At 49.6% G+C, this 70,319-nt stretch overlaps 3 protein-coding genes across 4 annotated transcripts in view; 2 read left to right on the top strand and 1 right to left on the bottom strand.

Annotated features, from left to right (window-relative positions):
- The window catches only part of CDK18 (cyclin dependent kinase 18), a 24,465-nt gene extending 20,341 nt beyond the window's left edge, over window positions 1-4,124 (top strand). For both annotated transcript variants that reach the window (XM_087828125.1, XM_016215120.2), the window contains 6 exons: window positions 1-67; window positions 293-398; window positions 516-558; window positions 1,227-1,317; window positions 1,671-1,748; window positions 2,389-4,124. The exon at window positions 1-67 is cut by the window's left edge and continues 31 nt beyond it. In XM_087828125.1, the coding sequence (XP_087684251.1) occupies window positions 1-67; window positions 293-398; window positions 516-558; window positions 1,227-1,317; window positions 1,671-1,748; window positions 2,389-2,423 (420 nt within the window). In that variant the 3' untranslated portion in view covers window positions 2,424-4,124. The remainder of the gene's footprint in view (window positions 68-292; window positions 399-515; window positions 559-1,226; window positions 1,318-1,670; window positions 1,749-2,388) is intronic.
- Window positions 4,125-31,921: 27,797 nt separating this feature from the next.
- SLC60A1 (solute carrier family 60 member 1) lies at window positions 31,922-59,645 on the top strand. The gene is made up of 10 exons (XM_016215823.2): window positions 31,922-32,179; window positions 41,711-41,909; window positions 42,537-42,794; window positions 45,816-45,984; window positions 46,410-46,525; window positions 47,512-47,685; window positions 50,916-51,063; window positions 54,712-54,782; window positions 55,951-56,071; window positions 57,407-59,645. The coding sequence occupies exons 1-10, from the start codon at window positions 31,950-31,952 to the stop codon at window positions 57,460-57,462; spliced, it is 1,542 nt and encodes a 513-aa protein (XP_016071309.2). The 5' UTR covers window positions 31,922-31,949; the 3' UTR covers window positions 57,463-59,645.
- Window positions 59,646-68,820: 9,175 nt separating this feature from the next.
- ELK4 (ETS transcription factor ELK4) overlaps window positions 68,821-70,319 on the bottom strand; it is a 13,271-nt gene continuing 11,772 nt past the window's right edge. Inside the window, exon 5 of the mRNA XM_087828248.1 lies at window positions 68,821-70,319. This exon is cut by the window's right edge and continues 772 nt beyond it. The gene's annotated coding sequence lies outside the window, so the exon portion shown is untranslated.

Below are 70,319 nucleotides of genomic sequence, written 5' to 3'. Positions count from 1 at the left end.
ACGGGGAGGCCCCTCTTCCCCGGCTCCACGGTCAAGGAGGAGCTGCACCTCATCTTTCGACTCCTCGGTCAGTCTCCTGCGCTCCCCCAACATGACCACCAGGGGGCGTCAGAACTCTGTCCAGCCCAGATGCATAAAGGGACCGGGAGCAGCAGCCGCACCTGCTCACAGCAGGGCGAGGACCCCTGCGGCCTTGGCCATTTTCTGCCTCCATCCCTACGTTGCACCCCTCCAAGTCGCCCTTGGCCCTGGCCCCTCACCATGTCCTCTCCACCCCCTTTTGTCTCCTCAGGGACCCCTACAGAAGAGACGTGGCCCGGAGTGATGGCCCTGCCTGAGTTCCGCGTCTACAACTTCCCCCGGTACCTCCCGCAGCCGCTCATCAGCCACGCTCCCAGGTAGCCCTGCCTCCCCACACCTCCTCTCCTGCTTGTGGCCCTGGCTGTCCCTCCTGGAGGTGGCCACTCCACCCTCCCCACCCAGGCCAGGCCTGTGCCAGCTCCTTCCTCCCGCAGGTTGGACTCTGATGGCATCAACCTCCTGACCAGCCTTCTCCTGGTGAGTGTGCCCTCAGCAGGGCCAGGAACAGGCAGCCAAAGACAGCTGAAGCCCCAAGACCCCCCCCCCCCCTCTGCTCACGGGCTCATAAGTCTGAACTGCCCCTTCCCCTGCCACTCTCCACCCCACCCCCACCCGGGCCCAAGAGAAGCCACTGACTTGGAGTGGGCACTCAGAGCTCAAACTGCAATTCAAACCCACTTAGTAGCTGTGTAGCTTGGGTGAGCTACAGAACTTTCCCGTGCTTGTTTCCTCAAAGGCAAAGTGGAATGAATCATTCATATTTTATAAGATGGCCATGGAGCTAAATTGAGAGTATGGAACACACTTAATATGGTGCATGTCTTGAAGTAAGCGCACAATAGAGGGACTTGCTGGTATTACATATTGAGATTACTGTTATTAACGTTACGATTGGGGTTGCTTTAGCATTTGCATTTCTATCCCAAGAGGAGGCCACTCTCCCCAAGTCTCATTTCTGGTTTTTTCCTGGTGGGAGCCTGAGTTCCCTTGGGTTGGGAGCTGGGAGCTGGCAGTAGACCCCAGGGCTTCTCAGTTCAGACTCAGCCCCTCACACTTTGGCCATCTAACTTAGGATAGGAGTAGCACTTCCCATAGGGTCCCTGCAGTCCCCCAGGCAGGACCCAATAGACCCCTGTGCTTTTCAGTACGAATCCAAGAGTCGCATATCCGCAGAGGCAGCCCTGAATCACCCCTACTTCCGGTCTCTGGGAGAGCAGGTGCACCAGCTTGAAGACAGTGAGTGTGTGGGGGAGGCTGGGGGAGGGGACAGGGCCACCCCGGAACCAGGGAAGGGGGCAGTAGGTGTGGGCAGAAGAGCTGTAACTGAAGGCCAGAGGCCCTTGGTCCAGCTGAGCAGCCTTGGGTACACAGCTTCCCCCTCCTTGGGTTCTCATTTGTGAGTAAAAAGCCAAACTGGATCTGAGACTCTGCCTGAAAGGCCCAGTTAGGTGTTTCTGGGCCAGTCCTAACTGAAGGGGTTCCCCAGCCAGGGGGTGCTCCAGCTCCATGCATTCAGTGGGCGTGGGGGCTGCGGGCTTGCCAAGCAGGGCTGGCTCCACTGAGTTCTCGCCCTGTGCCCCCCTCTCCAGCTGCCTCCATCTTCTCCCTGAAGGACATCCAGCTCCAGAAGGACCCAGGCCACCGGGGCCTGGCCTTCCAGCAGCCAGGTAGGGGCTCATGCCTCCCCCTCCCTTTTTTAGGGGAGACCAGGACAGGCTTCTCTTCCCTCTCGAGGAACAAAGATGAGGCCCAGCAGCCCCTCTTGTGATGGGAAATCAGCAGGCCTCCTTGACATTGGCCTCCCTTCCGGGGGCCCATGGGGAACAGGGAAGGGGCTGGTTTCCCTATCTCCGGCCCAGGCTTCCTCCTTTAGTGTCGCCCTCCTCCACCCCCACCCCCACCCCAGAGAGAAGTGGGCTGCATCTGACAGCCCTGACGCTGACGAAGGTACATGCTCTCTGGTGTGTTCTCTCTGCAAGCCCTGAGCTCTCCAACGAGCCTGCCCCTGGAGAACTGAACTTTGTCTCCAAACAGCTGATGGCCTTGGAAGTGACAGGCGCTTTCCATGCATGATCTCATTTAATCCTTAAAACACCTAGAAGTTGGTTCTATTAGTGCTCCCCAGTCAGTGAAACTGAGGCTGTGAAGAGGTTAAGACAATTTCGTGCAGCTCCTGACAGGATTTGAACCCAGGACTGACCAGCTCCCAAGTGCGTGCTCTTGCTCGCTATCTGCAGTCCTGGAGCATGCCCTTCCCTCTGGCCCAGCCTCCTCCCTGCAGTCCTCCTCTTCCCCTCTTTTCTCCAGGACGAGGGAAGAGCCGGCGACAGAGCATCTTCTGAGCTGCGCCCACCCTACTGCGGCTGGAGGGATAGGAGGTCACACTGAGCACAGCTGCAGGCAGGGTGGGCTTATGCGACCCTTGGAAGACTGAGGGGCGGGGGCAGGATGGCCCAGAAGACCTCTTGCAGCCCTGCTGGCCACAGCTGGGTCCTGTCCCTGCTTCCCACATGTTCCCCCACGGACACCAACCCCTGTATCACCTGCCCTGGGAGGAGGTGACGGGGGAAGGAGGGACCACAGACACTTTCCCATCCCAAAGTCCTGCAGCAGCGTGGGACCCACAGGGACTGGAGAACCCAGCTGCCGGGTTGAGCACTATGCCCTGGGCATGCCCCGCCCCCAGAGGCCTGCTTGTCTCACGAGTTTGGTGGAACCCCTTATGGACCCCTCCTTCACCTTCTCCCCCTCTGAGAGCAGGAAGTGACATGGCACCTTTTCCAGGACCCTGGAATCCTGGGTGCCAGTGTGTGTGCCAAAGCCCACGCCTACCCCCCCCCAGCTGAGGGGCGGATGTCCCCAGCGTGAGGGGAAATAGTAGCCCCACCCCCACTTCCAATCATCATCCTACCCCGTTCCCACTCCCCCCCCTCGCCAGAGGCCCCATATGCTGCTGGATGCTCCGCTGAGTCCGGAGGTGGCCTGGCACGGCCAGCTGCACTCCACCTCCGCCACCCCACCCGTCTCCCTAGTCCCTAGTGTGAATGGGATTGCCTTAAGCTGGTGGTTGGTAGAGCACTCACTGCCCTTGGAGCTCTGACCCAAGCTCCTGCCTGTCCACGCTTCCCAAGAGCAGCTCCTGCTTATCACACCTGAGTGCTGATAAGCCAGCCCTGGGCCAGGGTCCTGAGGGCAGCACCCAGATATGCAGAGTCACCCCAACAGTGGTGCCAGGCTGGCCTTGGCTCCTTGGGGCTGGCACAGCCTCCCTGTCCCCTCCTTCCCAGCCCCTGTGGCCCTGTCCTTGCTCCACCTGATCCTGGCACCAGCCTTCCCAAAAGGTCAGCCTGAGGTAGAGGACACTGGGCTGAGACAGGCTTTGATCCTGAGAGCCCTGCCCCAGGGGGCTAGAAGTAGGAGGGGCCTCGGCCCCTGCAGAAGGTGTTCCTCAGCACCCCTCCGGAGCATGCCTGCTGTGTCCCCAAGGACAGCTCAACACTTGGCTGAATCTTGAACAGCAAGGCCAAGGGGAGGCCAGGCCCACCTCCCTACACCAGCCCCTGCCCAGCCCAACCCCCTCCCCCTGAGGAGCAGCCCTGGAGGGTCCCTGCCTCCCTCAGAGTCCCTCCACTCATCGCCCATAGTACTGTGAATGGCCTGGGACTCACCACAAAGATAGATGACGTATTTAATTCATGTACAGAACGGAGCCGCATGCTCATGCAGAAAAGCTGAATTTGACAGAATGATGCCAAAGATGGAGGCCTTCTCTGGGTCAGAAGTGCGGGTGGACATGTGTGTGTGTGTGTGTGTGAGCGCGCATGTGTGTGTGTAACGTGGAGAGAGAGTTTGGTTTGTGTAGGAGGGGTGCCCTGTACCTTCCTACACACCTGGGCTGTAGGAGGGGTGCCCTGTACCTTCCCTGCTATATTCTGGATGCTGCTGCGTTTAGGGCCAGAAGTCAACTCTGGGTGTTGCGGGTGGGCGGGAGGAGGTCCGCCTCCAGCCTTGGCCCAGGTGGGTGCCTGAGGAGTCCCGGCCAGGAGAGCAGAGGGCATCCCAGGGAGGGCTCTGCAGTTTGGGCTGCTGTGGCCAACCCTTGTGCTCCCCCAACCAAATGGCTCCCTGACTTCTTGGGAGGAAGGAAAATTCAAGAGGCTTGGCACGGGTGATGACCAAGGCCAGGGAAGCAAAACTAGGGTACAAACCTCACAGTAATTCTGGCCCAGCAGTGATTCCTACAAACCGTGGCCGCATCTGCCTCGCAGACTGCCTCTTACCTTGCGTCTGTCTACAACCTCTTTTCATACGCGTCTTCCAAGGTTCTCAGCATCCTGCTCTGTTTTCTAAGTCTGTGTCTAGGTTTGTTCTCCCCAAAACCCCTGGGGGAATGTGAGGTCCCCAAGCCACCCTCCTGATCTCCCCTGTCCAGTGGACTCATATCTGGCCATAAGCACTTTCCAATTTGTTGCCATGTGGGGGGTGGCTGCTTTCCAGGGGAGGAAGCTAATACCGAGAGCTTGGGTGATGTCTCCCAAGGCCCTGGAAGGAAGGAGTGGACCAGGGCTTGACTCCCGGCCACCACTTCCCCAGCCTAGACCCCCTCAGCCCTTTGCCAGTCACCAAACTGTAGGATCGGTAGGCTTCGTGACAGGGCAGCTGCCAGGAAACGCAACGGTCGGGCCTTTTAAGCTGAGTTTGGAAGGAGACTAGATGGGAACTAATGTTTATTAAGCTCCCTACTATGTACCAGTCACTGTGTGGAATCGTCTCTTGATCCTCACAACAGTCCCACTTACCCCCAGTTGCAGGGTTAAAAGACTTGTCCAGGGTCACATAGCAAATTAGAACCCCAGGTCTGTTTGCCACCCCAGGTCTTTAAGGAGGGGTAAGAGTGGAGAAGTAGACTGTGTGGAGCCCCAGGAACCGGGGAGACAAACGGAAAGGGCCCCAGAGCAGACGCAGCTTTGCCGGAGCACCTTGCAAGACCACCACTGAGTCAGGCAGTGGCCACCCACCAGTTCGCAGGGGCTCCTGCCCCTCTAAGAGTCGTCCTGGGGGGCACCTGATCTTGGTGCCATAGTTTTGGGCCTTTTGTGAAGGCTCGTGTGGGTTGAGGGACTTCAGGAGTGGGTTGGGGGACTTTAGAAGCCCTTTAAGCCCCTCTCTAGAAAGCCTGGGGGCCCAGCTAGGCAGGCTCACACTATATAGTTGTTAGTGTTAAAGGCTTTCAATGGAGAAGTGACAGTTTCAGAGAAGGAAGCTGGAGCAGCCGAGTGGCTGGTTATGACCTGCCAGGGCAGAACAATTGCCAGGGCTGTGACCTGGCTCTCCAGTGACTAGACTGCCAGAACACAGGGCCTGTGGCCAGGAGCCCTCTGTTCCCGGGCACCCCCCGTCATTCCCTGCCTCCTGACACTCTTACAGTCAGGAGCCTGCCCCATCCCCCTTTAGCCAGTCATTTCCCCTCCAGCCTCGCTTCTACCGTCTGCTCCTGGGACGGGTCAGGAATGCCCAGGGCCCCAACTAGTTTTTGCTTCCATGTGCCCACTGGCAGGAGCCCTGCAGTGCCTGATGGAAGGTTCTATTTGCAAGGGTGGTGGTGACACCAGATCACATGCCAGGCCCTGCCCCACATCAGCTCCCATGAAGATGGGACTTGGGGCTGGCTCTTCCTTGCCCCACCCTGCCCTTCCTGTGGGCTCCCAGTCACCCTGCTCCTACGGTCTGGTCTGGGCCCTGTGATCAGGGCTGATGCCAACAGGCCGCCACTCCCTTTGTCCTGCTAGGCTACCTGGGCCAGCCACGCCTGCTGCCAGACCTGTTCCTTTCTTTCCTTCTTGAAGTAGCTCAGCCCCTTTGGCCAGTCTTTGCCCAGAACCCTGCTTCCAGTCTTGGCACTCCACAGCACCCCATGAGCCCCTCTTGAGTGGCAGGCAGCTGGCTCCCACTTCCCACTGTTCGTGGCTCTGCGGGTCCACCTGGCAGATTCGGGAAGCACCAATGCCTGACTCCAGCTCAGATTCATTCACTCAGATTTTCTGGCAGCAGGATCCAGCATCAGGAGTTGTTAAAAGCTCCCCAGATGACCCTAATGGCAGCCAGGGTTAGAACCGCCAGGTGGGGCATGGGAGGGACTCCAGATTCCTTTCTGAGGTGGGAAGCTACTGACCTCTGCTTTTAATGGCTCAGAGAGACTGACAGGAGATGTCAGTCCCTATGAGGATGGTGCTGGGGGAGTAGAGGGAAAGGCATCCCCCCAGCCTACAGGCATGGGGAGGAGGCTTTGGCCAGGAGCAAAGGAAGCGGGGAGGCACCTATGCTCATGGGTTGTGCTGTGAGATCCCATTTCCCGGGTGAGGGGCTGAGGCTCTGGCTGAGGTACCTTGCATCGCCACACAGAATAAGGGGGATTGTTAGAATTCAAACCCAGGTCTGCCTGCCTGAGCAGTGCCCTGCTCCCTACTATACCACCTGACTGGCAGCTGGCACAGGAGGGAGGCTCCACCTCACTTGTTGGCTGGATTCCTGGGGCCTGGGAGCCCACCCTCACCCCCTGTGAGCATGGCTGGTCACTGTGCCCCCACCCCACAATGTGCCCCCTGGCCTCACCCAGCCCCTTCCTCTGGATCCACTGGGCCATCCCACCATCCACCAACTCAAAGGGCAGCATTGGGCACTGGAGACCTCATTCTGCCCCATGCGGTGACCAGCATCCTTTTTGAATCGGTGCCCAGTGTCAGTGAAGGTTCCACCTCTCCTCGGACAGAACAGAACGGATGGGGTGGAGGGCAGCTCTGATGGATCAGCCAATGCCACTTGGCCACCGCCTTCTATGTGCATCAGCTTTCTGTCCTCTCCCTCCCATCCTCCATGTCTCTCTCTCTACCTCTCTCCCCCTTTCCCACTGTTACCCCTTTTTCCAGCCCCTCCCTTCCTCTTCCTGGGGGGGGTCCTGAGTAACCCCAAAACCCAGAGATCCAGCATCTCGCCTGGCCCCACCCCTGAGGAAGAAGCCTGCAGCCTCTCCTCACTGCCCACCCCCAGCCTCAGGTCCCAGAGGAGTTCTCTTGACTTCAAGCATCATTCCTTTCTCCTGCACCCTTGTCCATTTCCTGGGATGTCAACACAGGCACGAGGTGCTGTGGCAGTGGCTGTGTGGCATGGGGGCGGTTCAGCTGGAGTGTGGCAGACACGTGGCTCTGCCCTCCTGGCTGCAGTCGGCACTCCTCCCCGCTCGCAGCTTCCAGCCCAGTTCATCCCCCCATCTCCTCCGAGCTCCCCCTTTCCTCAATCACTCATTACTCGCCTGAGATTCCTGCCTGCGTGCCAGGCTCTGTTTCTAGCACCTGAAGCACAGACATGACTCGGATTTAGACCCCCCTTGCAGGAGTTCAGAGGCTCAGTCAGTTAGGATGTGGTCTTTGCTTCCTCTCCTGAGGTCTCAGTTACTGGGGGAAAGGAAATTGTCCATTAGTCATTCTTTTAAAATTTACCAATTTTTTGAAAAAGATTTTAGACACAACCCAAACTCTTTATGCCATCCATGTCTGCCCAGGAGGGATGGGACTGGCTGGTTCTGGGCTCCTGGGGAGGCGTCTTGCACACCCAGGGCTCCAAAATGCACGGGCCCGGATTCAAATCCCAGCTCTGCTGCTTGCAAACTTTGTCACCTTGGGCATGTTACTAACCTCTCTGTGCCTCAGTTCCCCCCCTTTTAAAATGAAGGTTTTAACAGCTTTTTCACAGGGTTGGGAGGATTCACGCCGCAGCGTGCTCAGGAAGTGCCAGCATCAGTACCTCCCTGCGCACCCCTCCCCCCTCTCCCCCCCCCCCCCCCCCCCGCAGACATCCCAGCTTCGCCAGGGGTCCCAGTCCTGGCATGAAAATGGGGTCATACTTTCTTCTTGCTTTCTTCACCCTCGATAAGATCTCGATTAGCAAGAACGTATTGGGCATATTCTAACTAAAAGATTTTGTAAGACTTTGAGAAGACGACCTCAACCCAGAGTCTCGTCTCCAGAGAGCTTTAAGTGTAGCCGGGGAAGTAAACATGGAAGAGAGTTTACAATAAAAAGCATCGGGTCACACGTGTCACTCTAAGTGGATAAGCTGCCTTCTGAGATGGTGAGCACTCTGTCCCTAGGACAGTCAAGCAGAGGCCAGAGACCACTTGGAGGGAACTCCAGGGGTATTCTTGGGTCTCTCCTTTGCCAAGAGGGCAGCAGGCGAGAAGTACTCCTCAGAGAAGCTGAGAGGAATGTGGCTTCTGGGCTTGCAAACACCTTCCCCCTGGATTCCAGGATGTCCGGTCACCTTCCCACTCTGGCTGCTCACTTGGAGACCAGACTACCTTGGCCTTTCAAGACCTGGACTGACCCTAGGGTGTAGGAATAAATTATCTTGGGATTCCTAAAGCTGGAGCTAATGGGGGAGGGAGGGCTACTTTGGGAAAGGGGATGGGCCCAGGGGTTCAGGCCCACTTCTGTTTCCTGCCTTGGGCAGATGCAAGGTTGCCCTTGGCCACCTGTTACCTACACCTCCAGGAAAGTGCTGCACTTGGCAATGGAATTGGCTGCCCCGCTTCCTGGTACAGGGCCAGGGGAGGGTGGGTGGCCGGGTGGGATTCACCAGCAACGGAGGCAGTGCAGTGCAGGGTCAAGAGCAAAGCTCTAGTGCCAGGCTGCCTAGGCTTGAATCCTGGCTCCACCATCTCCCAGTTATGAGACCACATGCCTCAGTTTCCCCTTCTGTAAATTGAGGTGATCATAGAATTAGCATGGAAAGCTCCCAAAATCTATACTGGCCACATAGAAAGCACCACATAGGTGTTGGCTGTTAGGTCATCTGCCCCCGGGTGGAAGCAGGTATCACTCGCTAGAGGGGAAGGATTGTATGGGGCACAGGAGTCAAACCCCTTCTATCTGTGGGGAGCCACCCATCCTCCCACCCTGCCACCAGAGTTTCAGAATTCTGAAGTCCCTTATCCTGACAGATATATGGTTTAGACAAAGTACTATGACCTTAGCAAACATTATCTAAATTTAGAAAAAAAATTTAATTTAACAGACATTTAAAAAAAATCTTGGTCCAAACCACTCTATGAAACACTAAAGATTCAGAAATAAGTAAATAGTGCTCACTCTGCAAGGAACTCACAGTCAGCTCAGGGACAGATAAGTCAACTGCAGAAATAATAGTGGCTTCGAAATGGGTTCTGTTACCTGCATTTCCCAGATGCTCAGCAGTAATCCCAGGGGGTGTGAGCAGCCGGCCCAGGGCTCTGCTCCTCTATACCCCACCACCACCACCCCCAGCCTCTGCAGTGCCATCAGTCCAGAAAGCTTCAGAAAGTGACTTGGACCTTCACCTTCTAGGCTCAGTTCATAGTTGCCAGCGAAATGAATTAGCATAAAAATGAAACATCTGATACATTAGGAACCTGCTGGAACCCACCTTCCCCAGTCCCTCCCTTCTCTTCCCCTCTGCCTTGCTCAGGCTTCTTTAGATGTGAGCGCCCATTTACAGTCACAGGGTCTTATTTCTAGGTTTTTCCAAACTCTACCCCCACCCCACTCCTCTGATACCCCAGGAATAGTCAAAAGAATGTGGCCCCCACGCTGCAAAGGGCTTCAAAACATCTCATTGTCCCACTGTCATCTCTAAAGGGCCATGCCCCCTTGGCAAGGTGCCCATGGCCTTTATGCCAGCCCTGACTGCCTCTCTCTCTCTCCAGCTTAGTGTCTGATCAACCACTGCACACTCTGCACTCTTCCACTAGACCAAGGACCCACCTTTCCCTGAAGGCGCCTCCTCCCTCAAGCCTCTGCACCTCCATCTGTCCCTGTTCCCTCTGCAACTCCAGCTCAGTCAGACCCACTGGGCCTGGGGCAGGTGCCTTCCCTTTGCTGGGACTCAGTGCTGCAATGAAGGGGGGCTGCAGATGACCTTTGAGTGTCCTCCCTCCTCCCGGTTTTGCATCAACCTGTCTGTTCCCACTTCAGTGTTTTGTAGGAGCCACTTCCCTCTCTCCTTTCAAGCATGCCTCACACTCTCCCCCTCCAAGAAGAGGAAGTCAACTGCATGGACACTCTATGAGCGAGTCCTGCTGGCACCAAGTAGGCCTACGCCAACGCTGATGCAAGGGGCTCGTGGGGGTCTTAGCCCCTCATAACGATAGGGGCACTTATAATTTTCAAAGATTGAGCACCTGAATTAATCTGAAATATAATTCTATTACTTATAAAATTGTAGAACACATATACTTATGTAAGCAGGGATTTAAGGTCTTTTTTCCTTAGGCTTCTTTCTCCTAGGCCTTTGCACCCTGCACTCCCCTTGATCCTGGACTGAAGCAATTCAGGTGGTGGCGCAGCTGTGAACAATGGTAACCTTATCGAGACATCCCCAGGCGACCAAGATCAAAAGAATGACTTCCAGGACTGCACGTAGCTGCACTCCATTCCCAGCCTCAGTTTACCCCATTTCCCTACATATCCTGATCCCTCAAGCCACTCCTCAAGACAGGTTTTGGACGCTCATATGCCCCCTTCTTCTTGGTTGGCCGGCCTTCTCAATAAATGCCTTTTATGATTCAACCCTGCCTCTGTTGAATTGGACACAGCGACAGGCAGCCTGAGCCCCACCGGGGTTTCCCGGTAACATATGTTGGCGACTCCTCTGGGACCCTCCTCTGAGGCCTAAGGTGAGCCCCTTCGGGGAGTGCCAGAGAACTCTGGGTGGTTGCCTGGACTTGGGAGACTTCTTGCAAGTGCCCATGGAAACTCCCAGCAGCTGCCGAGTCATTTAACTCGGGGACTTTCCTTAAGCGCTTCTGAACTTTCCCAGTCGTCTCGCTGTTGGTTGAATCAGTTCTGTTTGCGCGCCTGTTCCGATCTGAGCTGGACATCCCTGGCATTGGAAGCCAGGAGTGACATATTTAAGGTACCTTTTGTTTCTATTTCTGTTGTTTGTGGGTGTTGCATAACTCGAAAAGCATGGGCAATGCACTGGCAACCCCACCCGGCAGCCCGCTGGCCGCCTCCTGGTCCCCTTATGCTTCTGTAACCCTGGAAGGAGGGGTATCTGTTGTCTGTAGTCTGCTGTCTGTTGTCCCCTATCTGGGGTGAGCTTGGCCAGCTCCTGGTTGCAGGCGGCCTCTCTGGGTCCTTTCCCGGTCTCGCACCCCAGCCTGATCAGCCTGGGGTCCAGACGTGGCCCTGCGTGGTGCAGGCATTCGGCCTGGTGCTCTGCCTGGCTGTGCGGGTAAGCCGCAAGTGGCTGTCTGACTGTTGTATGTCGTCTGTCTGTTGTGCGCATTTGTAAATATTGTATATTAGGGTGGTTTTGCCTTGTGTAACCTTGTGTATAGTCTTGCTTAAAATGTGTTTAAAGATGGGAGCATACCCCACTTTGCTGGAGTCCCCAGCTTCTGCGGCTTCTGAACCCAGGCAGGAGGGGGAATCGCGGGAACTTGCTGCCCTGCTCTCCTCTCAAGGCATCAGCGGCCTGAAATGCTTAACTAGTGAGAGTTTGTCTGTCTGTCTGCAATGTGACTTTGGTTGTAGATGTTCTTTGCTTGCCTTTGTCTTTTTAAGGACTTAGTCTGCTCTTTGCCGTTCGTGGACACTGGGAACCCTGCCTGCTGTCTGGGCTTTGCGCCGCTTAGAATGAAGGCCTTTTGCTGCGCTGGGTTCGAGTGAGAGAAAGATGCTAAGGCTGCTGTCCCAGTCCCTCCTTTGAGAGCACTCACTCATTTACTTTAGCAGTTGTTTGTTTCTGTTTAAAATAGGATAGGATCTCTCCTTATGTACAAGATTTCATAGTATTTTATTCTACTCAGAAAGGAAAATATGGGAAATAAGTCTTTTTAACCCCCCTGAGTTTTCTCCCAGAAGGGCCAGAGCTGTCAAAATGTCCTCAGGCAGAGGGAGGCCACACCCACTCTGTGAAGAAGAAAAAAAGGGTATTTTCACTTTAAGGCCGCCTGATGCCTGGGAGTTACAAAATTTGCAAAAAAAAATGCCTTGGGAAATAATAATTGGCTTTAAAATCTCAAGGTTGTTGAGACATAATAAATTAGATATAACTGAAATGAAGGGTCTTCATAAGGCTTTTCAGTAATAATTATATATATATTATATATATTATATATATACAATTTTCTAAAGTCCTTGGTAACTTAAGGCTGGAGTTTTGCTGGGTTAAATAATAAAAATTATTAAATATCTAGGTATTTTGAAATAATGGGATACTGAAATGTTAATCTGAGTCACCTACTTTTGAATTCTTATTACAGAGAATCTAGAAGATGGATTTGAATCTATTAATGAATATGTCTTGCATTTTATTTGAAATATATTTTTTTAAAAAACTGAATGTATTGCTAACCTGAGGAATATTAATTAATTACATGTCACCTAAAAATTAAGGTTTCTAAGAGTTAAGAATTCTAACTAATTAGAAAGGAATTGTTGCTCTCGAGCTGGTTATTTCTAAATAGGTAAGAAGGTTTGTGAAAGTTGTAGAAGGGTTATAAAGAGAAATCTTAAAAGGAAATTATAGGCAATCTGAATAATAAATTTAATTAGATAAATGAATCTAAAGTGAACTAATACAGAATTCGTTTAGTCCTTTCCAGCCTGTTAAAAGGGAAAAAGTCTTTCCTGTATTTGCCTAGGGTGCAAAAGTTTTATAAATTATTTAAATGGTTATATTAATCAGGTACTTGATTACTTAAAAAAAAAAAGCCATCTTCTTAATCATGGAAACTGAAGTTTTACTAGCCTATATTTGTATTTAATATCTCTTGTCACTTTGAATAAATAAACACTCTAATACTGTTTTGTAATAATAACGATATATGGTTTTTTGGACAAATAAGTTTGACAACCTCCCAGGGTTTGAATTTTAAGAAACTTTTTCTTGACCCAGAATTGGCTTTAGGTCACACCAATAGGCCTTGGAATATCTCAAGGACATTGTTTTCTCTCCTTATGAAGGAAAAACTTATACTTAAGGTACATAGGAAGCTTTGTCAAGTAAAGAAATAATAACTATATTCTACATATATATATGTATATGTATGTATATATATATATATATACACACACACACACACACACACATATACATGTTATTAAAGTAGATGTAAAAAGTCTCCAGGAGTCTATAAATTTTAACATACTTTCACTTATAACTAATTGTTATTCTGGAACATTTTATTTTTCAGAAAGGACAGGATTCCATGTCAATTGCATTATAATCAAATCCATAATCGTGTCATTTTAAATTTCTTCTTGTTATACAGAGACAGTCACTGTTTTGTTGTAATGCATTTGCAGAAATGTCACATCTTCTGAGGGATCCATGGAAAGGACTCTGACTTATTTTAAATTACATATCTCTGAGAATAAATTTTCAGATCATTCCCTTCAAACTGGTTGAAAAGTATTAGAACTCTATAAGAGTAGCTAAATTTATAGAAGTACTGGCAAGAAAAATCAGGAGAAACAAAAATTGATTATGGGACTGAATGAACTGAAAATAATTATAGTTTCTGTAACTTTGTTAAAAGTATTTCTGATATCTAATCTTTCTGTTTTTCAGACATAAGGAAACGTGTTTCTTTTCTTAAAGCAATTAGGTAAATTATATTTTTCTCCCTACCTGATCCTTCCAGAATTTGGCGATTCTTAATGAGTGAGTTGTGGCAATACATTTCTTTGCATGAATTCAATATGACCAGTTTTCAATTGTGGTTTTATTAACCAAGACTTGGACTGGAATGTCATGCCTGAGAGAGACATGCCTGAACTCTGGATGTCACCAGGAAGCCTCAAGAAAACGAAGGCTGACTCTGAAGCCAATAAGAGCACCTTAGAGAAAGCCTGGTATCTTGCTTGGTTATATGGTTCATGGCAGTCTTTCCAGGTAAGGGACGAAGGTTGTTTTCCTGTGAGATGGCAAGGAAAGAACCTCAAGACATTTTGGGGACCTCAAGAACTTGAGGAATTCACCCAAGTCTGTAGGTATTGCAAGCAAAACCTGATGGCAACTAGGTAGCTTGGCTTCTTGGCCCTGAGGGGCTAAGTAAAGCTCGATCATGAGATTCCAGCAAAGCAGATTTTAAAAAGCCTATATGGTCAAGTGTTCTTCTTATTGGGTTCATACAAACAATTAGGCCAAATTGAAACAATAATACAGTAAAGAGATTGCTCTTAACTCAACTCTTTAATAAAATGAGGGTGATTGTAGGGGCGGGAATTGTTTCAATAGGGAAACATTAGAACTGACATGTCTTTTTGTTTTGTTTGTTTTTCCTTCTGCCAGACTATTTGTCATAATTCATGTTCTCGCTTTGCCCCAATAATACTAAAATTTATAACAGTTTGTCTCCACCAGGTTACAAGCCCTACTCGTACTCAGGGAAAACCACGTCTAGAGACCACTGCCACCTCCTTCTGTGCCCAGGCCTCGCTGTCCCTCTGACAGAGAGCAAGGATCGCTTGGCTCTGAAGGAAAACGTCACCCCCTTTCAGCAACAAGTAGCTATAAGAAGAGACTCTGCACCCTTCTTCTCTGAAATAATTCAGAGCCAGGATCCTTGAGGGGGATGTAGTAGGCAGTCAGGCAGACATGAGCAGAGCGAGGACAAGGGGCCAGGTACAGAAGGTCATCAGGGTGGAAAGCCCCAGGTGCCTAGCAGGGAACAATTGTAGGGTAGGGTGGGACCTCCCCACCAGGATGGCCTGTCCTCGCATATCCCTGGTCCTGTGGTTTGGACTCCCTTGACCTTTCCTTAGTAGAGATAACATCTAGGCCTCAGGAAAGGTTGAGAGCCAAAACTATGCCAGGAGACTCATCTGCATTAGAACCAGATGCTACCAATTGCCCTGTTGTTGAAAGGGATCATCCTATGCTTAATATTAAAGCAGCAGGGGGGTTCCATAGAAGAGTGTGTACACTTTACAGGATGTCCAGGAAACTGTTAGTCTTTGAAGAATCAATAGCAATTGAACTGTTCAAAAGAAAATTCCTCTGTATCTTATGGCAATGGGCATCCTCGCCTTCCCCCTAGCTGGTTCCTGCTCTGTGGTTTAACGGCATATTCTTTGTACCTATGAATAGCGCTGGAGGCCCTTGCACAGTGGATAAGATATCACCTTATCGAGACATCCCCAGGCAACCAAGATAAAAAGAATGACTTCCTGGACTGCAGACATTCCATTCCCAGCCTCAGCTGGCCCCACATAACCCGACCCCTCAGGCCACTCCCTAAGACAGGTTTTGGATGTTCACATGCCCCCTGTCTTGGTTGGTCGGCCTTCTCAAGAAACACCTTATATGATTCAACCCTGCCTTTGTTGAATTGGACACAGCGACAGGCAGCCTGAGCCCCACCAGGTTTTCCGGCAACAATAACCTCAATCACCCCAAGGCCACCCAAATATACCCAACCTAAGTAAAAACAGAGGGTTTAGTATGGAAATCTGAGTTCTAGGTAAGACCTCTAACACCCTCCACCCCCAGCCTTACACTCAAGCCCAGCAATCTAGAAATTCTAACAGTCTGTAGTCCACATTCAAGCTTGGCAATATCTATTAGGTCTCTTTCTTGGGTTTAGGTTGTAAACTGCCCGGGTTGAAAAGTGCCATGTCCTCTCGAGCGTGATCTTCCCCAGGTGGGCCACTCTACTCCCCACTTGCTTTGTTAGTAATGACACAAGATGGTGACCAAGTAATTCTTTTATAATTATTGAGGCACTTTCAAGCCCAGTAGCCCATTTTGCTCTGAAAACACCCTGTGAGATTGACTGGGCTGGTATGATTACACTATTCACGGGTATGGAAATCGAGGCCCTAGGAGACTGGGCACCTTGCACTTAGTCAGTTAAGTGACAAAGCTGGGTGTCCCACCAGATCCACCTACCTGCCTCATTGCCCTCTGAACTGTTTTGTTTGCCAGCTCAGGGTTTAATTCATTCCAGAGTCGGGGCTGCTGAGCAGTGGCCTGGGGCTGGCAGGGGAGCCAGAATAAGCAGAGCTGACTTCTAATCTGACTCGCCCAGCTGCTCCAGAATACAGCCAAGCTGGGGAAAGTTGGTCGGGCTCCCACTCCTCCCCTTCCCCTCGTCCACAGCTGCTTCCCTGTCCCCCCAGCTCTGGGAGCCTCGGGGTGGGGTCCCAGGAGGATGTAAGCCCCTGGACTGGCGGAATGTTTTTTCTACTCAGCATTGTTCTGCCCAGTCCATTGTGTGTGTTGAGAACAGGACTTCACCAAGTGGCCTGGCGGGCTTTCAGCAGAGCTGGGGAACATTTCCGAAGGGAACTGACCCATTATGAATGGCTGAAGCTTTTCAAAAGCTGTGGCATTTCCTTGGATCAGCCAGACTGGGGGAGCCGAGGAAAGGGAGGACTTGGAGACTCCCCACTCCTGGCAGCGGCTACAAGGTTAAGGGTCTCAGGACCTTGGCAGATCTGCAGCTTGCCTAGAGGCCCTTCCCCTTTGGCATGAGGGGTTTGGGAATGTACAGTAGAGGAGAAATGGGGGCGGGAATGGGAAAGGGCTCCTGGATGAAGGGCTTGGCTAGAGGGCATTGAGCCCAAATGGAATGGTATTTTGTTTACAACATCTGACCCCAACTTGAAATGGCTGCACCTGAGGATGGGAACCAACCTAGAACTAAAAATCTTTATTGAGCTCTCGCCAGAGGAAATGCAAGGTCAGAATTATTTTAAAGCAGCTCACTGCTTGCCATGGGGTGAGTAATGCTCCGTGTTCTCAGTTCCCTCCCGGAGAAGGCGTTCATTTGCGCACCTCTCTCTTTACCACTAGCTGGGTGTGCCTCCAAGGGCTTCCCAGGTGCCACGTGCACCAACTTTCCCCTGGTCTGATTTCACCCTCACAGCAAGACCCACAGGTTTAGTGCCCATTTCTAACAGATGAGGAAACTGAGTCTCCAGACCACGCAGCTGATTTCGTGGCAGATCTGGGATTTGAACCCAGGTCGATGACACTCCAGAGGTCACGTTGTACCGCAGGATTTCTCAGATATTCAACATGCATTAGAATTGATTGGGGTGCAGGCTAAGAATGCATATTTCTGGGCCCTGTCCCCCAGGGTTCAATACATCAGGGTTGGGGGCAAGTAACACAGGTGGTTCTGAAACAGGTGTTTATGGACCCTGCCATGAGACAGGGCTTGGGACAGGTACTGCTGAGGTGCTGACAGCAGGCATCTCAGGGCTGGGTGTGTCAGGAGCCTCCTGCTTTGGAATTACTTGGGGTTTGCTAAGAACGCAGAGTCCTGGGGCCCTCCTCCACAGGCAGAGCCCTGGGGCAGGGGACTCTGGGAATCCCCCGGCAATTCTGGAGCAAACGGAGGTTTTTGAGTCTGGAAGAAAAGGAGCTCCTGAGGCTCAGAGACCAAAGCTTCAGTGTTGGCAGGAATCCCCAGGCGCAGCTGTGGATCATGGAAGGAGTGTGACTCTTGGTGTGTGGGATTCTGGGTTTAAATCCTGGCTTGGCCACTCTGTGATCCTGGGCACACGACCACCTCTCTGAGTTCAATTCCTCACAGGCCCAATGGGGACCATCCAGCCCATGTCACACATAGCTGGGGAGGCCTAGCAATCGCCCGTGAGGTGCTTCACGGTCAGCACCAGGTGTGTGGTAAAAGCTTATTCAGGTTTTGAGGCAACGAAAACAAAGGGCCCAGCAGCCTCCCGTGGGCACAGACCCACTTCACTCCGCTGGGGAGCCAACGGCTGGTTGGGCGTAGAGGTTGAGTTCAGAATCAAGGCTCTGGGCTCGCTGGAGTGGCCTGGGCCAGCCTCAGAGGGTCAGGGGTCAGGCTGACACCCCCTTACTCCCCTGTCCGCCTACACCCGAACCTGTCCACTGCACTCCAGCACGTCACTCCAAAGGCGTGGGCTGGACGGGTCAGCTCAGGCCCTCCCCTTCCCACCTTCACTGTTTCTCAGTCTCTTTCCGCAGAGCTCTCTCTGCTGAGCTGGGGGACCCTCGGGTGGCTCCAAGGACCTGCATCCTCTCTTGACCCATGTGCCCTCTTTAGAGGCTCCTTCTCCCCTCTGCACCTTAAGGAGCCCAGGGGCCATCCTCAGGCCAACCACCCACTCTCTCATGGGGATAAACCCATTTGCACCCAGTAGGTGGACTAGGCATACTGGCCTCCCCAGGAACACGTGCACTTGGCAAGAAGATGCCAGAGAGAGGCACAGTGGTCCCGGGAGAGGGCCTCTCCCCTGGCAGGATAGCCTCACCGATAGGAGCACAGGCTCTGGAGCCAAAAGGTTCAAAGCCTGGCTCAGCCTTTCCCTAGGTGAGCGACCTCAGGACACCCACATCACCTCCCTGTGCTTCCATTTCCTTATATGTAAAACAAAAATGATAAATGTGCTCGCCTCAACACGGCAAAAGCCCTCAGAAATGCCTGGCACATCATAATAGTCGGTAAGTATTAGCTATGTTGCTTACTGGTGGAAGGAGTTTGAACATGGGGAGATTTTTTATAGTCTGGACTTCATAGGTCTGCCTGTGTCCGTCCAGAGCTGTGTGCCCGCCGCATCCAAGGTTAGCTCCGCTCCCCTCACTTGCAGGGGGCGCTGTAAGTGGGGCTAAGCGGCCAAGTCCTCAGGCTGAGGTTTATCCTCTGGGTAAACCTCCTTGAGAATAAAGACAAGGATGAGATCCTTCGCGGCCCGATTAGGGGAGACTGAGTCTCTCTTAAGCCAGCGCCTAGATGGGCACGAGAAGAATGTGATATCTGCTCCCCTGTGCGATTCTTGAAGTGCAGCTTTCCCGTGAACTGGGGGCAAGGCCTGGTGAAAGACGAGGTGGGGTCTCTGAGCTCTGAGAAGCTGGGGAGAAGTGGGATTCTCGGATAGCTCCGCTCTTCTGCAGGAATCTTCTAGAAGGCAAGGGAGAGACTCAGTCCTCCCAGGGAGGGAAACGGATGGTGGGATCTGCTTCAGCCACTCCTCCTGCCCCTTCTCCTCCCCTTCAGGCTAATTTCCCTCTGGATAGGGGCATGCAGGAAGACTGGAAGGCTCCTGGGACTGGGGCATGGGGGGGCATGTGAAAGTCTCTGGGGCAACTGTCACCTCATCTCCCAGCTCCACTTGCTCCAACCAACATGAGGGAAGGACCCCTTCCCTCCTCTCTTCTCTCCCGGGCAGACCAGCCATCCTGGGAGAGCCCTTTCCTCTCAAGCTGGACCACTGGGGTTGGTCCAGGACCACTACTGGTTTGGAAGACGCAGCTGTCTGAAGAATGCCGCTAGGTGGGGGGCCCTGCCAGGAGGGAATGGGACTGTAGCCAGGTCAGGCAGAACACCAAGATCACACGCCAGAAACCCGAACGAACAGAAAGGAGACACCTGAGCCAGCCAGCGAAGTGAGGACTGCAGCCAGCAGCAGCTCCTCGGCACCCCGGACAGGTAGGAGGGGCAGGAGGCGGCAAGAGGACCTCTGGGCCCACACAGTCCCGGCCATCCTGAGCCAGGGCCTGGGCTACCCCTGGAAACTCAGTGCCCTAAGGCAGGGGCCACACACATGAGGAATCCAGCCCAGAGGAGGCAGTCGTTACCTGGGCACAAAGGAGGGAGCCACCGATTCTATCTGGGAGGGGACATTTGAGCTGGACAGTGAAGGCCGGGTCACATTTCTGCAGGTCAGGGGAGAACAGCCAGGAGGCCTTGTTCAGGGGTCACAAGTCCTCCCGTGGGTGGCAGCGGGGATGAGCGAAGACGATGGAGAAGCAGACAGGGGCCTTGACAGGCACACAGGGGGACTGAGCTTTACCCGGTGGCCAATGGGAGGAGGCAGCATGCCTGCTTTTTCCCTAATTAGAAGCAATGCATCCATATCATAAACAAGTGGGGGAGAAACAGAAAAAGGCTAAAAAGAAACTTAAAAATCACTCATATGCCAGCTACCCAGAAATAACCACTGTTAACATTTTGCTGTTTTCCTTTCAGATCCTTTTTTATAAAGAGACTTTTTAAAAGAGCATATATGTATGATAAATACAATGTATAATATATAGGCATATTAACATAGCAAAATGCACCTCTCATATTAAAAGATTATGTTATATTAGAACATATTATGAATTCAGAAAATATATAGAGTAACGTACAAGTTACTTCACAGAGTTGGGCAAAAGTAGGTGCACAACTGTAAATCTATTTTTGCCCACCCCTGAGTAATAACTTAGCATAATATGTGTGCTTTTAAAAGAAACAACATTGAGATGATACAAAAGGAGAGTTTTACATTTTATTTATTTTTAATAGGCAATACATTCATGTGCTTCATAATTCCTAAGGTACAAGAGTGTATACAGTGAAAATATCTCCCACCATCCAGTAACCCTCCTTGAAGGCTGCTCCCACCTTCTAGCAATTTTATGAAGATAAACACGCTGTTCTCTTGCCCTTTACACATGTGCCACACAAGTGTTAACCACTTACCCTGCATCATCTAGTTTTTACTGAATATATTTTAGATGTGATTTCCTATCAATATGCATCTCACTTTTAGGGCTACACACTATTTCATTACATGGATGTACTGTAAATTGTTCAGCAAGTCTCTATAATAGTCAGTTGGGCTGTCCACATGTTTTTGCTTCTATAAAAGTGCTGCAACAAAGAGATTTGTACATGTCATCTACACAAGTACAACGCTACATGCAGGATAACTTCCCAGGAGTGCGCAGGGCAGACACAGTTATCATTTTGGTGGATGTTGCCAAACAGCCCTCTGTAGAGGCGACACTAATTGCTTCAAGTTGTCCCTTTCTTGATGGAAATGAGGGATGAATTCACGTCTGAATCTAGAGTGGAAGGGGACTGGATTAGAGGTGGGCGGCAGGGAGTTAGGAGGCTCCTGGACAAGAGAAACCTGCTCGGAACTAAAGGATGGATCAGAACCATGACACAGAGGCAGTGGATGGAGCTGGAGCCACAAGTTCAGAAAAGTGATGGACTTAGAATCGGCAGGACAGAAACACAAGTTGGCATTTGGATGTGAGAGTGCAAAGATCTCCGACAGGGTGACAGGGTGGATGAGGGAGCTGTGTCTGAAGTAAAGAGATGGGTGAAACAAAAGCAGCTAAACAGTGGTCACTGTTGAAGCGGGTGGAGGGCAGTGACCTGGGAGTGGGGGTACAGCTGAGAAGGTGGCATGTTATCCCAGCAGAACCACAGGGGAGCTCAGGCCTCCGGAAGCCCGTGGGGTTGGACAGAACAGAGGAGGCAGGAGACACAGCTATGGCTGAAAAGAGGAGCAGCCAACAGTATATGAACAGTCGATTCCTAGGCAAGAGCTGGGCCAGCCAGGGATCCATCCCAATCGGAGGGTCCAATGACTCCAAAGAAGGGGCTTCCATGTGACACAGCCTCCCTGCTGAAATGAAATGAAATGAAATGAAATGAAATGAAATGAAATGAAATGAAATGAAATGAAATGAAATGAAATGAAATGAAATGAAATGAAATGAAATGATGAAATGAAATGAAACAATGAGATGAAATGAAATGAAATGATGAAATGAAATGAAATGAAATGAAATGAAATGAAATGAAATGAAATGAAATGAAATGATGAAATGAAATGAAACAATGAGATGAAATGAAATGAAATGAAACGATGAAATGAAATGAAATGAAATGAAATGAAATGAAATGAAATGAAATGAAATGAAACCTGCCACCTGACCAGCCCAGCCTCACTCTTAAATATGAAAAGCAAAGACTTTCAGACATTTGAACAAAGCCTCCAGCATGAAAAAGACACAAAGATAAATTAATGGAGGTGGGGAAAATGCTGCACAAGAAAGAGAAATAATTTAGGAAACAGAAGACAAAAGAAAACTTTAAATAACTAATAAATTTCCTCAGGGAGAGGTGAGGTATCACATGTAAACAAGAACAACATGCAGCAAAAAGGAGCAACCACACAGAATTATGGGACCAAAATGTCAATAAAAGGTGTCAAAAGGTAAGAGAATTAGAGAATTGGTCTAATATATGGATAATAGTATGTCTAGGGGGGGAAACGTACAAAGAAAATGGAAGGGAAGATATTCTCAAATAAAATAACAAAATCATCTCCCAAGGCTAAAGGGCAGAACCTTCAAATGAGAGAGGGACACTGTGAATCTAACACAGGAGGGAAGAAGAGACCCACGGAGAAGCACCGTCATGGTGGAACTTTAGAATATCAATGACAAAGACAAGATCCCCAGATTTTCCTCTAGAAACGCAATAATCAGAGGTTCTGGGTGGCAGGCACCATGTCTGGCTGTGGCGGTGGCAAGAAGCCCCTGAGACAGCCCACGAAGGAGGCCACGGGGATGGCTGAGGAAGACAAGGCGTCTGAGCTGAAGCCAACGGAAGCAGAAGAGACTTGGAGCAAAGGCCAAGGCCAAGGCCAAGGCCAAGGCCGCGGAAAGCACCCCCTGGCCACAGGTGGAATGAAGAAATCTGGCAGAAAGTGAGCTGTTCCTTGCACCTGGGGCAATGGTGATCCTAATCTCATTCCGGTTTTAACATCTAGACTCCCTGTTGGAACATCTCGTGCCGCCCACAGCTAGAATGAAGTGTTGTCTTGAAGCCTGTCGTACATTTAAAACTATACTTTTGTAAAATAATAATAATAATTAGCACGCAGCGGCTCATCTCTATAGGTCTCTTCACTCTGATATTTCAACCTTCGCTGTGAGGTCCGTGTGAACCCAGCTCAGAATCCTGCCAAAGTGTGTTCTTCAGTCTTTGTTCTCTCCCGAATCCTGCACCGCCTGGAATGAAACCAATGCATTTGAAAAAAAACAGGCAAGTAACAATCAGACTGGCTTCAGGAGTCTCACAATGCCTTCAGCATTTTGTGGGGGGGGGGGGAAAAAGGGGGAATTTTCATCCAAGAAGTCTATACCATCCCAATTACCATTCAAGTACAAGGGTGGAGCGATGACACTTGTGGAAAGGGGGGACTCAAGAAATCTATGTGCCACATACTCCTTCTTAAGAAATTACTCGAAGATGTGATCAGCAAAATAATAGTGTAAACAAAGAAGAAAAAGAGAGGGAAGGAAGCAGAAGAAAACAGTGGGACCAGCCCAGGGCATCATTGAAAGGAAGTCCCAGGCTGACAACAATCTGAGAGAAAAGCAATGCCAATGTTAGAGCATAAGGGAGAGGCCCCTGGGGGAAAGGGGGGACCTCCTAAACTGAAGACTTGATATGCTGAAAAGCTGGAAACAAACTTGTAGGAATGATCAGGGCGAGCAAAGAGAAGAGAAAGGGAAAAGAGAGGAAAGCACTGAGTCACACTACACTCAATGGCTGTGGGGTGAAAAATAAAGATACACAGATGTTACGGAAAGCAACGAAGGTAGTCATCGGGTTTACTTTATTTAGAGGGAATGAAATGAAAGCAGCCATTTAACCATGTTGGGAGTAGATTGGGGGAGGTCTGTTTGGGTGATATATGTGAATTAAATCCTCATATTTCATAATTATAGATCAATAGAGGATGTTTAAAATGGAGAAATCCAGAAAGAGCAGCATAAGCATGTTATTTAGAGAGATGAAGTCCCTCCCAGAATGAGCCTGAAGGAGTCACAGGCATCTGCCTCCTGGGAGCAGGACTGGGGGAGGGAGGGGGCTGGCAGGACGGTTCCCTGGAGGGGCTTCTGTTCTGCTTTCTTTTTAACCATGTGCGGGAGTTACTTGGATATAAAAATTTTCGTACCTCACCTGATGGAGGGGAAGGTAGTTGGAGAGAGCTTATGAAATGGCCAATGAGTTCCGGGGCTCGGATTCAATGAATTAGATACCAGGGTCATAAGCTACCTTGTGGGTAGGACTGGAAAACAACCCGGATAAATGATGAGGGCGTTGGAGATGGGAAAATGTTCTGCTTTTCACAAAGAGACAGAAGGTATTTCTGGAAACTATAAACCAAGCAGCTCAATATAGAATCCTGGCAAAATTCTAGCGCAGATTATTAAACAGATGGCTTGGGAGTGCTTTGTGACTTATTTATTTATTTCTACTTTGCCTCATTCCAAAAAGAAGGGTTTGCAGCGGCTTACAGAGATACACGCAATACAGTAAGATTTTAAATTTTTTTAATAAGAAAAGATTACCAAAAAGTTAAATAGAGTTACGCTATGCCCCAGCAGATCCACCCCATTAGGTACAATACCCAAGAGGACTGAAACACGTTCACATAAAAACTTGTACATGAGCATTCATAGCAGCATTACTCATGATAGTCCAAAAAGTGGAAGCCCAAAAGCCCATCAGCTGATGAGTGGATAGATAAACTGTGGTTCATCGATACAATGGGATATTCTTCAGCCATAAAAGGGAAGGAAGCACTGCTACCTGCTATGACATGTATGAACCTTGAAAACACTGTGCTAAGTGAATGCAGCCAGCCCCAAAAGGCCACAGATTATATGATCCAATGTCTATGAAGTGTCCAGAACAGGCAAATCCATGGATTCAGGAACTAGACCACTGGTTTCGAAAGGCTGAAGGGACAGGGGATGGGGAGTGGCTGCTAATGGACATAGAGTTTCTTCCTGGGGGAGAAGGAAATGTTCTGGAACCAGGCAGTGGTGATGGTCACAAAACCCTGAGACTCTACTAAAAACCGCTGAGTCATATTCCAAGTGTGAATTTTATGGTAAGTGAATTATATCTTAATTAAAAAGCATTATTAAAGGGGAGGAAACAGGAAAGGAGGGTGGGGAGAAAATAAAGAGGAACGAAGTCAGCACACCACACTTATACCACAAATTTAACATGGTGATAAAGGTACACCATGGCTTTGGCCATGAGCTTTCCCAGCAGCTACTACGAGTTTGGAAAATAGTGTTATTACAGGATTCTCGGAATCCTTAAGATAAACATGAACTGGTTGCTCAGAAGAATCACAGCTTTTCTTGATGCTGATGCCCAATAGAAATCTCTCCTGTGTATCTTCATGAAAAGGGGGGGGGGGTGGGCAGTGCCCACAACATCCCCACCGTAACTCCAGTAACATATCCTAAACCCACCCGTAATTCAACAGAGGCACTTCAATGAGGGGCCAAAACACTGCAGGACCGAGGAGTAAGTCTCTGGTGGTAAAATGTAGGTTCTTGGCAGCAGTGGTTTCGAACCTTGGCTGCACATTACAGAGCCCTGGGGAGCTTTTGCAAAACACCCACACAGGACTCTGTCAATCAGAGAGTCTTTTCTGAACTTTGAGATGATTCTAATATATAGCCAAGCCTGAGAACCACTGACGAGATAGATAAATTGTACATTCCTCATGAAATCCTCTATGAATATTATTTCTTGCTTCAGAGGTTTTCATAAGTTCAAAGTTACAGTAATTAAACACACATTTGGGTAGCGAATGTTTTCTGAATGCCTGCTAGGGGCTAGGCAGGTGCTGCTGCGCTGTGGCCCTGAGATAAGGATTAATGTGCGGCCCAACCTCCATCCTCAAGGAGCTGACAGTTGATCTGTGTTACAGACACCCCAGCTGGTGACCACAGGAAGGGTAGTAAGTGAGGAGATAGAGGGAACACAAGGCAGGCTCCTGGGCAGCCCTGGGTGGGTAGGGAGCTCCCAGCAGAATGAATAGCTCATCTGAGCCCCGTAGGAAAGGGTGACCAGGAAAGAGATAGAGAATGGTACACTGTGCTCAATATTTTTCTCGGTGGTTTGGATGACTGTTAGTAACCATGCATTACAAATGTGAGGTGCCATCCTTACTCCGGAGCAGCTGGAGGAATAGCCCTTCTGCTGCATGGCTGAATTGGGACCCCCAAGAGGGCTGGCAGGAAAGAGGAGTGCAAGCCAAAATTAAATGACACTCAGGAGCAGGGGAAGGTGACTAAGATGATTCCCTCATGATCCATGAGAGAAGGATCTAGACTTTGGAGTCAGGAGACCTGGGTTCAAAATTCAGCTTCAATACTCACTAGCTGCATGACTTTGGACAAGTCACTCTGCTCTCCCGAACTTCAGTTTCCTTATCCATAAAATGGAGCTAATGATGCTTATCTCACAGGATCATTGTGAAGATTAAAGATAACGTAGAAACAGACACCGAGAGGATATTTATAATGTCACTGAAAAAGGATTCACATCCAGAATACATCAAGAACTCCTAAATAAAATGTTAAAAGAGAGACAACCCAATTTTATTTTTATTTTTAAAGAGAGAGAAACACCTACAAAATCGGCCGCCTACTTCATGTGCAGCTTGACTGGGGATCAAACCTGAAACCCAGTCGCATGCCCTGACCAGGACCGAACCGGCAGCCCCAGTGCACAGGGCAACGCTCCAACTGAGTCACACCAGCCAGGGAAGACAACCCAATTTTAAAAGTAGATAGAAGACCTGAAGGACATTTCACAAAAGAGGATATGCAAATGACCAATAAGCATCTGATAAGATACTGAACAGTATTTGTAATGAGGGAAATCCGAATTAAAACCACTGAGATACTAGTGTACCCAACACAGTGATTAAAATTAACATGACTGGCAATGTCAAATACTGAGAAAGATGTGGAGCAACTGGAACTCTAGAGGAGTGTATGCTGGTACAGTCACTTTGGATAACTAACTGGTAGCATCTACTAAAGCTAAACTGATCCTGTGACCTAGCAACTTCACTTCTGGGAGCATACCCAATAGAATGAGAGCCTGTGTCCACCAAAAGACAAGTACATGAATGCTCACAGCAGCTTTATTTATAATAACTCTAAACTGGAAACAACCTGAATATTCATCAATAGTAGATGGGATAAATATGTTGTGGTGCGTGCATGCCATGGAATATTACATAGCAATGAAAAGTAAACAAAGTGTTATTGTATGTCATGTGCTTGACACAGAGTGGGCACTCAATAAATAGCCGTGAATGTTTCTAGAACAGAGGAGGCAGCAAACCCGTTGCACTGTGAGCTGCTTAGACTGCTCAGGAGCCCTGGTATAGTGCTAGGAGCCCCCCTTTTAAGACTGTCACTAACAATGAGAGCATGAAGTGATGGCGAGACAAGAATGGCAAAGGGTCTGGAATACATAGCAAATGAGAAATGGCTGAAAGAGGTGGAGAGGACGCTGGTGGGAACAGCAAAACTTATAAGGAACATGAATGTCGTCAGACAACGAATGGCTGGCTTTCTGTAGAACCTGAATTAGACATTTTCCCGTGTGGCTCTAGAGCAGTGATTCTCAAACTATAGCTGCATCTGAGTCCCCTGGAAGGTTCATTAAGACATATTACCAGGCCTCACCCCCAGAGTTGCTGATTCAGCAGGTCTGGGGCAGGACCGAGAGCCTGCATTTCTAACAAGTGCTCAGGACATGCTGATGCTGCCGGTCTACACCACACTTTCCTTGCCACTGTCCTAGTGTACACAACCAGGAATGCAGTTTGTGTTGCTGTGGAGGAGCAGGAGGAGGAGGGAAAGAAGTCTTTACTGAGAACCTGGCGTATCAGCCCGTTTTATACACTCTGTCTACATTTTTTCAGTTAGTCTCCCATTTTAGAGGGGAGGAAACTGAGCCTCGGTCTTTCACAGGTCTCACAGATCTCTCCGACTCCAAGCCCAGGCATGCTGAAGGTGAGACTGAGTGGCTACCTGCAGGCACTCCGTAGGTGGAATCCTGTTTCTGATGGGAGATTGCACCAGATCATTTCAGAGAGTTCTTCCAACTCTCAGAGTATCTTCAACTAGCGCTTGTAAACACTAACACATATTCACACCAACTAAGTGCCAGGTGCTATGCAGCATTCCCTCCAGGACGTGTGTGGTTACTGGTCTAACTCTAAAGATGCCTTGGTGCCATCTCACCTGCCCTTGTCTCTCCTATATTTCTTGGCACCTGCAGTGAGCACTCCCTCAATCTCCAGGCAGGCTGAACACTTGGTTCACCCGGATATTTTAAAAGGAGGCCCTTTGTGTACACACCCAGCTCTGCTGTTTGCATTCATTGGGGTAGGGTGGCTGTTTCATCCGGGTGCAGTCCTTGGCACCAAGCTGTCTTCCACCTGCCTCATACCAATCCCAGACAGAGCATGCCAATCCACTATCCACACCCTGGCCAGCAAGACAATGATGTGGGGGCTGAGAAGACAAAAACCTAGAGGGGGGGAGGAGCAGCCTCATGTCCCAGAATGGCCAGAGGAACTGCAGAACGTGCTTAATGACCTTGCACTACAGGCTTCACTCTACTGCTCCTGCCTGACCTCCTGAGAGTCTGGCAAGCAGATACTAGAGGATCCTGGGGACTGAGGGCAAGCCCATGGTCACTTAGAGGATCCTACCAAGTATGAAATCAGGCCCAGGTTCCAGTAACTCCCCTCTAGGCTGTGATAACAAGACCTCTTCCTTTGTACATTCTTTTTTTATATTTAAGGTTTTCAATTCTAACAGAAACAGTAAGAAAAATAAAATGTAAAGAATTTGGGCGTCTGTGTTGCATGTAAAAGGACTGTGGTGAGGGCATCTGGCTCTTATTTGACTGTCTTATTATATTATCTTGTTTGCTTTCTCCTCAAGTATTGCCAGGATGTAGATCACCTATGAATGGCCCAAGAAGTGTCACTGGTTTATTGCTTATCAACTTTCAGGTGTAAGTGAAGCCTGCAGTGCAAACACCTCTCACCAAGGAATCAACTCATGCACCCAGTGAAGAACAAAGCCCATGCTCTGGCCTTGGCAGAGGGCAGTAAACAGATCATTAGCAATGGTTTAGCTTAGCAGCCCCGAGGAGGGACCATAGGAAGAAAGCTTCCCAGGGAGGGTGACCTTTGAGGCAAATGAACAGATTTCAGTTGGCAGGCGTTGAGAACCCTCCACTCCTTTAGCTCCTTTCTCTGCAGTCTCTCCATATCTGGGGTCTCAAACTACCTTCCAGAGCTTGAGGTACAGGGATCATTCCCTTCCGATTTACAAGAAGAGAAATCAGAGTGTGACCAAGGGACCATCCAAGGTTAGGTCTTTCTAGTTTGATACTGAGCACAAGTGTGCTCAGCTAGGGCTGCAGACTTGAATATAAAGCACAAAGGAAATATAGGACAGCCTCTGCCCTTGGGGAATGTGGTGTCATTAGCAAATAAGATAGATAAATAAAATACCAAAAATAATTGTAAAAGTGTTGTGCAAATAATTCACTTCCCCAGCTATTTATCCAGAACTCTATCTGCGGGTATTTTGTAAGACACCTGGGTAGGGGCTGGGAAGAGTTAGAAACCCAGTGAAATACAGTCCCACACCTTAAGAACTCACAGTTTAACTGGTTATAGGGGAGCAGGGTGGCAGAAAGAGGAAGCTAACAGTTGGTGGAATGCTGGGTGGGGCAAAAGTAGGTTTACATTTGTGAATACTTGAAATACAGTTTATTCTTGTATGATTATTTATTAATTATTGTACTATTTTCCATACGAACAACTATAAACCTACTATTGCCCCACTGTGAAATAAATCTGTGTGATGATGCCGGAAAATAGTTACATAGGGAAAGAGAAGGAAAGAGAGGGAGCAAAACCCTTTCACGTCTTTATCCTTGCAGATCCAGATCAGTAATCACCTCCTCCGTGAAGCCTTCCCGGGCAAAATGAGGTCCTTCTTCAGGAACTCAAAGCACCCCTAGTATAGAATGTACCTCACTGCTGTACTTGTTTCCTTTCTGCTTGTCTCAACTCAAGGGCCCCACATGAAAGAAAAGAAAAAAGGAAGGCCTATGATTGTAGTGGGGCTGGGTATTACATCCACTATAGTCTTTTTACTGTTTTCCTGAAATATAATTCACGTACAGTAAAAGGCACAAATCATAAGCACGCAGCCATGCTTACATACGTAAAGCCACCACCCAGATCAAGTTCTAGAATGCTTCTAGTGCCCCAGATGCTGCAGGCTGCCCCCTGTAACAGGGTCACTGACACTGTGGCCAGAGGAGTAGAGCCAGCAGGCTGCTGTCGCTGGGGAGCAGCATGTAAGGAAATGATGAAAGGATTCCAGGCGTCTGGGCTGGAGAAGCCATGTGCTGGAGCGAGGTTATTATTTGTGAGGACTAACAGTGCAGAAACAATTAGACTTGTCCTGTGGGTGGCAGTGGGGAGCCACAGTGAGGAGCATTTCAGTTCAGCATAAAACCCTTCCTACAACAGAGCTGACCCCCAGGAAGTGATAAGGAAGGCTCCCATTAATAAAAGATATCAGTCAGGAATAAGACTGCCAAACATTTATCAGTAGTGATGGGGTTGGGATAGGGGACTTGATTGGAGATGGCTCCCTCCAACTCTGAGCTTCTATGATTCTGAAATTCTCTGACAATGGCACAGAAGGACTGTCAAACACCTGTGGTTATGAATTGTTTGTTTTTCCAGAGGAAAAGTTTTTCATCAAAAGTATTGTGCAGGCCCACCATTATCAGCACTGTCACCACCTACAAAACAACTGAGCCAGAGAGACCTTAGGGCTCCCCTCCCTGGTGCTCACAGTCTAGGGGGATGGAGCAGATGCTGGGGTGGCACTGTGAGATGGGACCAGCACCTGCAAGAGAAGTTGGTTGTCCCCATATCATTCCAAGTTGTCACCCACCAACTCCTCAATCCTTTTGGCCCTGGTCCCCCTGGAGGACGAGTGGGCATGAATCCTGGCTCCCACCACTACGAGAACACCAGGGCAGAGGTGACACTGTAAGACCTTACTGTTATGCCTCCTGGAAACAATGCAGGACCAGGATCTTGGCTCAGAAGCAGGACCACACAAGCACCCATCAGCCCTGTGACCACCAGGGGCAAAGGACAGCCTGCGTCAGCTGCAGGCCTCTCCAAGGACTCCCAGCCTGGAGGCTAACATCCTCCCAGTCCAACTCCTTCCGGCTTTTCCCAGCAAAATAGGAATTTCCCCCAGAGCTCTTTTCCCTCCTGGAGGGTTATTTCCAAATTTCTCCTGGGATTTCCTTCAGGTCACCACCTTCCCCTTTCTGGCCCCCTCTGCTCCCGCAAATAGGAAGAAGAGAGAAAGTCTGGACCAAGCATCCACACCTTCCTCCTTCCAACACCTGTCGGAGGCGCAGAGGTGTTGCTGCAGGTGAAGGCGGACTCCAGGCCCTTCCTTCCGCAGAGCCTGCGGTGAAGATGGATAGTTTCTAGGGTTTTCTGTGAGGGCAAGGAACCTTTTGAGGTACTAATGAGAACGATGACTACCCTCCCAAGAACAAATACATGTAGGGGATTTGGGGAGGCTGTGCCAGACCCTGGGAGTCCATCTGTGAAGCCTCTAGGTTGAGAGGGAAGGCTGGGGGCCGCCTCTACCGCCAAAGCCCAGGCCTGGCTGGTGTCTGGGGAAGGCGCTCTCCCCAGCCCAGGCGAAGCGCAGCAAGACCCCGCTCTCCAGCCTCCCTGCGCACACTGGGCCGCTCGGGCTCTCGGTTTGCCCGGCTCTAAAATGGGCACTCGGGCCCCTCCGACCCTGGGGAGCTGCGGAGGGCGGCTGGCGGGACTGGAGCTGGGGAGAGGAGGGTGGGGGTGGAGAGCGGCTCCGGGTTGGTCTCCCGACGCCCGGGGAGGGAGAGCTGGTGAGTGCGGGAAGGAGGGGGAGGCGGGCGCGCCGACGCCGCCGGCGGGCCGCCCCCGCCCCGCGCCCCCCACCCCGCACCCCGCACCCCTCACCCCCAGGCCCGGGGGCGGGGCCCCCGCCGGGCGGCCCTCGCGGCTCCTCCCCCGGCGCCGGCCTCTAGGGCCAGCGGCCCTCCGTGGGCGGGCGGCACTCGGGCACCGCGCGCTCCAGGCACAGCCGCCAGCGCGCTGCCGGCCGGGGCCATGGGCTGCGACGGCCGCTTGTCGGGGCTGCTCCGCCGCAACCTGCAGCCCACGCTCACCTACTGGAGCGTCTTCTTCAGCTTCGGCCTGTGCATCGCCTTCCTGGGGCCCACGCTGCTGGACCTGCGCTGCCAGACGCACAGCTCGCTGGCTCAGATCTCCTGGGTCTTCTTCTCGCAGCAGCTCTGCCTCCTGCTGGGCAGCGTGCTCGGGGGCATCTTTAAGAGGACGTGAGTGCGGGGCCCTCGCCGCCCACCCTTCCCTCCCTTGCCCTGCCCTGCCCACTGCCTTCAGCACTGTCCCCACGGAGCTGGGGCTGCGACCACCCCGCCCAGCTCTCCCCGGAAAACTCTCCCCCGAGACGGGAGGTGATTTTTGGATTGTTTATTGGCCTCCACTCACCCCTATGAGAGGTAAACCCAGCTCTCACCCCGTTTCCCCAACCCACGCGGGGGGGGAGGGGGGTGGCTCCTGCACAGCAGGTCTGAGGTCTGTCCTTAGCCTCTGCTGCTGGGGGTGGAACTGGCAGTGAGGTGGAAGAATGGGAGTGTCACCTCAGGGCCCTGCGAGGTTCCAGAGTGGGCCGAGGCTTGACAGCACCCTGGGGCGGGCTCCACTCACACCATTAGTTCCAGATCAGCTGGTACAGGCTGTCCTTGCCCCCAGGGGGCCACAGGCTGGCGGGTCCTGTGTGGTTCTGCTCCTGAGGGGCCAGGGTTCCTGCACCAGACCCTGGAGGCAGAGCCCTTTCGCCTGTGGAGACACAGGACCTCCCCACTAGGGCCTTGTAGGGAAAGTGCAGACAGGTGTCTTACTTATAGCTTGGTAAGGTGACCCTCTGTCCCTGTGCCAGGGTCCCCCTCCACTCCCTCACCTCACCTTACTCCACCCTGGCCTCTGCCCAGCGCCCGGCTCTGGAGTGCCTGGCATGGTCCCAGAGACTCCTCTTTGGATTTCATTGCAGAGCTTCATTCTGCTGCTCAAATTGGACAGGGCCTCCTCCAAGAAACCCTTTGGAAAGGGAGCAGGATCACTCTCCTAGTGCAGCTGGGAAAACAGACCCCAAACTGGGGATAGATGACTTGCCAGCCAGGAGCTGCTGGGAGATTTTCTAGTTCCAGCTCTGGGCTGGGCAGCTTCCTGGATTGCATGGGCTCAAGCAGGCCGGCAGCCTGGGAACAAAGCCACAGTTGGGCTCTCCCAGAGAAACCTCTAGGGGCCATTCTGGGCCACCGGCTATCCCCTTTGGCTCATTCCTAGAGGTATCCATGAGGGTAGGTTTTCCTATCCACCTTGCTTCCAGAGCTGATGGAAGAGGGGCACAGGTGTCATACAGATGGGCCCCATTTTAAGCCACTCAAATGACAAAAGATTATCAATTAGGGAGCGATCATCCCACTACCAAGTCCTCTTGTAAACCGAAGAATTCTCCTCTTAACAAGCACGACTCCTTGTGTATACTACTCATGTTTCTGTGTGTTTTTTACAGGATTGGGTGTATATGAGATTCAGCAAATCTTTAAAAGCTTACTATCCATTCTGATTTTGCTTAGAGGTGTATTTTTAATTTTATTTTTAAATTACATTTGACATACCATATTATATTAGTTTGAGGTGTACAACATAGTGATTAGGCATTTACATACCTTGTTGAGTGATCATCCCGATAAGTCTAGTATCCATCTGGCACCATACACAGTTATTGCAACAGTCTTGACTATATTCCCTGTGCTGTATTTTGCAGCCTGTGACTATTTTTGTAACTGACAATTTGTACTTCTTAATCCTTTCACCTTTTTCACCCAGTCTCCCCAGCCTCCCTCCCATCTGGCAATCATCAGTTTGTTCTCTGTATCTATGAGTTTGTTTTGTTGGCTTGTTTTTTTTAGGTTCCACATATAAGTGAAATCACATAATATTTGTCTTTCTCTGTCTGACTTGTTTCACTTAGCATCGTATCCTCTAGGTCCATCCATGTTGTCACAAATGGCAAGATTTCATTCTTTTTTATGACTGAGTAACATTCCATTGTGTATATGTAGCACAACTTTTTATCCACTTGTCTATTGATGGGCACTTGGGTTGCTGCAGTCAATGTAGGGTTGCATATATCTTTTCAAATTAGCGTTTTAAATTTCTTCCATGGGTGGAATTGCTGGGTCATATGGCAGTTCTATTTCTAATTTTCTGAGGAACCTCCAAGCTGTTTTCCGTAGTGGCTGCACCAATTTACAATCCCACCAGCAGTGCATGAGGCTTCCCTTTTCCCTGCATCCTCACCAATACTTGTTTGTTGATTTGTTGATGGTAGCCCTTCTGACAGGCACGAAGCAATCTGCTTAGAGGTTTAATTATAAATCTATCAAGGTGGTTTTGTTTTTGTTCTTGTTTTCTAAGTATTTTGATTTATAAAAGCTCCCTTACCTGGACCTTTTTCGGAACACTTGCAGCGCACAGGACAGGAAGGGGAATGAGTACAATTCTAAATGGCAGGTTGGTGTGCCAAGCTCTGTGAAAAGGGCAGAGATACACATCCACCTGGGCCATCTCTTCCTCACTTGTTTGCACCTCCCTGAGGGCTCCTTACTGGGCAGTGGGCTCTGAACCGTGAAAAGGGAAACCTACTCACAGAAAAGAAAAGTGATGATGGTAACAATACTAACTTTACTGAGCATTGACCCAATGCCAGACACTGTTCTTAGTACCTCACTTGTATCAACTCATTTAATCTTTACAACCACCCTGAAGAATATACTATTATTATTATTATTTGCAGAAGGAAGCTGAGGCACAGAGAGATTAAGAGACTTGCCCCAGGGCCTTAGGATTTGAACCCAGGCATTTGTGTCTAGGACCAGATACTTTGAAATGCCTCTTGCTCTAGGAGTAGGTCAGTTTCAACTCTGCAGGGTACAAGTTATACCCTTTACTCCAGGCACAAGCATGGGCTGTCTCTCCCTGAGCTGACACTCCTGGGAAGGAAACTGTGGGCCTCTGGGGCTTCCTGCTGGGATCAGAGGCATGGGGGTAGGGGAGAGTGGGGGAGTAGGTCCTGTCAGTGTTTCAGGTTTAAATTCTGAACCTTAGTCCTTCCATCTCCAAGACAAAATGTTGCAGAGAACCCTTTCCTTTGGTTAAGAGCAAAGCATTTCAGTGGAAATGAGGGGATATCACAGGGGTGGTCTGTATGTAATGGGAGTCACCACCTAGCTAGGGCTGATTAGCTCATCATGATTCCCCATTCCACCCCCCAAACAGACAGAAACTCCACCTTCCCTGAAACCAGCCTCTAAAGCTTGATTCCTTGGGGCCTCTCCACCTCTCAGTTAAAATGCTAATACCCTGCAAGTGCTTTTCAGCTTAAGTGATTACTGGCTTCTGCACCGGGCTAGTGCTTGTCAGTGGGGGATTGGCTGAAGATTGGCAAGGGCCAGCTGTTGGGGGGCAGGGGTGGTGAGTGCAGAGCCTTGGAGAAAGGAGACTCTGGGCAGCTCTTCTTTCTCTAGGATTCCTGCTTAGTTCTGCTTACTGCTTGCCCCAGACTGAGGGCCAAGGCTGAATAGTTCTTGGTGCCTCCATAAGGACATGCACTGGAGGGACTGGGTGGGGAAAGCCTTGGATGTTAGAATGGGTGCCAGGAAGGACAGGAGCCCTGTGCTCAGGGCAGGATCAGGGTGGGCGCTGCTCTCTCGCTCTCTTCCCCTCCCTCCCCCTCTCCCTCTCTCTTCTTCCCTTTCTCTCCCTCACTCACTCTCCCCCACCCCCTCTCCTAGCATAGAGAGATGTTGAAGGAGGCCACCATATGCCAGCCAACAGGGAGAAGGGTGCAATTAGGGCCAAAAGAATCAGGACGAGACCTTCCTTAGGAAAGCAGGAAACAGTTCAAATAAAACACAGCCACCTGGCTGGCAGGGTGTATAGGTATGTGCTTTGTCAGACAGGAAAGAGGAGGAGGGTATTTAGGCAGAAGTTGGGCGTTTCTTTCCTGGTTTCTTGGGGACTTGTCTAACCACCCTGGGCAGTTTGGGAGACCCCTTTATCTCAAAGGCATCAGGGTGAATAGGTGGCTTTCAGAGCTTCTCCAATCCTCTCCCAGCCTCCCCTTGGCCTCTCCCCTGCATATACCTCATAACTGAAGGCTTATTGGGTTCTTCTCCTCTTTGCCCTGTTCACTGTCTCCTTCCCTACCTTTCTATTTTTCTCAAATTCCTGCAAGTCCTGCTCTGCCCTGCCCAAGACCCAGCTCCAGCTCCCTCCTGCCCCTTGCATGAAACCCAGTCTTCTGTGCATGTTTCCCCAGCCACTCTCAGACCTGCTGCCCCAAATGCTGGCCCCTGTGGGAACACAATACAAAAGCCAGTTCCTTCCTCTGGTCTGGGCCCTTGGTTGGTCTCCCATCTAGAAAGCCAGTGTGTCTTTGGCCAGCAGCTTGTTCACCTTTCAGTAGGCAACAAGCCAGGGCCGAAGGCCTACCAGGGGTCTGCCCCAGGCATGCTTCTTGCTTTAAAAATCCATCCCATCGTGGAGTTACCATGGCCCAGCAGTTCCACTCCTAGGTGTGTGCCTCAAAGAATTGAAAACGTATGTCCACAAAAAACCTGTACGTGCATATTCAGAGCAGCACTATTCATAATGGCCACCAAGCGGAAATAAACCAAATGTCCACCAACGAAATGTGGCGCATCTATACAGTGGACTCTCGTTTAGCCATAAACAGGAATGAAGCACTGACATGTGCTACTACATGGAGGGACCTTGACAACATACAAAATGTGACATACTCTATGATTTCATTTATATGAAAGTCCAGAATAGGGAAATCTGTAGATACAGAAAGTAGATTCGTCATTGCCTGGGGCCAGGGCTGGGGTATGGAGAGGACTGGGGAGTGACTGCCAATGGGCACCGTTTCCCTTCTGGGGTGAAGGGAATGCTCTAAACTTAGATTGTGGTCATGGGTTTCCAACTCTGAACATACTAAGAACCATTGAATTGTACACTTTGAATAGCTGAATTTTATGGTATGTAAATTATATATCAATTCTTTAAATTAAGAAAATATCAAGACTTATCCCACCCCCCTTAATTCACTCATTCAACAAGTATCTCTTGAGGCAGGCCCTGTTTTGGGGGTGAACACGACAGACAAGCTTCCTGCTCTCCTGGAGCTTACATTCTGGAAGGCAGTCCTAGAGAAACGCAGGAAATAAGGCAGGGTAAGGAAAGGAGCAGCATCAGGGGAGAGTAACAGAGGTGGTCAGGGAAGGCCTCTGTGAGGAGGTGACGTTTGAGCTGATACCTGAATGACAGGAGAGAGCCATGCATGCAAAGAACTGGGGGCGAGGTGTTGTAGGCCTGCAGAACTACAAGTTCAGCCAATGTGTAGGAAGCACTTGTGGGAGCCCAGCACCCCACTGGGCCACTCACATCATCAGGCACATGGTACAGCCCACATCTGAGTCCGCAGGCAGTCCTGCTTTAGGTTGGGATATCCCCAGGACAGGCTTGGCTATTCCTCCCTCTGGGTACCCCCATCCATAACACAGAGCCCCGAACAAGCTGGGGTGCTGGTGCTGAACTGACCCGGCTAGACGGGAGCCTCTTCTCCCCTGGCCCCTCCCCCATTGCCCTGGCTTGAGCTGCCCTAGCTCCCAGGGGGTGCCTGTCTCCTGGTTTCTTGTCCCAGGTCCCCACTCCTCCCATGGGAGCTGCCTGCCCTTTAGAGGTAGGTGGGTGCTGAGGTTGCCTCTAACTCCCCCTCAGTTCTGCACTCTGCCCCTCTCCTGGTCTTTCAAAGCAGGAGATCATCCAAGATAGACGGGGATCCCCGAGGCAAAAATGTGAGGAGAATGGCAGTGCACCTCCTGGGGTCACTCATTCAAACCTGGGGTCACTCAGCCTGTGGTGACAAGGGGCTGGGCCTTAGCAACAATTTCCCCCGCCCCTGGAGAGTGGAAGGCAGGGTAGGCCACTGACACCTTACCACGTGAGCCCTCCCGTTTCGAAACCCAAGCAGCCCCTTGACTTATGTGCCAGAGCAGTTACCCACAGCAAAGCCAGTTCAAGGTGATGGATCACGTGTGCCCTCTGGGTAAGGCAGAGCACCTGGCTGACAAGGTCAGCAGTGTGCTCAAGGTCACACGGCAGGCTGGCAGGGTTGGCACCTCCAGGAGAGCCACCACCAGGCAGAGGGGGAGGACCTGGCTCCTTGCCCTCCTTCCCTGTTTTCTTTCACCTTCCACGTGGAACTGGTAATGAGTAACTTGGACACTTGTCAAGCTTCCTAAGGAAGGGTTCCCCGGACTGTCAGGCTGTTCCTGGGAGTGGGGCTCTTCCTATAGTTGGCCTGACTTAACCTCTGAACCCAGGACCAGGGGAGGGCAGATCAATGGCACTACACTGGCCTTTGCCTGGATTGCAAGTCAAGAAACTGGATCCCGGCTCAGCATTACTCTGCCCTCCTTCCCTGTCTGGGCCCGGTTCCTGATCTGTAACATGAGGGGCAGGACTCTTAGGTCCTTGTTGTCACTCTAGCTGTTCCTGGACCAGCCTCCCAAGTCACTCCAGAGGGTGCAGCAATAACAGTGGCAGGGCTGGCAGGGTGTGTGTGTGCGTGATTAGGATCCCAGAGCTGGCACCAGCGTCTGCGCCCCTCCTGTAGAGCATGCTTCTCTGGGCCTGGCAGTGCTCTCTGGGGGAGCCAGCAAGGAGGGGTGAGCATGGGGCAGGGGACTGCAGGTGGCCAGAGGAAGATCCTGGTGAGTGAGCAAAGGAGGACGGGCTGGAACATCGCACTGACTGCACAGCAGCTTCGGGAGGCAGAGCCTGCTGTCCCCATTTGATAGTGGAGGAAACTGAGGCCCAGTGAGCGCCACCCCTTCTCTGGGAAATAGCAAAGGTGGGCCAGACCAATCTTCTAAACGATAAATCCCACCGTGTCCACTCTGCCAAAGCTGCTTTGACATTATTATTTCATAATTTGCAATTATCCATATTCCTGGAAGGAGCCATTGACCAAACCATTAAGTGGCCAAGCCAATTAGTATATTTCAGTCTGGCTCTAGGGTGTATCTGAGACTCCTTTTTCCACGGCCACTACACACCATTCTAAAGAAGTTTGTTCAGGCTGATTTTTGGAATGCCCAAGAAGGGCCCTGCTGAAGCTACTGGGGAGGACAGACAGCCCCGGATCCAAACCCAAGGTTTCCTGAGGTGCAGCTGTCCCCATTTGCTGGGACCAGTTCTCCAGCTCCCTCATGCTCAGGAACCCCAGGCTCAATATGGGCTCAGCCTTCCTCAGCCCCAGCTGGTGGGTGGCAAGATCACACCACTGCCCAGTGGGTGGCAGGAGATGCAGGTCTCTCCCCAGCCTCTCCTTCCTGCCCGTTCTCTATGCCTCCCTCCTACCTGTCACTGGGCCTAGGAACAAGAAAGCCCCTTGTGGGCATTGAGTGTCCTTCTCAAGAGTGACACGGTGAGAGGGTACTGATGGGAGAGAGGAGAGGCCTGGACAGGGCAGCCCACTGGCCACCAGCCCTTCCCCAACCCCTTTCCCATTTCCTGAGCCTCAGGCTGTTCTACTCAGCACCTTCCTGGTATATCTCTGTCTCTATCTCTCTGTCTCTGATTCTCTGTCTCCCCCACCCAATCCCACATTAGCCTCCTAATGGTCCCCCATTGCTTTCTCAGGCCATCCTGGGTGCAGTGATAAGGCTAACCTTCCTCAAGCACTAGTCCATTTCACTAGCAACATCCAGAACCTTCTCAGGGCCAGGCATGGGGTCCCACAATGATTAGGCTGGAGCAGATGCCTTGGGGGCCTGTGATGAAGCCAGCAGTTATACTATAAAGCATTCGGAGCTCCCATAACACCAGTAGAGGGACCACTGGGGGCTCATGTTCTAGCAACCATAGCTGTTCGCCATTGCTTCCTGAGACCAGCCTCTGCAGCCTGGCTGGGTCTGTGGCCCGGCACCAGCTTTTTACACGCACATACACACACTCCTCCATGGAAAAGCAGCATGGCATAGAAGACCTGGGTTTAAGTCCAGGCTCTGTCAGCTACTTTCTCGGCCCTTCTCAGCCTCGGTTTACTTGTGGGTCAGCAATTTCGAAGTCTGCCTCACAGCATTGTCATGTGCACAGATGTCTCAGACATTGTAAACAATTGTCATGTAACCCCCACCCCGCCCCGCCCAGCTCCTTCCCATCCCAGGCCCTGTTCCCACAGGACCTGCTACAGGACTGATCACTGACCATTTCATTCAGGTTTTTTAGGGCAGTAGCGTAATGTCAGTTCTTCAGGAGTGTTTGCACTGGGGCATCTGTGCTTTCCCACAAAGCAGTGAGTGAATGGTAGAAATGTCACCCCTGTCGGCTGGCTCAATGTAGGGAACATTTGAAGGGGAGAAGGGACCCTCCTGGTGTCCCTGAAGCCAGGCCAGCCAGGAGGGTGCCTGGCCTATCTGTGTAGGGAAAGGAAGGGGAGAGAGAGCTATTACAAAAGGCCTGCCATTTTTAGTGCCCCGTAGAGGTGTGGGCATCACCTGTGTGCTGGCCTCACAGAGGAAGGTGAGACACAGCCACCAGGTTGCAGGAAGCAGGAGCTCAGTGAGCAGGGCCGGCTGGCGTGGGCCTGGCAGGGCCGGGGCAGGGGCGTTAGGCCATTTTCCTCACAGTGGCCAGGGTGAGCGAGCCCTCCCGCTCCCCTCACACACTCAGAGCTGGGAACAGGGGTCATGATCAGCAATCTTGCTGGCAGATCAGCCTGGGAACAAGAAAAGAGAAAATATAACGGACACTGCTATCAGCAGAGCCCTCTGATAAAGGATTTAATCAGAGATGGGCAAGATGAGGACCTGAGGGCCCAGGGAGGACAGTGTGCAGGGTTTTCGGGGGCATTTCTCTTTTCTTCAGGGTGCTGGAGATCCAGGCACGTCTTCTTGCCACATGCTCCGTGCCCTCCAAAGTTCAGCAGCTGCAGGGGCTAACTGGGGCTCCCCAACTTTTCATAATTTGAGAAGGTTTCTCCACAGCTTCTTCTGTAGAACCTTCTTACTGCCCATGCACCCTCATTAGCCTTTCAGGCTGGTCCCAGAAAATACAGGCTTCCTTCCTTCCTCTGAGCCTTAGGTGCACCATTCGTCCCCTCGGGGGGGACAGGCCCTCTGCCTGCTTGCAGTGGGCTCCTCCAGCAGATGCCTCTCAGGGGGGATGGCCGCAGAGCCCCCAACCATACATTTGCCAGGCACAGAGCCCAACACCTCTGCCCATAGAGGGGTCACCAGGTCAGCCCGATACCTCGCTGTGGGTTTTGCTCGGGCAGCTCAGGCCTGGCACCTGCAGGGGCCTGGCTGTTTTCACCCTCAGTGCAGAGGACACCGCAGCTCAGCTCAAGGACCTGGGGTTCCGGTTCAACTTCCCATCGCACCTCCAGTTTCATGCCTGTGACCCAGTTCCCTTGAAATACTCAAAGCAGAGTCCCCTCTAATTGTTTATAAGTAAACAATATAAATTCCCTTATAAGTAAAACAATAGCAGTTACACTCTGTGAAGGCCCATCGTTTCCCCATCACATACTCTCTGGAGTCCTCACAGAGGACCGGGAGGGGGATTGTTCTTTGACACTTGAACATCTTGCTGGCCACTCATGGCCAATAGGTGACAGAGCTTCGTCCTCAGCTTCTTTCCCACCTGAGGGCGGGGGGACTGTTCCCCATGGGCTCTGGATCTCCCCCACTGACCTCCCACTCTGACCGCAGCCTGGCCCAGTCACTATGGGTCCTCTTCGTGTCTTCTCTGACCATCTCCCTGGTGTTTGCTGTCATCCCCTTCTGCCATGACGTGAAGGTGCTGGCCTCTGTCATGGCACTGGCTGGCCTGGCCATGGGCTGCATCGACACCGTGGCCAACATGCAGCTGGTGAGGATCTACCAGAAGGACTCAGCCATCTTCCTTCAGGTGAGCCACAGCAGGCATGGAGCTGGCTGGTGGGGCAGGACCTGTCCATCTGTCTGGCTCTCATGCCCCCTCTCCCCAGCCTCAGTGTCTTTTCCCCTAGGCCAGGGTGGTGATGCAGGGAGAGCGCCAGGGCCTCGGTACAGTGTGACCAGCTAGGCCAGCGTCTCTGGTTGACAATGACCCTGCCTGCAGGCTGGTCACAGGAACCTAAGTGCTAAGCAGAGAGTTCTTTGTCAGCTGGGAAGTGGTATGACAGTGGCTTTGCTGTTTTCCTCCTGTCTCCTTCCCTCTCTCTGTATTTCTTCTTCCTTCCTGGTCCTCCCAGTTACCCAGGACTCTAGTCCAGCCCTTCCTTTTATTAAGCCCCTGCCCTGTGGTGGATGCTAACATGGGAACAGCCCCCCACTGGGGGTTAAGATGTGGGAAAGGAGGGAGGTGATTGGCCACTGTCATCAGTTATCCCAGGACAAGCAGGTGGCTGAGGAGCCCGCTCTTCCCCTCTCCTGCCTCCCACTCCCTGTTCCCACTTGGGCCAGGCAGGGGCTCCCCAGATAGGGTGCAAGACAGGGGATGGGGTCCGAAGCCTGAGCCATCACTCCCCCTACCCTACCTCTCCTCTGTCCCCAGGTTCTCCATTTCTTTGTGGGCTTTGGGGCTCTGCTGAGCCCCCTCATCGCCGACCCCTTCCTGTCGGATAACTGCTTGCCTGCCAGTAGCACAGCCAACATCACTTCGGGCAGTCACCTCTTCCACGCCTCCAGGCTCCTGGGGCAGCACCGGGCTGAGGCCCAGCCTTGGTCCAACCACACGCTCCCCGGGCTATCCCCGCCAGACAGAGCAAGAACCCGCGTGTCCTACGCCTTCTGGATCATGGCCCTGATCAATGTGAGTGCCACTGGAGCAGGGCTGGGTGAGGGCTAGTAGACAGTCACACGTACCAGTCCATCCCAGCTCCCAGTGAAGATTCTTCTGATTCTGAGAAATGGGCTGGGGCCAAGTGTGCTCTCAGGAAGGCAAGAGGATGGGATTGTTGACCCCCCAGGATTTATCTAAGCACAAAGGGGGTTGTAAAAGATTACCTCCAAGGTCCTTCAGTGTGACATCCTGTGATTGCAATTCTCCAGGGAGATGAAGCAGTGAACAGGTTTGGCACAGTGAAATCAGGGTCAACTTTCAAATCGCCTGAGCCACTGTGGGAAACCCGCCCTTTTCCTCCAAGGTCAGAGGAAGCTAACCCTGAGCCAGAGCGCTGCAGGCCAGGCCAGGCTCTTCTCCCAGTGTTTGATGGTTGGTGGGATTCTCCTGTGTCCTGTGGGTGCCCCGAGATAGACATGATAACCTCCTAGGGACCCTGCCTGCCCAGGCTGCCTTGGAGGGAGCACAGAGAGAGACCGCCTCGCTGTGACTGGGTCAAACACTGAAGCCCCTCTGCGCCCCCGGCTCACATTCTCCCCATCAGCACTGACTCTGGACTCTGGCTGGAAACCTCTGATCTGCAACCCCGGGTGGGTGTTCCCATGTTAGCCTGGGCTGGGGCCAGAAGGAGAGGTGGGGAGACTCCCCACCCCCACCCCTGTCCCTGCTCAGGAAGGACTGTCAGGAACACCAGGAGCAGCCCTGGCCTCCTGACTTGGGCCCAGCATGGGCTGGGAGTGGGGAGTGTCTTGGGTGACCATTGGCCTGGTGACTGGGATAGAGCCACCATGTGGCTTGTCACTCTGACTTAGAGCTTCTCCTGCACTGAACAGACTTGTTGCCCCTCGAGAGTCGGGCTGGCTGGGTTCAGGCAAGACCAGCAGCTGCCCAGCTGCTGCTGAGACTCAAAGTGATACTGTGCATGTGGCACTGAGAAGCGATCTTGAGACCACTCAGTCCATCCCTCTGAGCAGCAGGGTGTCATACCATCGGGCTCAAAGCCCTGATGGGGGCTAGCCAGAGGCCGGGCCAGGCGGGAGCTCCCGGCTTGCAGCGCAGACCTCCTACCTGCAGTCACTGCTCATTGCCTCTCTTCTTTGTAACTTCCTGGTCCCTGCCACAGAATCACCCCCTTCTGGCTCTGCTCCTTCCATTTTCTGCCCTGCCCTTCATTGTTTGGGAACAATGAGGCTTTGGGCCATTATATTCAGGGGTAACCTGCAAAGGGAAGGAGCAGTGTCAGGACAATGTCAGGCTGGGACTCTGGGGCCAGGAAGCTGGGAGGCCCAGCATAAGCCAAGGTCTTTCTCCTGCCCCATAAGGTGCAGACTGGAGGCACTTTGTTTGCTGCAGGATTTCCGTACTTTTTCCATTGGTTTGTGTCTGAGGATAAACAGGCCACCACAGAAGAGAAGACAGCATGTGGGTGCTAGGGCTCTCTCACACACACACACACACACACACACACACACACACACACACACACACACACACGCTCGCTTGCACGCGCGCGCGCGCACACAGCCCACCTGGCGCTCCGGCTTTGCAGGTGGAGCCTGCCTGCCCTGAATGGGCTCCTAAAGACGGCGTGCGTTCCTGCGGCAAGGCCAGGCCAGGTGTGAGGTCTCCCCACTGCCCTCCTGGGACAGCCGCACCTGAGTGACCCCCTCACAGCTGTTTCCCCTGGCCTTGCCTCGGGCATGCTGCCACCCGTGGGTTTCCTGTTTCCCCATCAGGCTGGAGGGAGCGCTTCATCCCCCCCTCAGACCCGGGACTCCTGAGGGCAGGATCTGGGCCTCCTTCCATTCAGGTCCCATGTGTGGCTCTAACTCTGCCCGGCAGAGTCTGACTTGGACTTATTTTTGAGTGCGGAGGGAGGCTCCCAAGGCGTCAGCACAAGGCGGGTGTTCAGGTGACTTGGAATGTGCTGGACTGAGCCAGCCTGGCTCCAGGCGAGGGGAGGCTCCCTCAGAGCAGCTCCAGGCAGGCTTCCACCTCCACCCTCCTTGAGCCCAGAGGAGCCCATCGGCCTCAGGGAAACTTCCACAGCTCCCAAGCTTCCTGTTTCCTGAGCCGGAGGAATGATGGAGCTGCAGCAGCAAGGGAGAGGCTAGGCTGGATGAAGATCTTCCTGGCAGCCAGGGTGGTTAGACACATGCAGGGCACCCGAGGGAGGTGGCAGAGGCTTCTCCAGACAACCTCAGAAGCAGGAGACACTTCTCATTGCTCTGGGGAGTTCATAAAACCTAAGCAGCTTACCCTAAATAGCAGTGAACTTCACTCTGGGCATGTGAGTGTGTTGCTTGTAACATGCATTTTTTAATCAAAAGGAGTCCACACCTCTGTTTTCCTGTTTAGACACCCAAGCTGAGGACAGCCTCTACCCTCCTAGGGTATAACGTCACCCAAACAACCCCTGAGGTAGAGATGGCACTAAACAGATCAGGATGCCCAGGTGCCAGTCCTGCTCTGCCCCAAGTCAACCGTGTGACCAGCACTAATGCTCACTGGGTCTCTAGCTTACCACTCAGGTCTCTTCCAGTTGTAACAGGTTCTGACTAAGTGATAACTTTGAGCCTCATTTGTCCCATCTGGAAAATGGGGATAATTCCCCCAGCACGTTTTATAGAGCTGTGATGAGCGAAAGCAAAACTTTCTTGGAAAGGAGTTTATGTCTGGCACCTCTCCTGTGCCAGCAGAAACCCAGTGCGGGTCTAAACTTTGCAGGTGGCAAGTACCTGTCTTTTCAGGGAAACAGGCATGGTTAAGGTTGGGCAGCATTTACACTGAGCGTGCACTGGGTCAAGGCTACATTAGCTGGGGCCACCTCTTAGGTAGGCACCCTTGGAAAAGAGCTGTCTTCTCCCAGGACTGTGCAAACATGTGCCCCACGATGTGTGCCCCATGTTTTAGCATGTGCAGTGGGCCAAGCATGGGAAGGGGGGAGCCTGGCGGGAACAGGGCTCTCCTGACCCTCTGCCCACCCCCCAGCTCCCGGTGCCCATGGCTGTGCTGTATCTGCTGTCCAAAGAGCGGCTGCTGACCTGCTGCCCTCAGAGGAGGCCACTGCTCCTGTCTGCAGATGAGCTTGCCCTGGAGACACAGCCTCCTGAGAAGGAAGACGCTTCCTCGCTGCCCCCAAAGATTCAGTCACACCCAGGTGGGGGCTCTAATGAACTTTCATGCTCACAGCCAGCCACCTAGGTTTCTCTGATAACCCCTCCTCCAGAGTGTGACTGTAGGTCACAGGTGATAATGGTTGGGAAAAAATTGGGACCAATGGTCTCGTGAGGCAGGAGATGGAGCAACCTGGCCAAGGGAATGAGGAAGGCAGACTTCTGGCTCCAACCTTTTTTCTGCCTAACCTTGCTGTGTGACCTTAGACAAGTTATTTGCCCTCTCTGAGCCTTGCTGCCACAGGACTGTGAGATGGACAGGGGCTGTTCCTAACAGATGGTTGGTTGAAGCTAGAGAAGGCAGGAGGCAGTAGGTGGTCCACCATTCTGCCAACCACTTCCCCTGGGCACGCAGAGGGAGGGGGACAGAGGCTAAGACTCACCCCTGGTCTTCTTGTGTCTCATCCAGCGCACGAGGACCTGTTCAGCTGCTGCCAGAGGACCAACTTCAAAGGAGTCCCTTATTCCTTTTTTGCCATCCACATCACAGCTGCGCTGGTCCTGTTCATGGCCGATGGGATGATGGTAAGCCTGCCCTCAGGGTGCACCTTCTTGGGGGACCCTCCACCCCAAGACTCAAATCTGGAGATGGCAAGAGAAAGAGAGGCATCAAGGTTCCCTAGAAACCTCACCTGTATTTCAGTCAACCCAAAACTTTAAATAAAGTTCTGGGGGTAACTGTTTCCAGCATTGCTCGCAGCCCCTTGGTCTTCTGTCCTGGCCAATTGTTTATTTCTGTAGATAGGGGCGTATAGGTTTCTTACTAAGTGCAGGCTACCCAAAATTTTTTTTAAAGGGGCAGGGCCCTGTACTGCCAAGTAGAGGTCATGCCAAATAAACTCTAGGGCACTTCGCTTCCTGGAATACATTCCACACCTGGGCTCCTTAGGCCATATCGTAAAAACAAGCCACATTCAGTCCACTAGTGACCTCTGTCACACTATCTAATGCCTTTTCCTAGAAATCTTTAAGGATTAGATTAGGACGGTTCTGAGCAGCTGATTAACTGGTTGCCATATGAGGGGCTGCCCAAAGAGAAAGCCCCACACCCCTAGGTAACCTGGTGGAAGGTGCTCGTGACAGTGCTAGTTGACTTCCAACTCTCAGTGTGACCTCGAGAGGTCACTCTCTGCCCTCTCATCTGTAAAATGAGATGCTTGTGCACGCTTTTTTTTTTTTTTTTTTTAGCTGTAGCAAACGTCCTTCAGTAAAAAACATCCTGTGGAAACCTGATAAATAAGACATGTAGCGGAACCCTGCTCTGGTGAAGGGGCCACAGTACTTTCAAGCCTCCCTGAGGCCTCCGCAGGTGCAGTCCGGAAGCTGTGGCACCTCAGGCTCTGACCTCAGCTCCGGCCTATGTTTGCTGTATGGTCTTGGCCCCAAGCCCACTGTTTGTTGAGCCTCTAGGAGGGGGAGCGGTCCTCCTACACCTGCCCAGCAGGGCTGCCTTTCCCAGGATTACGGTCTGGATGCCTACAGGTTTGCTTAGTGGGCCTGTCTCTCCACAGGGGGCGTATTCCACCTTTGTGTACAGCTATGCAGTGGAGAAGCCGCTGTCTGTAGGACACAAGGTGGCTGGTTACCTCCCCAGCCTCTTCTGGGGCTTCATCACCCTGGGCCAGCTCATCTCCATTCCCGTCTCCTCCAGAGTGAAGCCAGTCACCATGGTTTTCATCAATATGGTAAGTGGCTTCCTTTCACTTCTTGGAGACTCTGGAGAACCATTCACTCCTGACCCTACCACTGTCCCAGGACTTTTGCTCAGGACTGAACTATGCCAACAGGGTGGGACTGTGGGCACAGAGGGAGGGAGGGGAGGGAAAGGGTGATGCTGCTGAAGAAGGAGTGGAAATCCAGGAGGTGGAGCCTACCCTTGTGACCTTGGAAAAGTCCCTGGAAAAGTCCCTTCTCCCCTCTGGACCCCTGATTTTGTGCTCATAAAAGGAAGGGGTTGTAGGAGGCAATTCCTGCTCTATGGGGGGCAGATCCCAGCTGACAGCCTGCCAAGGATAAGGGAGGCAGGTTCTGGTCTTGGCCCTCCCATGTTCACCTTAGTGCCCAGCTGGTCAGAGCCTTGTGGCTGGTGGAGGCCAGGGAACCCCTGGCCTTCAGAACCACCCTCTCTGGGCTGGAGCCTGGGGATTTGCATTTTGAAACTCTCCCAAGTGATTCTCAAGTAGCCGGACTGGCAAATAGGCTGCCTTCCAGGAACTGGTCTGCCCAAAAGGCAGGAGATCTGGACCTGAGTGATGGGTCTTAACTTTCACCCTGATATGTATCTCTCTCACCATCTATGACAATAGGATCCAGATTACAGATTCCTGAAAGGTCATCAACCCAACCTCCCAGAAGGGCTTGAATCACCTCTATGACATCCCTTTATAGAGGAGAGATCCACAGTCTCTTTAAACACCTCCAGGGACTGAGAGCTCACTACCTTTCCACGTAGCTCAATCAATTGTCAGAAAGTCCTTCCTTGAGTTGAGTTTCTAGCAGAGAGAGGGCTGGGAAATAAAGACAGGGCTACACAGACCAAAGATGATGAGCCCCAAGAAAGGCTTTGGATTTGCCTTGTACTGGTTTATGACCTTCAAGAAAGAAATTTCTGTTCAAGGTAGATGGGAGGTTGGGTAGGTAGAAGCCAAACTCAGAGGCTGAGGCTGAGAGGGAGATGGGAGGTGGAGGCGTGAGTATTGCCAATACTCCTGAGCTGAAGGGAGTTTTGTTCAACAGGGCTCAGGGTGGTGTGAGCCTATTTGTAGGCAGAGCCTGAGGGGTGGGGGTCTGTGAAGATACCATTGTAGAGAGGAACTGAGTTCAGAAGGCTCTGGGAGAGGGGAGTGGGGATGAAGGGCAGCGGGGAAGGAAGCAGGCAGTTCAGGAGGAGGGAGCCCCTGTTCCATGGAGCTGGGGTAACATGGGGCCCAGAGGAGAAGAGGTGGAGGACCGTGAGGGGACAGGCCTTGCTGGTGGCCAGCCTCTGTAGGACACGAGGCCAGTTGCTTAGAGAGAGGAGGGTGGGGCAGGCCTCTGGGTTTGAGAGAAGGAAGAGAGTCTGAAGCATCTTAGGCTCCATGATAAAAACTCACCTGAAGTGAAGGTTTTTAAAAAGGAAAACCAGATTCTGGGGTCCAACCCAGACTTCCTGAATCAAAGAGGCCAGTCATGCAGGAGACAGTGAGAAGCCACTGTCAGTCCAGGCATGACAGGCGGCGGCTGGACCAGGGTGGTCAGGGGGACTTGGGGAGTACAAAGGTTCTAAACGGTTTTCTAAGGTAGAGTTCACAGGACTTGCTGTTGGCCTGAATGTCGGTGAGGAAAGGCAGGGTCAAGGTTTGAGCCCTGGGGGCAGGATGCTGTTAACTGATGTGATGAAGACTAGGTTTAGGGGAGGAAAGGAAAAGTTCTACTTGGAACTTTTGCTAGTCACCAGTGACATGTCAAAGGGACAGTTTAATACGCACGTCTGGAGTTCTGGACACAGGCTGCGGCTGGAGGGGTGGGTTTGAGTCCAGGCATAGAGATATTGGAGTCTGTGGAGCGGGACTAATGGGAAATGCAGACAAAGAAGCGTCGCTGCAGAGCCCGGCCGCGCCCACGTCTAGAAATCCAGCCAAAGGAGGAAGCGCAGATGGGTCCGCGGGGCCCTTTTCTATGCCAAAGGAACGCGTTCTCTTTGGAACCGCAGATAGGCCCCTGCCTTCGTGTTTTTACCGCATGAAAGAAGTCTCCGGCGCTGTGAAGAGGCTGTGCAAGTGGCGCATCCCGCTCTGGGCAGCGAGACTCTCTCAGTACGGACCCCCAGCTTCCACCAGGAGGCCAGCATCTCCGAGGTCCTGAGGCCGGCATCTCCGAGGTCCTGAAGCTGGCATCTCCAAGGTCCTGAGGCCGGCATCTCCGAGGTCCTGGCATCTCCGAGGTCCTAGCATCTCCAAGGTCCTGAGGCCAGCATCTCCGAGGTCCTGGCATCTCCGAGGTCCTGGCATCTCCAAGGTCCTGAGGCCAGCATCTCCGAGGTCCTGAGGCCGGCGAGGTCCTGAGGCCGGCATCTCCGAGGTCCTGGCATCTCCGAGGTCCTGGCATCTCCAAGGTCCTGAGGCCGGCATCTCCGAGGTCCTGCTGCGGACCCTGGGTAGTGACGGAGAGCAATGGGGGCGAGCTCACAGGCTTCATTTTTCCAACTGGAGCAAATCCCTGAGGGTCCGCCTGGGAGTGTGAAGTCCTTTCCCTGCTCACACTCATCTGGATGCAGCCGGGGCTGGATTAGCTGTGATTTCTCCCCTACCTTCATCTTATTTTTTCTAGAAACAGATGTACTCAGGAGATTTTTGCCTCAATGCTATGGGTTTTACAGAAGATCCGTGTCTCTGAGACATTAAGAAAAGCTCACACACAAACACTAGGGCTGGTGCTTGTCTAAAGGTTTACCCTTGAAGAGCCCTCCACTGCCATTGACTCCCCACTGATCTTCAGGGAGGCTTGCGAAGCCCTTTGCAGGGTAGGAAGCTGGAATCAGAGGCTGCTACCTCCAGGCCCCAGACCTAAGGGGACTACTCTTGCTTCTCAGCCGGCAAGGCAGAGCTGATGACTTGGATGGAGTTCCCATGCTTACGGATAAGGCCTCAGGGACAGTCAGTGTTCCCTCGCCAAGCACTTCTTGAGCGTGTGTGGTAGGCCCTTTGTTGGAAATGTCTGGGTGGGCTCACCCCCTCCCTCTCATATCTCTGGGCTTGGTTGGCAGCTGCTACAGAACGGCAGTCCCCACATATTCCACAGGGTGGCACACTGGCCACAGCACTGTTCCTAAGGCCTAACTGTCCAGGTCAGGAGACTGACTCCTCCAGGTTTTTCCTTTCTCGAAGGCCATCCTGCTTTTCCCAGTTTCTCATCACCTCCATCTCTGCTGTGGCAGGTTGGCGTGGTGATGACCCACCTGGTGCTGCTTGCTTTCTCCTACAACGTCATCTTCCTGTTCGCGGGGACAGCCAGCCTGGGCCTGTTCCTTAGCAGCACCTTCCCCAGCATGCTAGCCTACACCGAGGACATTCTGCAGTACAGAGGTGAGTGTGCAGGGGCCGAAAGCAGGGCGGTCGGTCCCTCTGGCCGGGTGCCACTCCCTCCCCTACTCCCCATCTTTCTGGGACATTCCAGCTGAAAGATCACTGCCCTCCCCGCCACAGAAACTATATCCTGACCGGTGGGAACAGGTGCATAAGTAGGGTTGTTCCCATCTACGTGGCTTCCCCCCTCCACATTACCCTCTCAGTGTGTGTGATTTCAGGCCGCAGAGGAGCAGTCAGTTTCTCTCGCCCATTCTCTCTTTTCCCGTAGCAATCTGTGCCAACCCGCAGCTGGCATTTTGTGTAACGCGCATGGAAATTCCAAGCTGCAAAGCTGCACGGGAGAAACTACAGCCCAGGAAAGGGACTTGATCCCTTATCAGTAATAGTACCTCCTTGCTTTGTTGTTCTCCCGGATGCTGTTGGAAACAGAGCCTTAGAACAGGGACTCGGCTGCTGCTTCCTGGTTGTGACACGGCTCCTTTGGTGTCAGAAAACTCTAATTCTCTTGACTAATGTCCTTCCCTTTCTGTAGCCTCCCAAAGGCATATAGCAAAAATCTTTTGCAAAGTGGCTTCATTAAAAATATTTATGTTTTGGGGAATATTTGAGATCTTGCTCCACGGCATATATCATCAGTTTGGCTCAAATAAACACTTATAAAAATAAAATTTTAAAAATAATTTATGTTTTGAATAGTTAGTATTACCCTTAGAAGTAACTAGAGATGCCAGAGTGTTGGAAAACCAGCGTTAAAGATGAGTGATTTCTTTAGAGGAGAAGAGGGGGAAATCGGTGTATTGGGGAGGTGGGTGGTCAGAGCAATTAGAGTGACACCCACCTCAGTTCTCCATAATGAGAGACAGGAGACCAGGGCCCTTGAAATCTAAGGATAATCCCCAAACCTCAAGCGAATAAATGAAGTCAAGAAATAATGTTGATATCATATGTCACACACTATATCCCACAGAGTTTTAAGTGATCAACAAATGTTAGAGTTAACACCTTGCTGACCGGTCAGGAGTATACTCATGTTTCCATGTCCAAATGTTGCTGATGGGTCACAGGTTAACTCGTGTCTGCACTTATATTAATTTAAGTAATTTTAATTACTTTGCTGACCCGTCACGACAGAAAAAATAGCCAGTCGCACGGGCAAGCTCTGGCTTGAAGTAGCTGGTCAACAAGTTAACAATAATAATAATAAGTTATCGTGGTTGATTCTGCCTGTAAATGATCACCCCAATCCATGCTCATATCATTTCTCTCCATCCCTGCTTTCGTTCAGGCCTTTATCATCACTTACCAGCTTGGAATATTTAACAGTACCCAGCTTTTCCCAATGTCTGATCACCTCCATGCTGCCTGGGCAGGCCTCGGCCTGTCTCCTGGCCTTCACATTCGCCCCCATCAGAGGTTCTCAGGGCTGGTTCCCCATTAGAATCACCTGGAACACTTGTAACAAAACCCAACGCCTGGACTTCGCCGCCACAAAGTCTGATGTAATTGGTCCGAAGCCGCGGGTGATCCTAACGTGGAGCCAGGGTGAGGACCACTTACGCAGCCATCCTTGAGCTGCTGCAGAGGCCCTGCCTTAACACAGAGCGGACCTGGCCTTCATGTCTTCCTGTGGAGCTCCGTTCCCTTCTCCGGCCTTCGCCCACCCTGCTTCCTCTCGGAGCCGGCATCTAGCCCGCTACTCCCTGGTGGCACACAATCTGCCCTGTCCCTCCACACTTTGGCACGTGACAAGCCCTCCGCACAGAATGCCCTCTACTCCGCCCCTCCTCCTCTGGCCCTCCTGGAGGCTTCTCTGGTCCCCACTGGAAAGGAACCCCCTCCTCCATACCTGCTTCTCATGCTTGATCCCCTCAAGGCTTTTGTACCTAGTTATCTGCATCTTCTCCTTGACAATACACTCCCTGTGGACACCAGCAAGGCACAAGGGCAAGAGCGAGGGCTTGGAGGTCATCAGCAGTCCTGCCTTCACACTCTCTGGCCTTATGGCCTTGTGTGATTCAATTTCTTTCCCCTCTCTGAGCCTCAGTTTTCTCATCTGAAAAATGGGGATGCAAATGCTCACCTTTGAGGATTGTTCTGCACGTTAGAGAAAATGTACAGCTCTTGACTTAGCAGCTTAACTGACTCACAGGTGCTCAATATGTATGTTAACTCAAAGGATTCATCTGAGTGCACTAGTGTTTAGCACAGTATTGAGGCACAGAAGGTACCGGGAGGTTTTTGAGTGGATGAGTGGAATAGACGCTGGGTGCCACTGGAATTCAGCGAAGGGAGTGACCAGTGTTAACTCTTGAGGAAGCTTCATGGGAGAGATGGGATATGAGCTGGCCCAGGATTTGGAAAGGCAGAAGGAACAAGGAATGGCATTCCTGGGAAGGGTGGGGCAGGAGCCATGGCCAGCAAGAGAGCAAAGACGCAAAGAGATAAACATAAGCCTAAGTAAGACGAAAAGAGTAGAAAATGATCTGCGTTATTCGAAAAACACTCAGTATCTACCCCCGCCGGCCACTGTGTTGACGATAGGCAGTGATACGCGCCACTGAACTAAAATCCAAGGCGCCGTCCTCTCGGGGGCTTAAAGCCTGGTGGGGAGGCTGCCCAGCAAGCAGACAGTGGGTACGGGGGAGGAAGGCGAGGGCATGGGGCAGCAGAGGGGCAGCAGCTGGCCCAGGTTTAGGGACGGGGCGAGCGGAGAGGGTTGCAGAAGGAAATCTAAGCCGGGACTGGAAAGCTGAGTAGGGGTTTGCAGGACAAAGGCGAGGAGGAGCGAATGCCTGTGTGGGGACCTGGTGGCGAGAGTGAGCGTGCAGGTGGGGAACTGAGGTTTCTCCTGGCTGGGGGGGGGGGCAGCCTGCGAGCAGGGGGTGAGAGATGAGTCTGGGCTCTCAGCAGGGACAGGGTAGAAAGGGCCCTGGAAACCACATCAAGGCCCTTGGACTTGATCTTGAGGCAGCATTGAAGGATTAAGGCGAGAACTGGCCTGGTTTCGAGGGTTTACTATGCACCAGGACTTTGCTGAGCACTTAACATGCATCGCATCAGGTGACCCACACAGCAACCCTGCACAAGACATGTTATGATGCCCATTTTGCAAAAGGAAACCAAGGCCTAGGAAAAGGGGAGAAGTTGCCTAAGGTGACAGAGCTAGCAGGTGACACAGCAGGGCTTGGAACCCAGGCTGACTGAAGTTTAGGCTCCGAAAGTCAGTGCCAGGCTGCCAAACTGATGAGCGTGTGGCTGGTCAGTGCAGCCAGGGCACCCGGGACACCTCTCTGACCAGAGTGGGGGGTGGGCGTAGGGAGATCAGAAAACCTTTCTGGAAAAGTTGGTGGCGGTCAGGCTGGGAAGGGCCCTGAGTGCCAGGCTAAGCGACTTGGAATTTACCAGGAAGGTGATCGTGAACAATTGGAGGTCCCAGAAAAAGGAATTTACATAATGATCGTGGGACCTAAGCATTCCCAAAGCCAAGTCAAGAGCCAAAGCCTAAGAAATCTTATGAATCCCAAGGCACCCTCCTAGGCCGCCATGATCCTTTCCAGAGACTTCCCAGAAATAACCCAGATCGTGCCAGCTGACTTCTGTCTCCTGACTTGTTCTTACTAAACCAAACCCTTCTCTTTTGGGTAGGCTGTGCGACCACAGTGCTGGTGACAGGGGCAGGACTTGGCGAGATGTCCCTCCAGATGGTGGTTGGATGGGTATGTGGAAAACTCTGAGGGGAGGGGGGAGCATTTGGGGAGCGCTCCTTCAAGCAGGTGGGAAGGTGGGGCCAGCCACCTTCTGAACCCAAGCGAGCAGAGCCCACTCTGTGTGTTACCTGTTTCCGCTTCTGAGCCGGCCCTGAAAGCTGAGCCTCCAAATGGGGAACCTGGAGCTGGGAAGGGATGCGATGATAGTCCAAAGCAAACACAAGTCATGTCTGGGAGCGGGGCCAGGGGGGCCCCGTGGGAATGTTGTTTAGCTCCTGGGCCTGGGATGGGATTGAGCTGCGGAGCTCTTCGTCCGTCCCTTCTCAACCTGCCACACCCTCCCCCCACCTCTCGAGCCTTTGGCCACCCTGCAAAGGGCCCAGCTTTCCTGCCCAACTCAGGCCCTGATCCCAGTTCTTGTCACATGTAGCCACAGTTCATGTGTTCACCAGGGGTAAAAATACATCTACTTCTCACTGAAGACTATAATGTCGATATTGTCATTCCCTCTTTGCAGGTAAATTAAGCAGTTTGCCCTCAGTCATCGCACTTCTAGTAACTGTCAGGATGACTCCAAACCCAGGTCTTTCAGCCTCCAAATCCCCCTCCTCACTGCTCTCCTTCCCTCTGCCTTTGCCCTGCTGGGCTGGGAAGAGCTACACATGGTGCCCTTTTCGTGGAGACGTGAGAGCTGGGGTGGGCCTCAGCGTGATCTCGTGGAGGCCACCGAGGGAACTGGTGCTAATCACTGAAGTTGGTGATGGGTCCATGGGAGTTCCCTATGCTACTTTGGCATATATTTTAAATCTTCCATAATAAAAGGCTACATATAATCTCTGCAAAGTCCTGGTCAGGACTGTGGGCAGAGAAACTCCTAGTGTGACTGGAGTTTTAAGGGAGATAGGGAGGTTTTTCGGAAGGTTCCAGACATAGAGCTGAAAGGGACTGCGGGGGTCACCGGGTCCCACCCCTGCCACAGAGCAGAATTTCTGTCTCCTCGAGAAACATAACCTTGAAACAAGGCCAACACATCCCTGCTACCCAGGTTTCTGTCTATTGGTGTGATAGTCCTCAGCTTGACTAGAAAACCTGCCAAGGGCCCAAGAAGTCGCTTCCTCCAATACATCTCCGTGGGAGGTTTTGATGGCCGGTATCTCTGTGTTTTCCCCTTTGGCAGATATTCCAGGCTCAGGGCAGCCACAGTTTCCTGGTCTGTGGCGTGATCTTTGCTTGCTTGGCTTTTACCTTCTACATCTTGCTCCTGTTTTTCCACAGGATGCACACTGGACTCTCATCAGGTAAGGAAAAAATCTGTTTCTACACAAGAGGAGGAAAACAGAGCAGGGGAGAATGTGGGAGATGCTGTGGCCCTCAGCACGCCACCAGTGTTGCTCTGTTCCAAGTAAAATGCAAGGAAATGTTTATTTTTCCCCAGCTTCCTCTCCCCTCTTCCTGCTTTGCCATGCAATTGTCTACACCACGCTCTTCGGGCAGGAGCCACCGGGGTTGGCTGACTCATGGTTTGTCTGTTAGGAGAGGGGCATGGATATGAGCTTGGCTTCCTGCACCCACTGGGCCTCAGGACCGTGGCCCAAGACTCTCCCCGGCCTGTGCAGGGCACCGAAGGCAGAGCCGGCCTCCTTGGCTGGAACTCAGCCCAGCAGCCCAATTGGCCCTCTCTTTGCAGTTTAGGATTTTGATTCTAGTCCAAATCTTCTTTTCAAAACGAAGTCCTTCAGGCCAAGTGGCAACGAAAAGCTCCTTCAGGACAGAGATACTACCTAAGAATAGTCTCACTCCTGGAGAAGCCAGGCAGGGGGAGTCCCAAAGCTATTTTCATAGCCCTGAGCCCTCCCTCCCCTGCCTTTCTGCCCCGAGCTCTGAGAGTCCCCAAAACTGTTTCAGCTGTGCCCGTAGCCAGTTCCTGAGACAAGGTGCCCAGGCAGAGCCAGCGTCCTCTCCACAAACACTGAAGAAACAGGCAGCCAGAGTCCTCTCTCAGCAGGGGGACATATGCACACTTTACACAATCAGTTTAGAAGCCCAGAAGAACCATGGGGCCCCCAATCAGCTCTGACTACAGTCTTGCTTCTGAGGTGACAGGTCTAGTCCAGCGGTCAGCAGAGAGCCTTCATTTAGGCCACACGTTCAAGAAGTACTTGTGCCCTAGCTGGTTTGGCTCTGTGGTTAGAGAGTCAGCCTCCGGACTGAGGGGTCTCGGGTTCAGTTCTGATCAAGGGCATGCACCTCAGTTGCAGGCTCAATCCCTGGACTGGAGGCAACCAATCCACGTGTCTCCCTCACATCAATGTCTCTCTCTCCCTCCCACTCTCTCTGAAAAGCAATGAAAAAATACCCTCAGGCGAGGATTTAAAAAAAAAAGTATTTGCTGAATGTCAAATGAGTAACACTTAATGAATTCCCTAATCAAGGGAGACAAAAAGAAATACGTATTCCCTAAGCCCCAGACACTAGTCTCAACAAACTGCCTCCACCCCCAGTTTGCCAGAACTAATAGGCCTAACTTTTCACTTGGCTCTCGAAGGAGCCATCAAGTGGCAGAGAAACAGGAGGCCTGGTTACGCTCTCAGGATGAGTGATCGCAAGGTGCCGCCTGTTTTTTTCTGTTGTAGTTCCTGCCCAGGACAGACCACTGGGAATGGAAAGCTCCGAGTGCTACCAGAGGTAAAAGCAGGTGCAGGAGGCCAGCGAAGAAATCCGGCCTCTTGAGCACCAGCAGAGATCAAAGCGTGGAAGGAAGCTGGCAATCTCCCGACGCCTTCGGTCAGACCTTCTCCACTAAATACTTGCATAGAAGAAACTAAATTGAGTTCCGGTACCTGGGCCCTCCCTGGGCAAATCATTAGAATTTTACCTGACTGTTCAAATTACTTTCCTCTTCCCTGGGTCAGACTCTTGCTAAGAGCTGTCCAGGATGCCCACCTGGGAAGGACGACGACAGTCATCCCTTCACTGCTCTGGCCGCCTCCTGCATGGACCGCACCCCGGGTTTGAAGATCACTCTTAATTGAACTTAAAAACATAGGTTGAAATTATAAAGTTCGATGATCATTGTTATATGTAGATATATTTTAAGTTAATCAGAACAACCCCCAAATTGTTCCATGGCATGCTCACAGGATTTATGTGCTTTTTACTTCTTAATAGTCCAAAGTCCCTCAAATTCCTGCTGCTGATATCAGTAGATCATCCATAATCTAAAACAACGAAAGGAAAAGTTGAATCTTGCTATCTCTGGGATGCTAATTCAGTGGTATGCTGGGCTAGCTCCTACCAGCTTATAAAAGCTGATTGTTAAATTACGTTAAAAACAAAGGTAACAGCTGCTCAAAACTAATCCCTTCCTAATTCTTCTATATCTATGCTCTTGAAGAGATTTATGACTATTGTATCTGTATGGTAGAAATACTATATAAAGGAGTGGTTCCGTGCAATCTCTTTCTGTGTATTTACACCACAGAAATTGGCAAAAGCTACAAATCATGGCTTTTCCGCCCTGGAGAGCCGGGTGTTAAACCTCTGCCAGCACACCACTGCTAGTAATCAATGCTAATTGGCCCAGAAGTTGCCTGGGAGAATGAGATGGATGTTCTGGTTTTCTTTACCGACACTGACTAGCTATTAAAAGGTGTAGAAACAGCACTAAGAATTTCTCAAAAATATCCAATTGAAACTTTACATCTTCTATAGAGAAAACAACCCTTTACAGGCATACCTCAGGAATATTGCGGGTTCAGTTCCAGACCATCGCATTAAAGCAAGTATCACAATAAAGCGAGTTGTAATCTTTTTGCTGGTGGAGGCTCTTGCTTTCAATTTGTAAAAAAAAAATTTAAAAAAAAAATCTATGAAACGCAATAAAGCAAATCACAATGAAACGAGGTATGCCTGTGTACCATGTCAAGTTCTTTAACAAAAATGGGCCTTCTGAACAATTCAGGCTGTGCAGTATACTGAAAACAGAGCTGGTCAGGGAGTAACTGTGCCTGTCCAGAGCGAGCCCTGTGGTACCACAGAGAGAGAAGGCAAACTAGGCGACTTGGGAAGGGATAGGAGTACTGAGACTTGTGCACGTCGTGAAATGGCTGTTCCAGTGACTGTATATTAGTTCGCCTGCACTTTCTGTGTGTATACAAATGTACATGCATTAAAAAGTGCATCATGATTCTTAGTAACTTGTCCAAGTAATGTGATTCACATGCCCGACATTAAGAGGTTCATCCTGGGACTGTAGGCATTGTCACGTAGCCAGCAGCATGGCGTGATCTGAATCTGGTCCCCAAGACCGGGTTCAGGCACTGGCCTCAGCTTCTCTCTCTGTGGCCCTGGGCAGACAGATCACTGAGGTTGTTCCAGCTTCACTTTTCTTAATCTGTAAAGTGACATTTCTAAAAGAATCTTACCCTACCTCAAAGGAATTCTGAAAAAAATTAGTGAATTTGTGTAAAGCAATTATTATATGCCTGACATAGAAATTGCTTAATAAATATTAGCAATTTTTACTTTTAAAATCTCGTAAGTGGCTTAGAAATTGTTCATATGTTTGTTACGTATTTATTTTAAGTCAAACAGATCCCAATTCTTTGGAAAGCTGGTGGTCGAGGGATATAGTTTTAACTATGCCTGTAAATATTTAAAAGTATTCAATGCCAGCCGAACTTAAATGTGTCACCTAACTGTAGTGAGTAACTGACCTGGGCAAAAAGAAAACAGCTGTATTTTTTCTTGTGGTTTTTCAAGAAAACATCCTTTTTATACAGATTTAGAAAGAAGAATCAATGGCTATATCTAAGGTGATCAAGATTAATTTGTGACTATAGAAAACAAGATTGAAACAAATTTAAGACCGCGTTTTCTAAAATAAAATATTTTAAATTGAATAAGTGTGTTATCTATTATCAAGGGCAATTGATCCTTTTATATAACCCCAGAAACAAATGACCAAATGTTCCCTGGAGACAGGTCTCCATCATATTATGGGTTCACATGGCTAATGTTCTAGAAGAAACAAGACTCGCATGGACAGGACTAAGAGCCACGATTCCCTCTTACACATGATCAAAACAAGGAGAGGCGAGTGGGTTTCTATATCACACTGCATCTCAGTTACAGAGCAAGTGGGGCTTTTCTTATGGTCTTTTTAAGATTCTGACATTCCAGACTGCTGTGGAGTTACCCTGGTTCCAGGTTTCCCTCTGCTCTTTAGTTGCAGGAATCTAGCCCAGCATCAGTACACCAGATTCACTGAAGGGAGGCATAGTGGAACGGGTGTTTGAGAGAATTCACTTATTCATTTAAAACGATTTGTGGGGCACCTGCTATGCTCAAGGCACCGATCTATGTGCTGAGATAAAGCAGAAAATGAGACGCAAGTCCCTGCCTCACGGAGATTACACTCCAGTTGAAGACATATGGACAGTAAACAGAGATAACCTGCCACAGAATGAGGGAGAATTGAGTGCCACAAAGAAAAATAAAGCAGGGAAGGGGGGGAGAGGGAATGTCAAGAGATGCTCCAGAAGGCTTTCCTAAGGAGGTTGCATTTGTGCAGAAACAAATGATATACAGGAGCAAGCCATCCAAGTACCCAGGAAAGATTGTATCAGGCAAGGGACACAGCAAGTGCAAGGGCCTGAGACTGAATACGCTTGTAGTATTTGAGGACTGGCAGGCAGGCCCGTGTGTTTACGTGCATGAGGAAGGGGAAGAGTGGCAGGAAATAGGTTGGAGTGGAAGCTAGGGGCCAGATCATATAACCCATGTTAGGAATATAGATTTTTTATTTTTTTTTAGTTATGTGAGATTATTAGGAGACCTGTGAACAGGCAAGGGGAAAGAATGAAATTGTGGACACAGGCAAGGTTACAATTGCAATAAACTACTTAAGAGATGGTGGCTTGGACAGTGATGGATTAAAGCTATATACATGTATTCTGAGAGTACATTAAAGCTGGGGACAGTGAAACAAGGAAGGGCTTATAGAAGAAGCAATAGGAGAGAGCTTAGGCGTGGCTGCTTTGGCTCACTGGAAAAGTCAGAGAAAAGGGGCCTTGGAGACAGGCCCTGGTTGCAAGTCTCATGGGGTCCCTTAGAGTTTAGGAGATGCACGCCTGAGAGGGAAGAAAGGCGTGGGTGTGCTCGCTAAACCTATATTGAAAGTCAAACTGACAGAATTTGCTGGTGAGTGAATTGTGGAGTTCACGTGAGAGAGAAAGGTGGGGATCAAGGCTGACCCTAATGCATTTGACTTGAGTAACTAACTGGGTATCTGATGAAGCCATTTAACTGAAAGACAAGAGGCGAGCTCTCAAGAGTTGTTTCAGAATGTGCATGTCACGATGCTATCTTGGATGTCAAAGGCTGGTAGATATGAAAGTCTGAAGCTTAAAAGTCAAGTCCAAGATATAAATTTCATGTCACATACATATAGTGTTTAGGGCCACCTAGAGAGTGAATGTAGAGAGACTGGAAGATTGAGCCCTGGGGTTCTTCAACACCTAGAGGTTTGAAAACAGAACAGGATGCGGCAGAGCAAATGAGAAAAGCCAGAGAAGCACAGGGAAGTTCAGGAGAGAAGGTGGTTTCCTGGAAGGCATAGGAAGAGCATCTAAGGAGGAAGTCATCAGTGCTGCCACCAGGTCCACTGAGCACTGGACATCAGCCACTGGCTCTGGCAACATGGACGGTGACCTTGACCAAAGAGGGGTTTCTGTCAACGACAATGTGTCCAAAACACGTGGGAATCATAAAATCAACTCTGCTGTTCCAGCAGCCTCCTGACACCAGTGCTTCCCGCCTATTAGAAGTTCTCTTTCCTGTTTCCCTTTCACTATACACTGTCCTCTTATTTCAAGGTTATTCCTTCAGTTAAAGGGCACAGTCCAGTGAGTGTAGCGCTTTGTAGTGACGAGCAATGTGAAATCTTGTAACTGTTAATGATTATCTCCATCCTGACAATGCCAACCCTGGAAAATTACCCCGCATTAGGGTGCTAGTCTGTCACTAGATGCATCTAGAAAACTCAGAAAGTGACTGCAAAACAGACATTATGCCTCTCAAAAGAGGATGTGTCATGAGTCAGGTTAGAAAATGGTACATAAACAAGTCTGTTTTTACTGAAAGACTTCTTAGAGCTTTGAATATCCTGTTACGCATTTTGAATCTCCAAGGGGTGACAACCCCCTTCCCAAACTTATTCGACCTCACGCACTGCATTAGGTCATGTATTTTGAGAAGAGTGGTTTAGGGGAATCCAGCAGTCCTCGCAAGTGGTTGTCGCCCAACCGCGCTCAACACTGGGTAGTGACCTACCACCTGAAGTGACATTTCACCAGGGTTAGTAAACTGTTGTTCCCCACAGACCGATGTTACTCCACCCTCTTACTTTTACCTGGAGATATGGCACAGGACTCTCTGATGGGATCTTGCCACCTATTAACCCCACTTTCCCCCCGAACCCAGTTCTGAAGAGGCCTAATTTTCATTTGCTAAACGAGCTGAGGGCTCCAGTTTTTAATCTAAAAAACTCATGAAGAAACAGGGCGTAGAGCAGAAATAAGCAAAAGTTGCTTCTTACAAGGGCTTGAATAAGAGCATTAATTAAAATTTTTAAAACTTTAAAAAATGTAAATAAAATTTAAAAGTAAAATTTTACTTTTCACATGGTGAATATTTTCTCTAGCCAGTCAGTTCTCTTTTAATTCCTCTTTATATCAATAATCATCTTACAGTCTCCCCTTTTCACCACCTACCCCAACTCAGGTTTTAAATACTTTCATGCAGACACACATCGAATAAAGACCAGCTATAATGACGGCCACTGGGAAAGGGAACTCCTTCCTTACCCGCACTCGCGTGGAGGGTGATATACACGGGGACCACCTCCATGGACGGGAGAGGGGGAAATAAATAATTGATTCGGACAGTCGTTCTGTTAAAAATATTTATTTAAAAAAATACAATGTCCATATCGAGTTGCACATATATCTATTAACATATCTATATAATTTTGGACTTTAGCAAATTTGCTACAGTGCTTTCCTAAAGCCAGCTAGCCATTATACAAAGCAAATTCCTGTCAGTTCTTACATAAAATAGTTCTTTAATGCGTCCTTTCTAATAAGATGTATATCATCATTACAGAATTTAACAAAATTTTTGCATAAAACTTGAAGCGATAGAAACAGTGATCGCCTGATTAGTTATTCAGAGCAATGTCTGAGATGCACTGAGGATCAACTACACGTTTTTTCTTTGAAAAGCAGAGTATTACAAAGCCCTCACCTACCTAAACCTGGTGTCAGGTCTCCTTGTGGCAAATAAATACAACTCAAGACTGAGCCACAGTCACCCTAATCAACCTTGAAACGCCCCTGTGTTTCCCAACAGGCTAGCTAAGCCAGGCTGCACAGCTAGAAGTGATGGCAGTCTCTCTGCTACATCAAAACTAATGTGACTTCAGTCAATGTTAGCAGTTACCATCATTTTAATTGTGTTTTTTTGTTTAGGAAAAAACAAAGAAAAAAAGTGATTTAATACTTTGGAAGTCTCCCTTATGTAAATTACACTGAAATTAAGACAAGTGACTAATGACACCTGACCAGTTCTTCTTTCCCGTGGGTAGGTATGCACTTGCATTTTATACAGAAGCAAGTATCCTATTTATACAAGAGCCGTGGATACTGGATGTATGAGACAGGCTTCAGTAAAATAAACAAGGGAGGGATAAAAAGTAAGTGACTGTCATCTCAGTTGAGTTGATCTAGGTTTCAGGAAAGCACCCTGACAAGTTCCTGAAATGAAGATGCTGACATAAAAAACTGCACGTCTTTTGTGTTAAAGCCAGAGCAGACTTTTCTTCTGAATTATAGACTGGGTGGATGAAAATGAAAAGTTTATTATTCAACATCATTTAATTTTCCAGTGATGTCCACACTTAAGATCCAGTAGGGCTCATAAAAAAATTGTTTGCTCTTCAAAATACGAAGTTAAAACACTTTTTATTTTTAATCAGCTCGATTATTTGGTGACTAAAGGGCATAATTTTAAAAAACTGATTTTAGTCAAAAATTTGATTGCCTCAAACCAAAGCTAACCAGTAGCAAAGTGGCTGGACTGAGTTTCGCATCTAATTTTACCTGCCCAAAGATGAACGAAACTGCTAGAAGGCAAAAGTGAAAACACACAGCCCGGCCAGGCGTGGCTCAGCAGTTGAGAACTGGCCTACGATCCAGGTGACTGGGGTTCAATTCCTGGTCAGGGCACATGCCCGGGTTGCGGGCTCGATCCCCAGTCGGGGCGTGCAGGAGGCAGTTGGTCAGTGAGTCTCTCATCATTGATGTTTCTCTCTCTCTCCCTCTCCTTTTCTCTCTCTGAAATCAATAAAGATATATTTAAAAAAAAAAAGTGAAAACACATATGACCCTAATTAGACAGGATGGAACGGCTAACGTGAATCAACGGGCCTCCAGCCATCAAAAACGAATTGTACGAATTCCTAGCTTTACACGTATGCATCTTAATTCACTGATACTGAGCAGGGAAGGCCATCAAATACGCTACTGTATCCCATAAGCAGTGACTATAATGTACATGCAAAGGCCACAGGAACTACTGCCCTCCAGCACAAAAAATATGGGATGTCTTCAAAGAAACTCTGTCCCCTACGTAACAGACAGTAAACAATTAAACAGAAAAAAAAAATTAAAATGGGATAGTTTACAGTTGAGTATAACCTAACAATTGCAAATCATTAAACATCATACATTTCAACAAAGCAGAATATTAAAAGCTTGTAAATTATTTAAAACATCCTAGCCAAAACAGCATACCTTACAGAGCGCAGAAGGATGGCTCATTAGGTAATCCATTCACCCCTTCTCCAAACAGTCTTAAGTTCCAGAAAACATAAATGAGAAATAAACTTTACTTCCCTGGCCCTCAGTATCCGTAAGTTGAAATTAGACTAACAAAATAATCATTAAGTGCTTCCAGTTATTAAAAACAAAACAGTGCTAATAATGCTGTCCAAAAAAGTGCCAAGTGATTTAATACCAATATATGGCATTCCCAGCCTTGAACTCTAGGCATACTTGAATGACTGCATTGGCTAGAACTCTGGCCCTGCCACAGGACACCCCCACACTCCAGAAGACCCCAGGCCTGTCCTAGCATGGCCCATAATCCTTAGAAGGGACAAGAGCCAGAATGGGCCTTTATGAGATGGAAAACAAGGCAAACTTGAGAACATTCAGCCCAAGATACTATGAGGTTTCTAATACTTATTGTGTACAATTTAAGAGGAGAAATTAAGCTACAATGTCAGAATTCCTCCACTATTCTATCAATCCATGGTCAAATCGGTATTTCAGAAATATAGTATAAACCTCCCCTCTGAGAAACTTAGAACCCAATGTAATAAGGGTTTTACACAAAAGCAAAAGTAAATGTAGAAATTTTAAGAAAGGACATCCTTATTTGCTTAATACGTGAAATTAAGAGAACAGTTTAATATGACTTTAACATATATCACATATAGTGCTGTAGTTCTAAAATACTGGCAAGCAATTAAGTCTTTAAGGCCTATGAGTCTATGCATTTTAAAAAAGTGAAATGTGCAAGGCATTAATTTTTTTAAAAGTGGCAATTGCAAAGTGTGCCATTTTTAAAAAAGTTTTAGTATAAAATAGCCCAGGAGCCATCCTAGAGGATGAATAATAAATGTTTCCTCTGAAAAACAGATTTACTTACACACACACACACACACACACTCAGTCAATGCATCGGTATATACACACACACACATATGTACTCAGCCAATAATCAAAATACTTGGAAAGAAATGCTCTCGTCTCCTAATTATATATTTAAAAATAAATTTTAAACTGCACAAAACTTCCTGATGTATATTATACTTAAAAGACTACAGTTCAGGAGATTTACTGTGCTTGATTGTATCCCTCATGAATTTTCTTGTTAAAGGCTGCATTTTAAATGATGTTAACGACAGCTTGACTTTCCTGGTTTCTGTAGAAAGCTCAAAGCCAACGTTTCCCCTCGCACTCGGGCCACGCTGGGTTCCCTCTCTCACAATGGCCAAGTGTGAACGGCAACACCCATGACACTGCTGTATTCTGCCTGACAGGCTGTCAACCTCTTGTGATTTTTTTTTTCTTTCAAAAAAGTAGCCTGAAGAAACTGACGGCCTCAGATGGAACATTTACGCTACTCACCTTTCAGATCTGCTCTGCTTACAGGCCAAAACATGACTTTTCTACTAACAGGTTCCACCAAGTATGAGAAATGAAGTCAAACCGCCCTCTTTTCTTGCTTAATACACTACCGCCCACAAGATTTCCAGATTCTAAGATCAAAACAGTGACTTTAGTAAGCAGAAGCTGGATGACCTAAGAGAACAGCAGAGCACCTTGCTTCAGGCCGTGCCAGCAGCATGAAAAGACAGTAACGAAACACTTGCTGACCCAAAACCGAGAAGGGAGTTTTCCATGGAACCCATCCTCTGGCCAGAGCACCTGCTGGAGAAACGGGACTATGGTTTACTCCGCTTCACTCCCACGGACTGAACAATTAACTCAACTCCTTTCTAGAAGGAATACATTCTGACATACCCTAAGGTATCAGACTGCATAGATCCTGAGGCTTCTTAACTTTCCCGTTGTTGGTTTGGTAATTCCTCAGAGCTTCGGGTTTCTGCACAGAGACCTGCACTGGTCTCCACACCTGTTGACACACCTAAGAATGGCAGCTCAGCACAAGACTAGAGGTCTGGCATGGATGAATAAAATAAATGCAGTGGTACACAGAACGGACCCATCAAGAAAAGCATTTCTTCAGATGCTGAAATGTTACAAATAAAAAGAAAAAAAACCCTTACTAATGCAGCAGTGAAATGGAGGTTATTATGTATTTTAACATAAAGCAACTAAAAATAATTCTGAATTTGTTGGTAAAATTTAACACTAATAAGACCAAAGAAGTCTGTAAGCAGGGTAGTAAAATAAAAGTACATTAGACAGTCATACCTAACATGAAGAGAAAACAGAGATCACAGGCTGTCCAAAATAATATGCAGGAAGCCCTGGGAAACATTCGGTAATGGGTAACTTGGTAACTTATGAAAAATTAATGTGAAATTTCAGAAAGTTGCTGATAAGCTCTCCTGAAAAATTCCAAGTCCCTACTAGAGATTTTACATGAAAATCAGATTAAATATGTAAGGATTTCTCCATACATCACAACAAAAGCATCTACAGTTTTTTTCAAGATTAGGCTGAGAAGCAATATCCTGAGTCAGTGATGTGTTGTGAGACAAGCTACTGGTGCAGGAAGGAATATTAGAGCTTCTCAAGATTTACTTTCTTTTTTACTTTGGAGAGAGGAAGGGAGAGAGAGGAAGAAAAACACCGAAGTGAGAGAGAACCATCCGTTGTCTCCCATTTGCGCCCCAACCTGCAACCTGGCTATGTCCCCTGACTGGAAATTGAACCTGCTATCTTTTGGTGGATGGGACAAAGTTCCAACCACCTGAGCCACTGGCCAGGGCCTCAAGATTTACTACTTACGCCATCCTATTTCAATTTTTGTGTATGTCTTATAATGTACATGTAACTTTAGTATAGTGGTATATAACTTGACATAAATACACGTGTGAATTTGCACTAGGGAATTTGTGTTTAAAAACTTTTACTGATCAAGGTGTGTGCTCAAAAAGATTGGAGACTGCTTTTCTGAAATGCCAATGAATGTCTCTAGTGTGCTTCAATTCACTAGAAACATACAAAACTGCCTTTTAGAACTTGAGAATCAAAACACAAATTCTGAGGTCAGGAAGAAACAATGTCATTAGACTGGACATCATACAATGCCAGGTGTGAATGGAACTAAAGTAATACTATCAACAGCCTGCAGTTATAGCTCCAGAATTCCAAGCCTCTGATTTATTTTCCTCTAAGCCTAAGTGACACATAATATGGAGAAAACTAGAAATTGTGCCAGGTAAATAGATTCAACAGTCAGTCCTGCCTTTTTGATCTCTAAAATAGTATGTAAATCTTTAAGAAATTCTTCCAGTTAAAAAAAAATAAAAATCATGGGCTTACTTCCCCCATCAAAATTTGAAGAAAAAGAATTACACTTATTTTTTAATCATAAAAAGTAGAAAAATTAAACCTTTATTTTAACTCTAAGAAGTTTAAGGTTGACCTTTTGAGGGTTTCTGGATTCTTCATTATGCAAAAATTTTTTAAAATCAGTGGAAGTTGCCACCTTTGTTTGAACACACAAAATATGCCGTGAGGAATCTAACATCACAAAAGCACTGTGACAAACCATAAAAAAAATTACTGAAGTCAGGCATGTGGTTTTAATTTTGTTTTTTTAAAAATCAGCATATGAACAAAAAATGTTTTAGGAATTATGTGAAAATCCACCACCCCAGGGTGGACTAAATGCAGTGGGCTGCTGGCTGAGGGTGTGGCTGTGCGCATCCCTTTTCAATTCCAAGGAGGTAGCTTAAAATCAGAATTATGGGGACTAATTCATCATGGAAATCAGCAAATGCTACAATGTAAGGGCTTCTTTTCCCCTTCAGAGAGCCTGGTAGTTAAACATTTTCCAGCATACAACTGAGTAGATATGGACCAGAGCAGATGGAAAGCTAAGATAATCACAGCAGATGTCTCAAAAACTCATTCAACTTGCTCCCCCTATCTTAACTTAGGCTACTTTTGCCCACCAACATTCATCCTGGCAAAGTGACTAGTGATGGAAACCAGCTGCAGCTACCAAACGTAAGTCTCTCCAGTGCTCTGGTCTTAAGTGGTAAGTCACCTTTGGATGCTAAGAACTCTGTGGATGTTCAAAAAAATATGAAGCTGAGACTTTTCCAGGAAGGAGGTAGTTTACAAATAGAACAGTCTGCCTCATACACTTGAGCTAAGGTTGTAAACTTTCATTTAAAAAGGACACACACACACACACACACACCACACACACACACACACCCCCCCCCTTCCCCAGATTCATCGATCTCAAAGAGAAAGCAGATCATCATGAGCTTCCTAAAGGCCCACACCTCTCAGAGGCTTCCAGGAGATGTTTACAAAGGGAGGATTCACTAAAACTTATTCCTAGGAAGTTGCTTTGACTCAGTTTTAATGGTGCCCTTGCTTCCCAGGCACTCCTGTGCTGAGACAGTTAATTATTAAAGAGATCATCTGGGAAAACAAACCAATGGCTTTTCTCCTTTAATTCCAAAAAATAGTCTTTGTGCTTTCAAAATTTTAAATATCTAATTAAGTCAATCCATCAATATTTACTTATTCAATGTACAAAATGTTCATTGACCTAATGAAACTATTCCAAAGTGCTGCTGAGAGGTCTAATTTCAAACAGACACATGAACTAAAAGATTCAATATGGGAAAAAGTCCAGTAAGTCTGTTCCGCATCACTGCTGAACACTACTGCCTCTCAACACTACTATTGCACGTCTCTGGAACAGACCTTCCAGCTGAGAGCCATGGATGAAGCAGTCACAGGTCCCCAATGCCACAAATTAAACGGCAGCCCCCTCTGAAGATTGTCCCTCCACCACTACTGAATTAGCTCAGCTGCCTTACGCTCGAGCTGCTCCACACTGGATGTCAACCCAGTTAAATCATTACACACCTGGAAGATGCTGGATTGTATCAGTGTGATTTTGAGCCCACAATTCTTCATTCCCTCATTCCATTTAGTTCATGTGACTGAATTACAGGAACTACTTCTAGGGTTAAAGACTAGTTTAATGGACAGAGTGGTGGTAGGGGTGGCCACATGTACTATCTAATCCTGGACTTTAAAGCCAAGAATTTCAAAAGATTCCACCGAGATGCTGGTATCAATTCAGTTTGGGGGGATGAGCAAAGCTGTCCCCACCTGGCATTGATTACCATAAAGTAATACTTTACAAATTTGGTACTGTAAAGACAAAGGCCTAAATGTTTCACCACTAGTATGAACAATCTAATTCCTCTACCTGATCATTTCCAAATGAATTCTGCTCCTCCCTAATTTAAAAAGAAAAATGCAACAAGATAAGCACAACTTTACCTCACTACAGCTTTGGAGGCTTCGCTTCTGGTTTCACCTTCCTAATTACATCTTCACAACTACCACAACCTCTCCCAACCTAAAATTTAAAAGATAAATATACAGTAGAAAATGAGGTAAAATGCACAGGAAAGAGAAAGGGTCCTTCACACTGGGTAGCCGCCTCTAACCAGGAAAAGCCCCACGCTGTTTCAAGTTACTCGATTGGATCTGTTACTCAGAGATGCCTCCCAATCTCAAAACCTGGGCTTATTCTCCTGAAAGCCATCATTTACCATGCTGTACCCCATGGGTGCGTAACCGTAACACCCAGAGGGCAGCCAACATCTCCGGGCCAGGTATGCAGTCTCAGATTCTCGCTGGCTGTTCTCTCCAAACACTGTTTAAACCCCAGGTTTAAAAATCTCCCTATATT

The sequence above is a fragment of the Miniopterus natalensis genome, chromosome 19 (assembly GCF_054644295.1).
Source record: "Miniopterus natalensis isolate mMinNat1 chromosome 19, mMinNat1.hap1, whole genome shotgun sequence".
Classification (NCBI taxonomy): domain Eukaryota; kingdom Metazoa; phylum Chordata; class Mammalia; order Chiroptera; family Miniopteridae; genus Miniopterus; species Miniopterus natalensis.
Note: the sequence above shows the minus strand (reverse complement) of the source record. Positions and strands in the feature narration are given on the sequence as shown.

What these genes read in the sequence shown, in the direction of transcription:
- SLC60A1 (XM_016215823.2), top strand. Translation starts at nt 31,950, where the DNA reads ATGGGCTGCGACGGCCGCTTGTCGGGGCTGCTCCGCCGCAACCTGCAG. An exon ending in GGATCATGGCCCTGATCAAT is followed by an intron (nt 42,795 to 45,815) that starts GTGAGTGCCACT and finishes CCCACCCCCCAG; the next exon opens with CTCCCGGTGCCCATGGCTGT. An exon ending in GCACACTGGACTCTCATCAG is followed by an intron (nt 56,072 to 57,406) that starts GTAAGGAAAAAA and finishes TTTCTGTTGTAG; the next exon opens with TTCCTGCCCAGGACAGACCA.